This window comes from Macaca thibetana, chromosome 19 (genome assembly GCF_024542745.1).
Source record: "Macaca thibetana thibetana isolate TM-01 chromosome 19, ASM2454274v1, whole genome shotgun sequence".
In the NCBI taxonomy this organism is placed as follows: Eukaryota; Metazoa; Chordata; class Mammalia; order Primates; family Cercopithecidae; genus Macaca; species Macaca thibetana.
In genome coordinates, this window is record NC_065596.1 from 3920805 (window position 1) to 3992893 (window position 72089).

The 72089-nt window shown below is 41.0% G+C and overlaps 1 protein-coding gene across 2 annotated transcripts; it reads right to left on the bottom strand.

The window, feature by feature from the left end:
- Positions 1-3191: 3191 nt before the first annotated feature.
- Positions 3192-41825, bottom strand: ZNF430 (zinc finger protein 430). Of its 2 annotated transcripts, none has more exons than XM_050769604.1 (5): positions 41642-41825; positions 40188-40280; positions 28759-28885; positions 28156-28254; positions 3192-6353 (listed from the first exon to the last, which is right to left on the bottom strand). In XM_050769604.1, the coding sequence occupies exons 1-5, from the start codon at positions 41642-41644 to the stop codon at positions 4963-4965; spliced, it is 1713 nt and encodes a 570-aa protein (XP_050625561.1). In that variant the 5' UTR covers positions 41645-41825; the 3' UTR covers positions 3192-4962. The 2 variants fall into 2 exon arrangements, with proteins under 2 accessions (XP_050625561.1, XP_050625562.1); XM_050769605.1 differs by having other exon boundaries at positions 28156-28251; positions 41642-41794.
- Between the last annotated feature and the right edge of the window lie 30264 nt (positions 41826-72089).

Genomic DNA, 72089 nt, shown 5'->3' on the forward strand with positions numbered 1-72089 from the left:
AGCCAGGATGGTCTCCATGACCTTGTGATCTGCCTGCCTCGGCCTCCCAAAGTGCTAGGATTACAGGCGTGAGCCACTGCGCCCGGCCTAAACTCCATCTTAAAGAAATAGAAAACAAAAACATTTTTTCAGGGCATTAAAAAATACCAAGTTTCTTATCAAAATCTACAAGGTACCATGTGAAATGAAACGGCATGAAGACAACAATGAGAAAACTGTAGCCACAACATAGAAAAATAAGGGCTGTGATGCATACATAGCTGGAATACACATAATACGAACAAATCTGAAGAAAATGAAAGCAGCATTTTTTTTTTTTTTGAGACGGAGCCAGAGACGGAATCTCTCTGTCGCCCAGGCTGGAGAGCAGTGGCGTGATCTCGGTTCACTGCAACCTCTGCCTCCCGTGTTCACGCCATTCTCCTGCCTCAGCCTCCCGAGTAGCTGCAACTAGAGTAGCTGGAACTACAGGCCCCCTCTACCATGCCCAGTTAATTTTTTGTATTTTTAGTAGAAACAGGGTTTCACTGTGTTAGCCAGGATGGTCTCCATCTCCTGACCTTGTGATCCGCCCACCTCGACCTCCCAAAATGCTGCGATTACAGGTGTGAGCCACCGCACCAGGCCAGCTTTTTTTTTTTTTTTTTTTTTTTTTTTTTAAAGGCAGAGTCTCGTTCTGTCGCCCAGGCTGGAGTACAGTGGTGCAACCTCGGCTCACTGCAACCTCCACCTCCCGGGTTCAAGTGATTCTCTGCCTCAGCCCCCAAAATAGCTGGGATTACAGGCACCCACCACCATGCCCGGGTAACTTTTGTATTTTTAGTAGAGACGGGGGTCTCACCATCTTGGCCAGGCTGGTCTTGAACTCCTGACCTCGTGATCAACTTGTCTTAGCCTCCCAAAGTGCTGGGATTGTAGGTGTGAGCCACCATGCCCGGCTACATTTTTTTTTTTTTTTTAAATTCCAGCAACACTCAGCTTTGCAGCCTGGAAAAAGTGTCCTCTCCACATAAAAAATCAGTTTTATTTCTTCACCACTATTTTCTATCTCTGACTTGAAGTTACAAACCAACTTTAGCAGAAATGTTTATGGCTTTTTCTGGAGCATGTTACACAGCAAGAACTGCTATATATGCTTTCCACATTTACATACAAAAACATCTTCATGACTTACTAAGCTTCCCTTGTATTTACCTGAACAATTTGACTCCATAAATAAATTTACTTATATCAATTATAAAAAGCAAAAAGAATAACTAAAGAATAGTAAGCTTATATACAGTTCTCCAATTGAAAACAAAATGGAGTGTTCTAACTAAATAAAATGTAACAAAATACTAATTGTGGAATTACATATAAAAATTATTTTGCATGGACTACATTTCATAAAAATTATTCTTATAGTCACATTCCAGCTCATATAATGAATATTTCATAAACTATAAAATATAAAAAACACAAAAAAATTAGAGGTCTGTCATGAGTACCAGGCAAGTATAAACAGATAATTTGCATCGGGAGATTTGGAAGCATAAGGCATAGATTATACAGTAATAAATTCAATACAAAGTAGAGAGTATACGTTTGCTTTTGGCGTTTTTGAGGTTTTTAGTTTTCTAGTAGCCACCTTGTTAAAATGACTTGCTTTGTTCCTATATTGCTTTTTTTTCTGAAAATGGGTACAAACTCATACTCCATAGTTTTCTTACAGCTAAGGTTTATCTTTAGACTAATATATATTTAACTCTATGTAAATCAAAACTAAAAGTCTGTATGTGTTTGCAGGCAGACAGGCCACATGTTCAAAAATATATGTAAGAAAAATTTAATATTTATTTAGGACTCAGAAATGTATGGATTTTATACTTGCATATTTTTTATTATGACCATAAAAATAACTCTGTGACCAATAACAATTGTGCATTTTAAAATAACTAAAAGTGTAGAACTGGATTGTTTGTAATACAAAGGATAAATGCTAGAGGTGATGGATACCCCATTTGCCCTGATGTGATTATATATTTTACTCCTGCATCAAAATATGCATAAATATGGCATAAATATATACTCATATTAGGTACCCACAAAAAATTTTAAAAATAAATTGAAATGATTGAAAAAGAAAAATTTAACCTACAGAAACAATATTCTTTAACTAATTTGTGGTTTAAACCCACTGACAAAAGAGATAACTTGAGATGTTAATCCAGGCGCAGTGGCACGATCTCAGCTCACTGCAACCTCTGTCTTATGGTTTTAAGCGATTCTTCTGCCTCAGCCTCCCAAGTAGCTGGGATTACAGGCACCAGCCACCACGACAGGCTAATTTTTGTATTTTTAGTAGAGACGGGGTTTCACCATGTTGGCCAGGCTGGTCTCGAACTCCTGACCTCGTAATTCATCCGCCTTGGCCTCCCAAAGTGCTGGGATTACAGGCGTGAACCACTGCGCCTGGCCCCTTATTGTTTTGATCTTTCATCTATACCCTTAAGTAAAGTGGAACAGGTTAAGGTTCGTGGCATAATAACACTTCATTAAATGCACAATAGTATTTAACATGTTAAAAATATTGGATTAAAATATTATTCACACATAATCTAACTTTTTAAAATATACTGGATTTTATTATACAAAAGTACAATTAGTACAATAATATACTAATTTATTTTCATTTAATTTTAAGTAAAATTAAAAATGTTTTCTTCTCATAATGCAAAATCATATTACTGTGAACACCTACCTAATGCATCATTCAATATAAGTTAACCACAAAGAGCCACTTCACTTAATTTTTCATCATGCATCTTACATTTTAATGTCCTTACTCTTTCATAGAGAAGATCATAATGGCCACTTAATAAAAAAGACTCTCACGTTTTTTTTTTTTTTTTTTTTTTTTGAGACGGAGTCTCGCTCTGCCATTCAGGCTGGAGTGCAGTGGCCGGATCTCAGCTCACTGCAAGCTCCGCCTCCCAGGTTGACGCCATTCTCCTGCCTCAGCCTCCCGAGTAGCTGGGACTACAGGCGCCCGCCACCTCGCCCGGCTAGTTTTTTGTATTTTTTTTTAGTAGAGATGGGGTTTCACCGTGTTAAGTCAGGATGGTCTCGATCTCCTGACCTCGTGATCCGCCCGTCTCGGCCTCCCAAAGTGCTGGGATTACAGGCTTGAGCCACCGCGCCCGGCCGACTCTCACGTTTTTAATGCAGCAATAACTGATCACATGCTTTCACACGTGAATACAACCAAAATAAACAGTAGGAAATATTTTGAGAGTTGAATTACATCATTATTTACAAAAAATCTGTAATTTCTTCAAGAAATAAAGTATACTTTGAACATAACTCTGCAAAAAACCCTTCCTACTCCTTTTAAAGTTACATACAAATAATTTTTCTACCAACTTTAGTTGTTGCTTTTTTTTCCTTTTTTTTGAGACAGAGTTACGCTCTTGTTGCCCAGGCTGGAGTGCAGTGGCGCAATCTCGGCTCACCACAACCTCCACCTCCCAGGTTCAAGCAATTCTCCTGCCTCAGCCTCCCGAGTAGCTGGAATTACAGGCATACACCACCCTACGTGGCTAATTTTGTATTTTTAGGAGAGCCGCGGTTTCTCCATGTTGGTCAGGCTGGTCTCAAACTCCTGACCTCAGGTGATTCACCCACCTCAGCCGCCCAAAGTGCTGGATTACAGATGTGAGCCACTGCATTCGGCCCCAACTTTAGTTTTATTTTCTATACTCAGCACTCTGATTTAGTATATCTGAAGTGTCAGTGCCTTATATATTTGTACTGTAAATTCTCTGACATTTATACAGATTTAATTTTGGTTAAATATTTTCATTTTTACTGCATCTGCAAAAATATATTTTAGTATGAACTCTGGTGTCTTCTAAGCTGTACTTTTTGAAAAAGTGTTTAAAATTTATTAAATTTGCAAGGTTTTTCTTCAATATAAATTCCCTGATGTTGAACAAACTTTGAGCAACTACTTCAGAGTTTTCTTCTAGTACAAAATATGTACAATAAAATCTGTGATACAAATAAAGGTACTACAACCCTCTTCACATTTGTAATGTTCATCTTCAAAATAAATACCTTCTTCACTTTAAAGGTTTGTATTTCCTGAAAGATCTTTTGATGGTAATTGCACTTATATTCCTTTTATTAAGTATGAACTCTCCAGTGGTAAGATGTGAATAGATATTAATGGCTTTTTCATGGTCTTTATATTTGTACAATTTTTCTCAAGTATAAATGCTCTCCTGTGCAATAAGGTGTGAGCATTCGTTAAAAGTTTTGCCATTGTTCACACTTGTAGTTTTCTTCAGCATGAACTATCTTACCTATTATCAAGTGTGACAACCATTTAAAGGCTTTGTCACATTCTTTACATTTCTAGGATTTCTCACCAGTATGATTTTTTATGTTTAAAAAAGTTTTAGTTGTTGTCAAAAGCACTGTCACATCTTTCAAGTTTGTAGAGTTTCTTTTCAGTATGAATTATCTTTTTTTTTTTTTTTTTTTCTTCCTGAGACAGAGTGTTACTCTTTACTCTTGTTGCCCAGGCTGGAGTGCAATGGCACGATCTCGGCTCACTGCAACCTCTGCCTCCCGGGTTCAAGCAATTCTTCTGCCTCAGCCTCCCAAGTAGCTGGGATTACAGGCATGCACCACCACGCCTGGCTAATTTTGTATTTTTAGTAGAGACGGGATTTCACCATGTTGGTCAGGCTGGTCTCGAACACTCGACCTCATGTGATTCACCCGTCTCAGCCTCCCAAAGTGCTGGGATTACAGGCGTGAGCCACTACACCCAGCCCATGAATTATTTTATGTCTGGTAAGAATTGAGGACTTCGTTGAAGGCTTTGCCATATTCTTCACATTCATAGGGTTCCTCTTCAGTATGAATTTTCTTATGTTTAGTAAGAATTCAGGACTGGTTAAAGGCTTTGCCACATCTTCACATTTGTAGCGTTTCTCTCCAGTATGAATTACTTTGTTCAATAAGGTTTGAGGACTGGTTGAAAGTTTTGCTGTATTCTTCACAGTTGTAGGGTTTCTCTCCAGTATGAATTACTTTATGTTTAGTAAGAGTTGAAGACTGGCTAAAGGCTTTATCACATTCTAGATATGTGTAAGATGTATCTCCAATATGAGTTATCTTATGTTTAGTAAGGTTTGAGAATTGGTTAAAAGCTTTGCCACATTTATCACATTTGTAGGGTTTCTCTCCAGAATGAATTACCTTATGTGCAGTAAGTTTTGGGGACCGGTTAAAGGCTTTGCCACATTCTTCACATTTGTAGGGTTTCTCTCCAGTATGAATTATCTTATGTGCAGTAAGGTTTGAGGACTCATTAAAAGCTTTGCCACATTGTTCACATTTGTAGGGTTTCTCTCCAGTATGAATTCTTTTATGTTTAGTAAGGGTCGAGGACCAATTAAAGCCTTTGCCACATTCTTCACATTTGTAGAACTTCTCTCCGGTATGAATTATCTTATGTTTAGTAAGGTATGAGAATCGGTAAAAAGCTTTGCCACATTCTTCACATTTGTAAGGTTTCTCTCCAGCATGAATTATCTTATGTGTAGTAAGGGTTGAGGATTGGTTAAAAGCTTTGCCACATTCTTCACATTTGTAGGGTTTCTCACCAGTATGAATAATCTTATGTGTAGTAAGGTGTGAGGACCGGTTAAACGCTCTGCCACATTCTTCACATCTGTAGGGTTTCTCTCCAGTATGAATTCTTTTATGTGTAGTAAGGTGTGAAGACCGGTTAAAGGTTTTGCCACATTCTTCACATCTGTAGGGTTTCTCTCCAGTATGAATTATCTTATGTGTAGTAAGGGTTGAGGACTGCTTAAAAGCTTTGCCACATTCTTCACATTTGTAGGGTTTCTCTCCAGTATGAATTCTTCTGTGTCTAGTAAGGGTTGAGAACCAGTTAAAGACTTTACCACATTCTTCACATTGGTAAGAATTTTCCCTAATATGAATTCTTTTATGTTGAGTTAGGTGTAAAAGCATGCAAAACGATTTGTCACATTTTTTACATTTGAAAGGCTTCTTTCCTGTATGTCTTATCTTATGTATATTTGAATTTGAAAATGTATAAAAGACGTTCACATATTTATCACATTGAAATATTTCACTCTGGGTAGTTGTCAAACACTGGTTTAGTTCATTATAACATTCTTTGTGCAGATTACACTCATCCACACTTTTACAGTCTGTTCTTAACTGTAAATCTTCATGTCCACCTTTTCCATATCTTCTCAATATGACTTCTTGGAAAGAATCTTTTATGCCCTGCTCTGGCCAAAGGTCTTGGGCAAAATGAGAATATATAACTGAAAGAAATAAAAATAACAAATTACTCCATTTACTAGACTCAGATGAATATGCTTTACAAATGTAACCCATAAAATTATACAAACTACATAAACAAGATGGCAAAGCAAAAGAACAAAGGCCCTAATTTTTTTTTTTTTTTTTGAGACGGAGTCTCATTCTGTAGCCCAGGATGGAGTGCAATGGCATGATCTCGGCTCACTGCAACCTCTGTCTCCCAGGCTCAAGCTGTTCTCCTGCCCCAGTCTCCAAAGTAGCTAGGATTACAGGCACGCACCACCATGCCCAGCCAATTTTTGTATTTTTAGTAGAGATGGGGTTTTGCCATGTTAGCCAGTCTGGTCTTGAACTCCTGACCTCAGGTGATGCGTCCACTTCAGCCTCCCAAAGTGCTGGGATTACCGCACTTTGGCGCACTGGCCACCATGCCTGGCCCAAAGACCCTAATTTTTTATGGACATGTAAATGTAACAAAAACATACAACAAAAATACATCTGAGGAAAATGTATAAATAAGTTACATGTGTGAAATGCCCCAGCTGAGCACAACATAGAGAGTGACATAGAAGAAAAAGAAAAGTCTGTTACATTTACCCAACACAGCTCTTCCTGCTCCCCAATATAACCGTGCCTTTCGAAGTAAACTGCCAAGGTGTGGTTTCTTCTTTAAAAGACAATTAAAATACTGGCACATACATCTTTATTACTTGCTTCTAGGGTCCTGTCTAGACACTGGTTTCTGTCTCCTATGGACATATACTGCTGAAAGAAACTGGTATACTTGGGAATGACAGTTTAAGTCTGCTGAGACCATAGCTAAATGTTACAGCAGCAGAGAGGCTGCAGTTCCACACACAGAAAACAGGTGTAGCAAGTTCTTACTATTAAGAAGAACCAAAAATAAACCAGGCGTGGTGGTTCACGCCTGTAATTCCAGCACTTTGGGAGGCTGAGGCTGGTGGATCACTTGAGGTCACAAGTTTGAGACCAACCTGACCAACATGGTGAAACTCCATCTCTACTTAAAAAAAAAAAAAAGTAGCCAGGTGTGAGAGTGTGCACCTGTATTCCCAGCTACTTTGGAGGCTGAGGCGGGAGAATCGCTTGAACCCAGGAGGTGCAGGGTGCAGGGAGCCAAGATTGCGCCACTGCACTCCAGTCTGGGAGACAGAGCAAGACTCTGTCTCAAAAAAAACTAAAAAAAGAAGAAACACAAACTCCTTTAATTAAAAAATAAACACAAAATTGTAGATAAGACACATAATAGGAACATGTTTGAGAGACTCCCAGGATCTCTAATCAAGACAATTGTTCAGACTATGCCAGGACAAAGCTACATTATAAAGATTGTGACAGGTAGCATTTTTTAATGTCCAAATTTCAATCAAAGATTACAAATGCATACAAAATAAGGCAATATGGTTTTATCAAAAATGTTATAAAAGTTTCAGAGAGAAACCATAAAAAATGTACGTATTAATTTTAAAAATTGAAAACAAATTGAATACTCAGTGAGTGAAACAGAAAATGAGAACTACAGTGAGAACTACAGAAAATCAGAAAAATGAGGGTAAGAACAAAAATATGTAAAATATCAGAAAAACAGAAATTATGACAGCAAAAAATATCAAAAAGACTAACTGAAAAATCCTGAAAGAAAAAAATGACATAAAAAATGAAGAAGCTCAAAAAACAAACTAGGCTATACACAAAGATACTTATAACAAACATATATGTAAGCACAATTTCAAAAGTCACATGCAAAAACAGCCTCTTGGAAACTGCAAGATAAAAGTGATGTATCATTTGCAAGCATAGTCTTATGAGATAGCCAGTGAATTGTCAACAAAAATTTTGCAGGCCAGAAGGGTACTGATATAGTCAAAGTCCTGAAAAAAATAACTATCAAGTGAGTATAATACCATCAGCAAATATGTCCTGCTGAATAAAAAAAACAAAACCTTCAAAAATAACCAAATTCTGAAAAAGTGTATTGGCACTCCATATGCTCTACATATAAAAGGTGCTAAAAGCAGTTGCTTCTACTGAAAATAACAGTATTCAATGAAACAACACATAGTCATAGAAAAATACATTATTTTCTGGAAAAGATATCCACAAACACAAAAATTGAATTTTTAAGAATTATTATAATGGTACAGAAAACATTTTTAATTATTCTCTAAAATTTGAAAATTAAAAGCATAGAAATCATTATAAACATCTTGTTAGTGAATATACAACATTAAAAAATATAATTCAAACATCAATGAAAACTTTGAGGGCAGATGTAATGAGAAAAAACATTTGCATGCAACTGAAGTTTTTTTCTTTTTACCAGACTGAAATATATTGTTGTATCTTTTAGAGGTGTTATGTAATCCCCAAGATAGCACAAAGAATATATTTGTATAGATACATAAAACAAAATAAGAAAGAAGTAAACATATATCAACAAAAACATAAAAAAGACACAAATTAAGAGAGAAAATGAGGCCCGGCACAGTGGCTTACGCCTGTAATCCCAGCACTTTGGGAGGCCGAGATGGGCGGATCACGAGGTCCAGAGATCAAGACCATTCTGGCTAACATGGTGAAACCCTATCTCTACTAAAAATACAAAAAAATTAGCAGGGCATGGTGGCGGGCGCCTGTATTCCCAGCTACTCGGGAGGCTGAGGCAGGAGAATGGCGTGAACCCGGGAGGTGGAGCTGGCAGTGAACCGAGATCTGGCCACTGCATTCTAGCCTGGGCGACAGAGCGAGACTCCGTCTCAAAAAAAAAAAAAAGAGAGAATGAGAGACAAAGATACAAGAATCAAACAACAAAATAACATTAATAAGTCTGTTTCAGAGTTTATATATATACACATACATATATATAACTAACTTTCCAATCAAGAGACATACGTTCAATAAAGTGATTTATTAAAAAAATTTTGGGGCCAGGCACGGTGGCTCACACCAGTAATCCCAGCACTTTGGGAGGCCAAGGCAGGCGGATCACGAGGTGAGGAGATTGAGACCATCCTGGCTAACACAGAGAAACCCCCTCTCTACTACAAATACAAAAAATTAGCCGGACGTGGTGGTGGGCACCTGTAGTCCCAGCTACTCGGGAGGCTGAGATAGGAAAATGGCGTGAACCCGGGAGGTGGAGCTTGCAGTGAGCCGAGATCGCGCCACTGCACTCCGGCCTGGGAGACAGAGGGAGACTCCATCTAAAAAAAAAAAAAAATGTGGCTGGGTGCGGTGGCTGAAGCCTGTAATCCCAGCACTTTCAGAGGCCAAGATGGGCAGATCACCTGAGGTCAGGAGTTTGAGACCAGCCTGGCCTACATGGTGAAACACCATCTCTAACAAAAATACAAAAATTAGCTGGGTGTGGTGGTACCCACCTGTAATCCCAGCTATTCGGGAGGCTGAGACAGGAGAATCACTTGAACCTGGAAGGCGGAAGTTACAGTGAGCTAAGATCATGCCATTGCACTCCAGCTTGGAGGACATAGTGAGACTTTGTCTCAAAAATAAAAATAAAAATAAAAAACCAATGTAGAAAATAACCTATATGTGATAGTCCGTTCTCAATTCTAAGTGCGTTTTAAGCAGGTTACATGGAAATAAAGTGATAAAGCAGCAGAGTGTACTGAGTCACCAGCTACCTCCTTACTGCCTTCTCTTTTACCCAGCAGCCAGGCACCAATGGGTCAGGGCCCTTGCAACTACCCCCTCCCCATCCCACTAAAAAATTTAGGTTAATTTGCAACATAGATAATTGTACCCTTTCTTATCAGCTAAGTGCAGCCACTAGGGCCACAAGTCAAATGTCTGAAGAGTTCTGAACAGTTGCGATGCATTTTGGGCTGCAACAAAATGCAACAAGACAACACAAAAGGAAACACCTAAAGCCCTTGCCAATAGGTGACATCTGGGAAGATTGTGGCCCCATAGTAGTCAGTCTATGAGGAACTGGGGGAGGGGCCTGTGCGCTAAGAGACAAATTGTTTGCTGAAACTGTGCTGTGTGTGCCTGCATGCCAGACACTCAATCTTGCAAGACTGTCATTAAGTCTCACTTTTGCTGTTCTCCAGGTCTCTGAGTCCATTCTTTGGGTTTGGATGTGTGAGTTGGTTTCTCACACCAAGATCCAACTTGCCTTTCTACAACAGTCAGCTAAAATCTAATGATAAAAAAGGACTGAAAGTGGCAAGATGGATTTAGACATTCCATACAAATATTAACCAAATGAGAGCTGAAGAGGCCAAAATAATATTACACAAGCTACATCTTAAGTCAAAAACTGTCACATTTTATAAAATATACTTTAAGTCAAAACTGCAAAGAGACAAAGAAGGACATTAAACAACAATACGTTCATTTACTGGGAGCCTATGTATATATATGTGTTTGTGTGTGTTTGTATCTCACGTTAAGTTTCCAGATATATATAGCAAATATTTACAGAATGGAAAAAACACCTAGACAGTAATATAATTATGGTAGGACATTTCAATACCCAACTTTCTGTAATAAAAATAATACAAGACAGAATATTAGTAAGTGAAGAGAGGACTTGAAGGCAGTATAAAACAATTATTTCTAACAGAGGTATAGAGAAGACGCCTCAACAATATCAGGATGCATGCCCTTCTCAATAGCTCATACAACATTCTCCTTGATAGACCATCTGGTAGGCAAAAAAAGAAGTGCTAACAAATTTTTTAAAACTGAAAATTTATGAATTACATTCTATGACCAAAATGAAATGAGTATAAAACAGGCAAAACCTGAAAAATTTACAACTATATAGATATTAAACACACTCTACAGCATGCTCCTGTTCAAAGGCTGAAATAATATTTTGAAGATGTCCATACTGCTCAATGTAATACAGAGATTTAATGCAATTTTTTAAAAATTTCTCATTGCATTTTTGAGGAAATAGAAACAGCAACTCCAAAAGTAGTATACGGACTCTCAAAAGACAATAAAGTACCCAAAGTCTTCAAAAAAAAAAAAAGGGAACAATGTTGAAGTCATTATAGTTCCTGATTTCAAAATACATTACAAAGTTACAGAATAAAAACAATTTGGTATGAGTACAATGGCTAAAAAGTAGACTAATAGGCTGGGCATGGTGGCTCACGCCTGTAATTCCAGGACTTTGGGGGCCAATGCAGGTGGATCACAAGGTTAAGAGATTGAGACCATCCTGGCCAACATGGTGAAACCTTGTCTCTACTAAAAATTAAAAAATTAGCTGGGCTTGGTGGCATGAGCCTGTAGTCCCAGCTACTCAAGAGGCTGAGGCAGGAGAATCGCTTGAACTGGGAAGCAGGGGTTGCAGTCAGCCAAGATTGCGCCCCTGCCCTCCAGCCTGGGTGACAAAGCGAGACTCTGTCTCAAAAAAAAGTGAACTAGGCCGGGCGCGGTGGCTCAAGCCTGTAATCCCAGCACTTTGGGAGGCCGAGATGGGCGGATCACAAGGTCAGGAGATCGAGACCAGCCTGGCTAAATACGGTGAAACCCCGTCTCTACTAAAAAATACAAAAAACTAGCCGGGTGAGGTGGCGGGCGCCTGTAGTCCCAGCTACTCGGGAGGCTGAGGCAGGAGAATGGCATAGACCCGGGAGGCGGAGCTTGCAGTGAGCTGAGATCCGGCCACTGCACTCCAGCCTGGGCGACAGAGCGAGACTCCGTCTCAAAAAAAAAAAAAAAAAAAAAAAGTGAACTAATAAAATAGAAGTTAGCACATATATAAATGTTCACATGGATGGCCATATGAAGTTATTTGCCTACCCATAATTATTGCAGTATTGTTACTGAAAGCCAATAGGTAAAAGGAATGCAAATTTCTGTCTCCAAATTATTCAGTAGATATAATTTAAAATATAAAAATATTGGAATATCACCTAGGACTTAAAAAGCCAAAAATATTCTAACAACTATAAAGATAAACCTTGATGACATTATGCAAAATGAAATGAGTCAGCCACAAAAAGAGACTGTAGGAGATATATGAAGCAGTTATACTCTTAGAAAAAGAAAACAGAGTGGTGTTTGCAAAGTGCCAGAAAATCAGAAAAATTGGTTCTTGTTTAATGTGTATTGAGATTTAGCTTTGCAACATACAAATGTTCTAGAGATAAGTTGCATAACATTGTCATATAATTAATAAGACTAAACAGCATATTTTATTTTTTTCAAAGATGGAATCTTGCTCTAGGATGGAGTGCATTGGCGTGATCTCAGCTCACTGCAACCTCCACCTCCCAGGTTCAAGTGAGTCTCCTGCCTCAGCTTCCTGAGTAGCGGGACTACAGGCACCACCATGCCTGGGTAATTTTTGTATTTTTAGTAGAGACAGGGTTTCACCATGTTAGCCAGGCTGGTCTCGAACTCCTGACCTCAGGCAATCCGCCAGCCTTGTCTCCCAAAGACCTGGGATTACAAGCGTGAGCCATTGCACCTGGCCTAAACAGCATATTTAAAAATGTTTGATAATAAATTTTGATATGTGGTTCTGACAAGTAAAAATAAATACCTAAAAAAGATACAAAGTTATGATAATTTGTATATAATCTTCAAATCCAAGAGTGTTTCTCCCACACAAAAATAATATAGGTTCACAATAGATATTGAAATTAGGAGATGACTGCTCACCTAGACAAGACTGAACAACCATTTACAACAAACCTACATAACAAATACATGTCATAAAAAATACAGAGATAATATTTATACAGGGAAACAAACAGAGATAATTACATTGGCAATAGACATATGGCTGATTTGTATTTGATTCTGCTCCAAACTGCCTTAAATTGCACAGAGTTAAACATTGTCATACACAATTATAATATAAACAAAAACATCAAAACACACTTAACTGGTGTGAAGTGGCATACCCTAAAATATATAACATAAAAATATAAAATCGCAAAACAAAAGAAAAATATGGAATGTAAAACTTATTGGACACCATCAAGTACATCAATATATTCATGAAATAAATCTTAGAAGATGAATATAGGGAAAAAGTAATACAGAGGTAAATTAAAGAAAAAGAAAGCTGAGAACTTCCCAAATTTTGATGTAATAAAAAAATTCTAACCAATAATACTCAATTCAAAGTAATTTTCCTTGAAAAACAAAATAAAAATAAAGACTTTCCTAAATTAAATTTCAGGGTGTTCATTACAACTAGCACAGTCCTACAAGAAATGGTACATGGTAGCCAGACACAGTGGCTCATGCCTGTAATTCTACAGCTTTAGGAAGCCAAGGTAGTCAGATCTCCTGAGACCAGGAGTTCAAGATCCAGTCTGAGAAACACATACTCTGCACATAAACAAACACAAATGCTAAAATGAATCCATTATGTTGAAAAATAAAATGATGCTAGATGGCATCATAAAACCATATGTAAATATAAAGCTCTCTATTAAATGTAAATATACAGACAGAATTTTTTACTATCATAATAATGGTACATAAAACCATTAAGGTTCTGTAGATATCCTGCCTCAGTCTCAGATGCCCACCACCACACCCAGCTAATTTTTGTATTTTTATAGAGACGGAGTTTCACCATGTTGCCAGGCTGGTCTCAAACTCCTGACCTCAGGTGATCCATCCACCTCAGCCTCCCACAGTGCTGTGATTACAGGTGTGAGCCACCATGCCTGGCCTTATTTTTTTAACTTTAAGATGTTTTATGTAATCTCCATTTTAAGATAATTACAATATACTTCAAGATGATTACATATTTATAGAAAGTATGCAAATCAAAATGAAAAAATAAGGCATGTAACAATAAAGTTAAAATAAACAAAAATTAAGGTAGTAAAACAGGAAATGAGAAAAAACTTATCTACAAGAAACACATAAAACAGGAACAATGAGGTAGTTTCTGCAGATCAACAGACTTAGTCTTTCCCCCTGCTGGCTCTGAGCAATCCGGGCAGTACAGATGTACGGAATTTCCCCCAGTGCAGCACAGCCACTCCACCAAGGGGCAGCCAGAGTGCTTTGTTAAGTGGTTCCCAGATCTCACACATCCTGACTGGGTGAGACCCCCCGCAACAGACATCATCAGATAACTTATAAAGGAGTGTTCCCACTGTCATCGGGTCATTCCCCTTCTGGGACAAAGATCCCAGAGGAAGGAGCAAGCAGTCATCTCTGCTATTCTGCAGGCTCCACTGGTTGACACCTCCAGGTGTGGGAGAAACCCAGGCAAATAGGGTCTGAAGTAGATCCCAAGCAAATCACAGCAGTGCTACAGAAAAGTGGCCTGATGGTTAGAGAAACAAACAGAGGCCGGGTGCGGTGGTTCACGCCTGTAATCCCAGCACTTTAAGAGGCCGAGGCGGGAAGATCACGAGGTCAGCAGATCGACACCATCCTGACTAACACGGTGAAACCCTGTCTCTACTAAAAATACAAAAAATTAGCCAGGCATTGTGGTGGGTGCCTGTAGTTACAGCTACTCGGAAGGCTGAGGCAGGAGAACGGCGTGAACCTGGGAGGCAAAGCTTGCAGTGAGCCGAGATCGCACCACTGCACTCCAGCCTGGGCAACAGAGCGAGACTCCATCTCAAACAAAAAAAAAGAAAAAAGAAAAAAAGAAAAACAAACAAACAGAAAGCAACAACAAAAACAGCACAAACAAAAAAGTCCCCGCAAGAATCCCATCCAAAGGTCAGCAGCCTCAAAGATGCAAGCTAGAAAATCTCACAAAGATGAAAAGAATAAATCAAAAAATGCTGAAAACTTAAAAAGCCAGAGTGCCGCCTCTTCACCAAATGATCCCAGCTAGCATATCTCCAGCAAGGGCACAGAACTGGGCAGAAGCTGAGGTGGATACATTGACAAAAGTAGGCTTCAGAAGGTGGTTAATGATGAACTTTGCTGAACTAATGGAGTATGTTCTAACCCAATACAAAGAAGCTAACAACCATGAAAAACATGACAGGAGCTGTTAACCAAAACAACCAATTTAGAAAGGAACATAAATGACCTGATGGAACTGAAAAACACAACATCAGAACTTCACAGTGCAACCACAAGTATCAATAACCATGTAGACCAAGCTGAGGAAGGAACTTCGGAGTTTGAAGACTATCTTGCCGAAATAAAACAGGCAGACAAGATTGAAGAAAAAAGAACAGGAATGAAAGAAAGCTCCGAGGTCTATGAGATTATATAAAAAGACTGAACCTATGACTGACTGGGGTACCTTGGATAGGGAGAATGGAACCAAGTTAGAAAACATCCTTTAGGATATCATCCAGAACTTTTCCAACATAACAAGAAAGGCCAACATTCAAAATCAAAAAATCCAGAAAACCCCAGTAAGATACTCCATGAGAAGATCATCCCCAAGACACAAAATCATCAGATTCTTCAAGACTGAAATTCAGGAATAAATGATAAGGCAGCCAGAGAGAAAGGCCACATCACCTACAGACAAAAGTTGGTCAGACTAACAACAGACCTTTAAGCAGAAACCCTACAAGTCGTAAGAGATTGGGGGCCACTACTCAACATTCTTAAAGAAAAGAATTTCCAGACAAGAATATCCAGGAAAACTAAGCTTCATAAATAAAGGAGGATTACAATCATTTTCAGACAAGCAAATGCTGAGGGAATTCATCACCACCAGGCCTGCCTTGCAAGAGCTCCTGAGAGAAGGGTTAAACATGGAAAGAAAAAAAAACCATTACTAGCCACTGCAAAAACACACTGAAGTACAAAGACCAATGACACTATGAAAAAACTACATCAAAGAGTCTTCAAAATAACCAGCTAGCACCATGAAAACAGGATCAAATTCATACATAGCAATATTAACCTTAAACTTTTTTTTTTTTTTTAGATGGAGTCTTGTTCTGTCACCCAGGCTGGAGTGCAGTGCACAATCTTGGCTAACTGCAACATCTGCCTCCCAGATTCAAGCAATTCTGCCTCAGCCTCCCGAGCAGCTGGGATTACAGATGTGCACCACTATGACAGGCTAATTTTTATATTTTTAGTAGAGGTGGGGTTTTGCCATGTTGGCCAGGCTGGTCCTGAACTCCTGACCTCAGGTGATTCACCTGCCTCAGCCTCCCAAAGTGCTGGGATTACAGGCATAAGCCACCGTGCCTGGCCTAATCTTAAATTTAAATGGGCTAAATGCCCTCATTAAAAGACACCTAATGTCAAGCTGGTTAAAGAGTCAAGACCCATTGGTGTGCCATATTCAAGAAACCCATCTCACATGCAAAGACACACACAGGCTTAAAATAAAGGAATGGAGGAAAATTCATCAAGCAAATAAAAGAAAAAAAGAGGAGTTGCAATTGTAGTTTCTAACAAAATAGACTTTAAACCAACAAAGATCAAAACAGAAAAAGAAGGGCATTATATAATGCTAAAGGAATCAATTCAAGGAGCATGCAGATTTATAAAACACATTCTTAGAGACTTACACAAAGGGACTTAAACAAACTCCCACACAATAATAGTGGGAGACTTTAACACCCTACTGCCAATATTAGACCAATAATTGAGACAGAAAAGTAACAAAGATATTCAGGACTTGAACTCAGCTTTGGGTCAAATGGACCTGACAGATATCTACAGAACTTTCCAGCCAAGAACAACACAATACACATTCTCCTAAGTGCCACATGGCACTTACTTTAAAACTGATCACATAATTGGAAGGAACACTCCTTAGCAAATGCAAAACAACTGAAATCCTAACAGTCTCTCAGACCACAGTGTAATCAAATTGGAACTTGAGAGTAAGAAACTCACTCAAAACTACACAAGTACATGGAAATTGAACAACCTGCTCCTGAATGACTTCTGGGTAAATAATAAAATTAAATCAGAAACCAAGAAATTATTTGAAACCAATGAGAACAAAGAGACTATGTACTGGAATCTCTAGAACACAGCTAAAGCAGTGTTAAGGGGAAAATTTATACCACTACATAGCCACGTCGAAAAGCTGGAAAAGATCTCAACTTGACACCCTAACATCACAACTAAAAGAACAAGAGAACCAAGAGCAAACAAACCCCAAAGCTAACAGAAGACAAGAAATAACCAGAATCCGAGTGAAACTGAGATAGAGAAAGAGACAGAGATAGAGACAAAAAACCCTTCAAAAAATCAGTGAATCCAGGAGCTATTTTTAAAAAAACATTAATAAAATAGATAGAACACTAGCTAGAGTAATGGAGAACAAAAGAGAGAAGAAATAGATACAATACAAAATGATAAAGAAGATACCACCACTGACCCCACAGAAATATGAACCATCAGAAAATATTATAAACACCTCTATGCACATAAACTGAAAAATCTAGAAGAAATAGATAAATTACTGGACACACACACCCTCCCAAGACCAAACCAAGGAAAATTTGAATCCCTGAATAGACCAATAACAAGTTCTCAAGTTGAGCAAGTAATAAATAGCCTACAAACTAAAAATGCCCAGGGGCAGATGGATTTACAGCTGAATTCTACCAGAGGTACAAAGAGGAGTTGGTACCATTTCTTCTGAAACTATTCCAAATGATAGAAAAAGAGGGACTTCACTCTAACTCATTTTATAAGATCAGCATCATTCTGGTACCAAGGTCTGGCAAAGATATAACAACAACAACAACAACAACAAGAAACTTCAAGCCAATATCTCTGATAAACATTGATGCAAAAATTCTCAATAAAATACTGGCAAACCAAATCTAGCAGCACATCAAAAAGCTTATGCACCGCAATCAAGTCAGCTTCATCCCTGGGATACAAGGCTTTTTCAACATAAACAAATCAATAAATATAATTCATCATATAAACAGAACTAAAACCAAAATCCTTATGTTTATCTCAATAGATGCAGAAAAGGTCTTTGATCAAATTCAACATACCTTCATGTTAAAAATGCTCAATAAACTAGGTATTTATGGAACATACCTCAAAATAATAAGAGTCATTTATGACAAACCCACAGCCAATATCATACTGAAAGGGCAAAAGCTGGAAGCATTCCCCTTGAAAACTGGCACAACAAGAATGCCCTCTCTCACCACTCTTATCCAACAGAGTATTGGAAGTTCTGGCCAGGAAAATCAGGCAAGAAAAATAAATAAGGGGTATTCAAATAGGAAGTCAAACTGTCTCTGTTTCCAGATGACATGATACCATATCTAGAATGCCCCAGTGTCAGCCCAAAAGCTTCTTCAGCTGATAAGATGCTTCATCAAAGTCTCAGGATACAAAATCGATGTGCAAAAATTACAAGCATTTCAATACATTAACAATAAACAAGCAGAGAGCCATATCATGAATGAACTTCCATCCACAATTGCTACAAAAAAGAATAAAATATCTAGGAATAGAGCTAACAAGGGAAGTGAAGGACCTCTTTAGGAAGAACACAAACCACTGCTCAAGAAAATCAGAGAGGACACAAATAAATGGAAAAGATAGAAAGAATCAATATTGTAAAAACAGTCATACTGCCAAAAGTAATTCAATGCTTATCCCACTAAACTATTACTGACATCTTTCACAGAATTAGAAAAAACCATTTTAAAATTCATATGGAACCCAAAAGACCCCATATAGTCAAGACAATTCTAAGCAAAAAGAACAAAGCTGGAGGCATCATGCTATCTGACTTCAAACTATACCACAAGGCTATAGTAACCAAAACAGCCTGGTACTGGTATAAAAACATACACATAGACCAATGAAAAAGAATGCAGAACTCATAAATGACTGCTTATCTACAACCATCTAATCTTTGAAAAATCTGACAAAAACAAGCAATGAGGAACAAACTCCCTATTTAATGAATGGTGTTGGGAGAACCAGCTAGCCATATGCAGAAAACTGCAATGGGAACCCTTCCTTACACCTGTACAAAAATTAACTCAAGATGGATTAAAGACTTAAATGTGAAACCCAAAACTATAAAAACCCTAGAAGAAAATCTAGGCAATACCATTCAGGACATAGGCATGGATAAAGATTTCATCATGAAAACGTCAAAAGCAACTGCAACAAAAGCAAAACTTGACAAATAGAATCTAATTAAACTAAAAACCTTCTCCACAACAACAACAAAAAAACTATCAACAGAGTGAACAGAATCGGAGAACATTTTTGCAACCTATTCATCTGACAAACGTTAATATCCAGAGTCTAAAAGGAACTTAAGGAAATTTATAAGAATAAAACAAACAACCCCATTAAAAAGTGGGCAAAGAACATGGACACTTCTCAAAAGAATACATTTATATGGCCAAAAAGCAAACAAAGCTCAACATCAGGGATCATTAGAGAAATGCAAATCAAAACCAGAATTAGATACCATCTTATGCCAGTAAGAATAATGATTATTAAAAAGTCAAGAAACAACAGATGCTGGTGAGGCTGTGGAGAAACAGAAATACTTTTACACTGTCAGTGGGAACGTAAGTTAGTTCAATCATTGTGGAAGACAGTATGGGAATTCCTCAAGGACCTAGAACCAGAAATACCATTTGACCCAGCAATCCCATTACTGGATATATACCCAAAGGAATATAAATAATTATATTATAAAGGTATGTGGATGTGTATGTTCATTGCAGCACTATTTACAATAGGAAAGACATGGAATCAACCCACACACCCATCAATAGTAGACTGGATAAAGAAAATGTGGTACATATACACTATGGAATACTATGCAACCATAAAAAAGAATAAGATCATGTACTTTGCAAAGGCATGGATGGAGCTGAAAACCATTATCCTCAGCAAACTAATGCAGGAACACAAAACCAAAAACCACATGTTCTCACTCATAAGTGGGAACTGAACAATAAGAACACATGGGCCAGGCACAGTGGCTCATACCTGTAATCCCAGCACTTTGGGAGGCTAAGGTGGGCAGATCACGAGGTCAGGAGATCAAGACCATCCTGGCCAACATGGTGAAGCCCCATCTCTACTAAAAATACAAAAATTAGCTGAGCATTATTAGGTGCGTGCCTGTAATCCCAGCTACTTGGGAGGCTGAGGCAGGAGAATCGCTTGAACCAGGGGGTCGGAGGTTGCACTGAGCTGAGATCATGCCATAGCACTCCAGCCTGGCGACAGAAGGAGACTCTGTCTCAAAAACAAAAAAACAAACATGGACACACAGAGGGGAACAACATACACTGGAACCTGTCAGAGTGGGGGAAACAGCATCAAGAAAAATAGCCAATGCATGCAGGGTTTAATACCTAAGTGATGGATTGATAGGTGCAGTAAACCACTATGGGACATGTTTACCTATGTAACAAACTTGTAAATCCTATACATGTATCCCAGAATACACAAAAAATAATATTTTTAAAAAAACAATAACAATGAAACTGGTAATAGTAACTTTATTTCTTTAAGCAATCATTTTAAATATAAATTAATTAAACTACTTCATAAAAAAATGTAATCCCAGGACTTTGGGAGGCCCAGGGGGGCTGATCACTTTAACTCAGGAGTCTGAGACCAGACTGTACAACATGGCAAAACTCTGTCCCTACTAAAACAAAAACAATAAAACAAGCTGGGCATGACGGCACATATTTGCAGCCCAGCTACTTGAGAAGCTGAGATGAGATCATCTGAGTTTGGGAGGTTGAGGCTGCATTGAGCTGTAATCATGCCACTGCAAACTAGCTTGGTTGACAGAGTGAGACTCTATCTCAAAAATAAATAAATTTATAAAAAGAAAAAGAAATAAGATGCCTGAGTAGTTTAAGTAAAAAAGCATACAATATGCTGTCTATAACAGACTCATTTTAGCATTGAGTCAAATAGGCCGAAAGTAACAGAATGAAAAGAATCTATATTCCATGCAAAGAGTAATCATAATTGGGTGAGGTGATAGTAATTATATTGAATATAATATGCTTTAAGTCAAGTACTAACATGAGACAAACACTGATATTATATAATAGCCAAATGGGTCAAGAATCTATAACTATCAATCATATCTATCTATTTATGTTTACGTGTGTGTGTGTGTGTGTGTGTGTGTGTATATATATATATATAACATCAGGACTCCAAAATATATAAAGCATATTTTGGCAAAGGTAAAGCAAGAAATACATAGCAACATAATAATTGTAGACATCAAGATCCCATTTGCAATAATAAATAAAAATTTAGATAAAAGATCAATTAAAAAAATAGCATTATAGACTGTATTAACTATTTTGCATATAGACAAATACCTGAGAGTGGATAAATTATAAAGTAAAAAGGTTTATTTGGCTTACAATTTGGCAGACTGTATAAATAGTGTGTGCCAGTCAGTATCTGCTTCTGGTGAGGGTCTCAGGAAACTTACAATCTTAGTGGAAGACAGAGTAGCTGGACATATCACATGGTAAGAGACAGAGCAAGTGTGAGGTGGAGACAGGTTATTTTAATGAACCAGCTCTCATTTGAATTAATGTAGTAAAAACTTTCTGATTACTAAAAGGATGGTGCCATGGCATTTATGAGAATTTGTCCCTATGACCAAAACACCTCCTACCAGGTTCCACATCCAATATTGAGTATTAAGTTGCAGCATGAGCCTTGCAGAACATGGACATCCAAGCCATACCACAGACCAACCAGGCTTAACAGCATGTACAAAATTGTCCAGTTAAAAGCAAGAGAATATACAATATTTTTATCTGGACATGATATATTCTGTTAGGACACATAAAAAGTCTTATTAAAGAATACCACCGGCCGGGCGCGGTGGCTCAAGCCTGTAATCCCAGCACTTTGGGAGGCCGAGACGGGCGGATCACGAGGTCAGGAGATCGAGACCATCCTGGCTGACATGGTGAAACCCCGTCTCTACTTTAAAAATACAAAAAACTAGCCGGGCGAGGTGGCAGGCGCCTATAGTCCCAGCTACTCGGGAGGCTGAGACAGGAGAATGGCGTGAACCCGGGAGGCGGAGCTTGCAGTGAGCTGAGATCCGGCCACTGCACTCCAGCCTGGGCGGCAGAGCGAGACTCTGTCTCAACAAAAAAATAAAAAAATAAAAAAAAAAAAAAAAAAAGAATACCACCTGGGAGTAGTGGCTGATACATCTAATCCCAACAATTTGGAAGATGAAGGTGGGAGGATCACTTGGGACCAGAAGTTTGATACTAGACTGGATAACATAATGAGATTGTGTGTGGTTGCAGGCACCTGTAATCCCAGCTACTCAGGAGGATGAGGCAGGATAATTCCTTGAACCCAGGAGGCAGAAGTTGCAGGGAGCCAAGACCATGCCATTGCACTCCAGCCTGGATGACAGAGTGAGACTCCATCTCAAATCAATCAATCAGTCAATCAATCAAACACACTCTTCAGCTCAAGGTTCAAAAAAGTTTAATTTAGTTAAGTTGTCAATACAACCTACAGTGGTAAACAAATTCAATATTATCTCTATAAAAATCACAGTAACACACTTTTATCACACAAATATTGTTTAAAATTTTTAAATTTGATTATGAACTATAGCCAAACACCCATGAAAAAGAATAAACAGGCATTAAACTTCCTGATTTTTAAACATATTAGGCAAGGTGCAGTGGCTCACACCTGTAATCCCAGCACTTTGTGAGGCCAAGGTGGATGGATCACCTAAACTCAGGAGATCGAGACCAGCCTGGTCAACACTGTGAAACGCTATCTCTACTAAAATACAAAAATTAGCCACGCATGGTGGCGAATGCCTGTAATCTCAGCTACTCGGGGGGCTGAGGCAGAAGAAGCGCTGAAATCCAGGAGGAGGAGGCTGCAGTGAGCTGACTGAGCCACTGCACTCCAGCCTGGGTGACAGAGCCAGAATCCATCTCAAAAATAATAACAATAAAAAATTAAAAGCTACAGTAACAAAAACAGTGTAATATTGACACAAAGGCAGATAAACAGATGAAAGAACAGAATACAGAGCCCAGAAATGAAACCTTTTGTAAATAATCAAATGATCTACAAAGCTGCCAAGAGTAAACAATAAAGATAACCTTTTCAAAAAATAATGTTAAAAACTAAATATCAATACTGATAAAATAAGGTTGGATCGTTTCTTTGAACCATATACAAAAACATTTTAAGTAAAATACTTAGACATACAAAAACTAATAAGTCTCTTAGAAAAAAATAGAAAGAAAACAGGACATTGGTCTTGGCACCATTTTCTTAGATAAGACACTAAATGCATGAGCAACAACAAAAAAAATTATACTATACTTCAAAATTTCTGCACATTAAAACAAAACATTTAACTGAGTGAAAATGCCTCCTAGAAAATGGATAAGAATATTTCCATATTACATGTGATAGTTAATATTCAAATATATATAAAACTCTTAAAACTGAGTAAGTTAAATAACTTGATTTGAAAATTAACAACTGAACTAAATTTTTATCATAAAAGATACACAAATGAAAAAAGCATTTGAAATGACATGCAAAATTAGTAATTTGTAGAGAAACACATAAAAAAACAAAGAAAAATGAAATCATGTCATACCCACTACAATGACCACTATAAATTATTTAAAAACACCAAATCTGTTGATGATGCAATGAAAATAAAACTTATGTTGATTGTTGGTAGAAAACAAAGATGCAGTCATTATTTTTGAATGTTATAAATGTTTCTCAAATAATTAAAAATGGAATTATCATCAAATACAGGAATCCTGTTTAGCAATTTAAAATATGTAACACATGGAAGACGTATTTGAACATCTATGTTTATTGTACTAGTATTCACAGAAGCTAAAAGGCTGAAGCAACCCAGTTGTCTCTTGATTTATAAACACATCAAAAATGTAACATGTGTACAGTGAAATATTATTCAGTCTTAAAAAAGAAAATCTTGCCAAGCGGTATGACTCACACCTGTAATCCTAGCACTTTGGGAGGCCGAGGTTGGCAGATCACCTGAGGGTCAGGAGTTCCAGACCAGCCTGGCCAACATGGTGAAACTCTGTCTCTACTAAAAATACAAAAAATTAGCCGGGCATGGTGGCACACGCCTGTAGTCCCAGTTACTCGGGAGGCTGAGGCAGGAGAATTGCTTGAACCCAGGAGGCAGAGGTTGCAGTGAGCCGAGACTACGTCATTGCACTCCAGCCTGGGCGACAGGAGACTCCGTCTCAAAAATAAAAAAGAGAAAAAGAAAAAAAAGAAAATCTTGTCACATTTTAAGATAAACTTTGAGAATATTATGTCACCTGAAATAAGCCAGTAACGAAAAGATGGCTACAGTGTGATTCCACTTATATGAGATATCTTAATTAGTCTTACTCATAAAAACAGAAAGAGGAAGGGTGTTTGTCAAGGGCTGGAAAGAGGGTAAAATGGGTTGTTGTTATTTAATGGTATTGAGTTTCAGTTTCACAAAATGTAAATATCTAAAAGTCTTTTGCATAACAATGTGAATATCATTAACATGACTGCCTGAAATGTAGAGTTGTGTTTTTTTTTCTTTTTTGGAGACAGAGTCTCATTCTGTCAAAAAGCTGGAGTGTGGTGGTACAATTATGGCTCACTTGAGCCTCAAACTCTGAGGCTCAAGTAACCCTTCCACCTCAATCTTGCAAGTAGCCTGAACCACAGATGCACAACACCATGCCTGGCTATTTTTTAAAAACATCTTGAAAAACATATGTCCATATTTTCCCAGACTGATCTCAAACTTTTGAGCTCAAATAATTCTGGATTACAGATGTGAGCCACCACCATGTCTGGCCCTAAAATGTACACTTAAATAGATTTAAGATGGTAAATATTATGTGTTTTTACAACAATTAATTTTTCTAAAGGAAAAACTGAAAAAAATACAGTTTTATAAATCTTTTCAAAAATTACCTTCAAATTATAAAAGTACACAAAGGTGAGAGAAACACCATCATTAAACACATGGTGAAAATAAGAGATGGCGAAAATATTTCCATGACTACTCACTTAGGTGAGATAAAACCACTGAAAATTAGTTAAGAAAGAACATATACAAGATAAGCCATAACCAATATTGGGGTCATATTTATAGATAAACAGACACACATATATATCTAATTGTGACAGACATATGGCTGATTTATCTCTTAATTACAAGAGATAAACCGAATTGCAAGCTGTCCAAAATTATAATACAAAAGTGAAACAAAAAAACACAATAACTCGATGTTAAGAAACCTACATTAACAAAACACTGAAACTGCACAATAATAAGTGACATATTTACTCATAGAATCTGCTGTGCAACACTGATATACCATTACAAAAGAATTTGTCTGCATAACTACAGTAATCCTCTCTGGTACTCAATAAAAGCCATACTCATTCACATCCCGATATAAGGGCCATTATATATGAGCCTGACTGCAGAAACCTGCCCTACTGTCTGCTCTACAGATCAAAGTCCTGAAGGGTATTCAGTCTGTCCAAAAATAAAATGGGGATTACAGCTACCCAAGCCCCTGTAACAAGCCAACTAAAGGTAGACCCTAGTGCAGTCCCAGCAGCCTTGTGACCAAGCTACACCCCCTCTCCACTACAAACCCAGACAGCATTCTATGACCCTGGAGACATAACAGAAAAAGATCTTTACCTACTGAAACCAGTTTATAGAAGCTTGAGGAGTTGCTTGCTCCTTCAAATTCACAGACACTAATGCAAAACAATATTGTGCCCATTGTCAATGCTTCTATTTTAACGTAGCACTGGAAGTATTTGGCAGAATAATGAGTCAAAAACATTTTTTAAAAGCCACTGAAATTGAAGACAAGTAAGTAAAAAGTTGCTGTTTATGGATCATATGATTTTATATATAAAAAACCATGAACACTACATTGAAATTTGTCTGAATTAATACACTCAGTAAATTAGCAAAACATAAAATTAACATGCCAGTATTGTTATTGTTCCATACACTTAAAACAAACTATCTAACAGAGAAAGAAAACAATTTAAAAGAGCATTAAGATAATAAATTTCTGAGAACAAATTTAACCAAGGAAGTAAAAAATCTTTACAAGGAAAGACATGTTATTAATACAAGAAATTAGAGAAGACACAAATTTAAAAATATTGCATGTCTACAGATTGAAAAAATAAATATTGCTAAAGTGTCCTATTATCTTTTTTTTTTTTTTTTTTTTTTTTGAGACGGAGTCTCGCTCTGTCGGCCAGGCTGAAGTGCAGTGGCTGGATCTCAGCTCACTGCAAGCTCCGCCTTCCAGGTTCACGCCATTCTCCTGTCTCAGCCTCCCGAGTAGCTGGGACTACAGGCGCCTGCCACCTCGCCCGCCTAGTTTTTTGTATTTTTTTTAGTAGAGAAGGGGTCTCACTGTGTTAGCCAGGATGGTCTCGATCTCCTGACCTCGTGATCCACCCGTTTCAGCCTCCCAAAGTGCTGGGATTACAGGCTTGAGCCACCGCGCCCGGCCTAAAGTGTCCTATTATCTAAGTAATCTATAGATTCAATAAATTCCCTATCAAAATTTCAGTGGCATTTTTCTTCGCAGTGATGGAAAATACAATTCTAAAATTTGTAAGAAACTACAATAAACTTCAAATAGCCAAAGCAATCGTGAGGAAAAAGAACAAAGTAGAAAGACATCACACTTTATAATTTCAAACTATATATCAAGAATATAGTAATAAGAACAGAATAGAATGTGCAGAAAAGTTAACAACAACAACAAACAATGGAACAGAAACCACTACCTCTTACACATTTCAAACATGATACAAAAAGAGAACTAAGAAAATAGTTTGGCCAGGTGCAGTGGCTCACACCTGTAATCCTAGTACTTTGGGAGGCCAAGGCGGGCAGATTGCTTGAGGTCACGAGTTTGAGACCAGCCTGCCCAACATGGTGAAACCCTGTGTCTACTAAAAATACAAAAAATTAGCTGGGCATGGCGGCGGGTGCCTGTAATTCCACCTACTCGGGAGGCTGAGGCAGGAGAATTGCTTGAACCCAGGAGGCGGAGGTTGCAGTGAGCCTAGATCGCACCATTGCACTTCAGCCTGGGCAAAAAGTGCGAAACTCAGTCTCAAAAAAAAAAAAGAAAAAAAGAAAAGAAAAGAAAATAGTTTAACGTAGAGTTTCTCAAAATCATGTAGATATTTGTGTGTCCCCAAAAACAATGGAAAAGCAGTCAGATTGTGAATCTCGTATGCCATGAAGAGGACTTTGGTTCTGACGGCAAACTTGAAGGGAGCTCACCAAAGGGAAAGAATCCTTAAAGAATTTAAAAGCATAAGACAGACCGGGCGCGGTGGCTCAAGCCTGTAATCCCAGCACTTTGGGAGGCCGAGACGGGCGGATCACGAGGTCAGGAGATCGAGACCATCCTGGCTAACACGGTGAAACACCGTCTCTACTAAAAAATACAAAAAACTAGCCGGGCGAGGTGGCGGGTGCCTGTAGTCCCAGCTACTTGGGAGGCTGAGGCAGGAGAATGGCGTGAACCCGGGAGGCGGAACTTGCAGTGAGCTGAGATCCGGCCACTGCACTCCAGCCTGGGTGACAGAGCAAGACTCCGTCTCAAAAAAAAAAAAGCATAAGACAGAAGATGCCCCTATGCAAGAGAAAAATTAAAAAAAAAAAAAAAAAAAAACACTCAGGCTTCCCAGAAAATATTTGCTTTGCTTTGGAACACAGCTTCTCAAATAACATTTTAAGCATTGGCTTTCTTTTTTTTTTTTTTTGGACCTCTCATTCATGTCATCTGTTGTGTCACTCTCACCTACCTGGGGGTTCATCTGCCATCACATGTCTCTTCATATTCCAGGGCTCTTTTCCTTGCTCTAGACAGGTGATCAGGTCTGGGTTAGAAACAGCAATACCTGCTTTATTAAAAATAAATAACATGAATCTTTCTCATATTCTTCAGTTACCGACCTAGTACCGTGCTTAGTAAAGAGGATGTATTAGAATATTCTAGAAAATTAATCCTAAAATACTAATTTATAACAGAAATTTCTAAGTATTTAGAAAACATTTTACATTTGTAGGTTCTTAATTTCACTACCTGGTATTCATCAATCAAAAACTGGTGGTGGCAAATAGATTTTAAGATATGGGCAACAATATTTTATGCCACTAAATTTCTAGAATTGCCACTAATCTAAAGTGAAGGATACAGATCAGCCCAGGAATGTGGAAAGTTTAAGTCAAGATAAAACATCCTGAAAAAATTCTTTTCTACATGGATAAATCCTCAAGATTTTCTTAAGAACAAGTATCAGAAACTCATTTATACAAAGCATAAATTACCAAAAATTATTCTACAAAAAAAAGAGAAATGAAACTTTTAGGGTATATTAGTAATTGTGTACTAAAGTTATTCTCACCCAAGAAGACTAGGTTTCTGTAGTTCTCTAACATCACTTTCCTATACAAATCCTGCTGAGCAGTGTCCAGGCACTGCCACTCCTCCAGAGAAAATTCTATGGCCACATCCCTAAATGTCAACGGCCCCTGAAAAACACAAGCACACAAGACACATGTATATTTACCAAGTGGCCATGGGCAGAATTTATTATTTGAATTAAAGTGAAATGAGAGAATAAAGAGAATTGCTTCTCACTTACAGGAATAACTGAAATTATCTAATAATTTTTTTTTTTTTTTTTTTTTTTGAGACAGAGGCAACTTCTGCATGCTGGCTTCAAGCGATTCTCCTGCCTCAGCCTCCTGAGTAGCTGGGATTACAGGCATGCACCACCACATCTGGCTAATTTTGTATTTTTAGTAAAGACAGAGTTTCTCCATGTTGGTCAGGCTGGTCTCTAACTCCCAACCTCAGGTGATCCACCCACCCTGGCCTCCCAAAATGCTGGGATTACAGGCGTGAGCCACCATGCCTGGCCCCAATCATTTTTAACACATAAATATTATCTAACGTTTTCTCGAACTCTGAGAGAAGAGAATGGCATAAGCTCCATAACACCAGTATATATGAGATACTTCTGTGGATGAGAAGTATAAAATTAAGGGCATAAACAAAAATTTGTACACTTTGACTGCTATATTTACATCATAAAATTTGAGTTGTGTATATTTTTCAAACAAAAAAGACATGTTGAGTTAGAAGGTACCTCTCAACTTTAAAGGTGAACAATAAACTGGAGATCCTGTTGTGCAGATTTTTTTTCTTCACAAGCTCTGGAGTAAAGTCTGAATTTCTAAATTTCTTTCTTCTTTTTTTTTCTTTGAGACGGAGTTTTGCTCTTGTTGCCCAGACTGGAGTGCAATGACACCATCTTAGCTCACTGCAACCTCTACCTCCTGGATTCAAGTGATTCTCCTGCCTCAGCCTCCCAAGTGGCTGGGATTACAGGCATGCACCACCATGCCCAGCTAATTTTGTATTTTTAGTAGAGACGGGGTTTCTCCATGTTGGTCAGTCTGGTCTCGAACTCCCGACTTCTGGTGATCCACCCACCTCGGCCTCCCAAAGTGCTGGGATTACAAGTGTGAGCCACCACACCCAACCAACAAATTTTTATGATATGCTGATGCACACAGAAGAACATGGCATCACTGCTAAGATATTGCCCCTCAAACAGTAAATTATAGTCTGAATGTAACTATAAAGATACATAGTTTTATACAAAGTTAAAGATACAGGTATCTCCCATGTTCTGTTACTTTTAATAGTGATTTTAGTCTTTCTTTAGCACCGTAGAGAGCAGATATCTCCTAATAATTTTTTTCAGAACTTTCTGGGTAATAAATGGCATTCTGTTTAAATAAGGATTTCTTAATCCTGTTCTGCATAGAGTTAATAGAGAAAACAGATGAAACCTCAACATTACATGTTCTCCATCTTTACTAGGGACCCCAGCTTTCCCCCAATAGGAATCTTGAGTATTTACACCTCCCCATGTTTTTTTTTTTTTTTTGAAACGGAGTCTCGCTCTGTCGCCCAGGCTGGAGTGCAGTGGCCGGATCTCAGCTCACTGCAAGCTCCGCCTCCCGGGTTCACGCCATTCTCCTGCCTCAGCCTCCCGAGTAGCTGGGACTACAGGCGCCCGCCACCTCGCCCGGCTAGTATTTTTGTATTTTTTTTTTTTTTTTTTTTTTGAGACGGAGTCTCGCTCTGTCACCCAGGCTGGAGTGCAGTGGCCGGATCTCAGCTCACTGCAAGCTCCGCCTCCCGGGTTCATGCCATTCTCCTGCCTCAGCCTCCCAAGTAGCTGGGACTACAGGCGTCCGCCACATCACCCGGCTAGTTTTTTGTATTTTTTAGTAGAGACGGGGTTTCACCATGTTAGCCAGGATGGTCTCGATTCCTGACCTCGTGATCCACCCGTCTCGGCCTCCCAAAGTGCTGGGATTACAGGCTTGAGCCACCGCGCCCGGCCGTATTTTTGTATTTTTTTAGTAGAGACGGGGTTTCACCGTGTTAGCCAGGATGGTCTGGATCTCCTGACCTCGTGATCCGCCCGTCTCGGCCTCCCAAAGTGCTGGGATTACAGGCTTGAGCCACCGCGCCTGGCCTACATCTCCCCATGTTTAACAGCCACAAAGGGAACATTTTTATTAGTGCCGATTATAAATTCATGGTAGGAATTCTGCATGGCATATAAGAAGCCATGATGTAGAGAATGTAGAGAAAGCTCTGGTATATAGAAAGGAAATGTTTTGCAGAAAGCCTTGAATATTATAAGAATTTTGGCCGGGCGCGGTGGCTCAAGCCTGTAATCCCAGCACTTTGGGAGGCCGAGACGGGCGGATCACGAGGTCAGGAGATCGAGACCATCCTGGCTAACGCGGTGAAACCCCGTCTCTACTAAAAAAAATACAAAAAACTAGCCGGGCGAGGTGGCGGGCGCCTGTAGTCCCAGCTACTCCGGAGGCTGAGGCAGGAGAATGGCGTGAACCCAGGAGGCGGAGCTTGCAGTGAGCTGAGATCCGGCCACTGCACTCCAGCCTGGGCGACAGAGTGAGACTCCGTCTCAAAACAAAAAACAAAACAAAAAAAAAAAACAAACAAAAAAAAGAATTTTAAAATGTAGTTAAAACAAACTCCTTAGGGAGGAAAAACATAAGTAGGGAAGTAAAGGTTTGCAAGTACTAAACGCATGGCATTCCATGAAGCAGAGTGCACACAGCTCTTCATCTGAGACATGTTTAGCTGAAAAAAAGCCATTTTTTCTCTCCTTCTCTGAAAATCCTTTTTAGATAACATTCTCTGGACAAGTTACACCTGCATCTTGAGAATATTCATTTAAAAATGCCAGCACCACCTTTTTGTCTGCTGCCATCACACGCACAAACAGAAGGAAAATCCTGCAGAAAAAGTCCACCCATTTCTCTGTCCTTTATAATAGAAGAGATTCAGGAACAATGAGGTGCTCTATGAATATAAAAGTATGTTTCTCTTTTCCTGTCCTCCGGTGCCCTCCCCTGCCACAGCCACCAGCAATTTCTGCTACAGTAATGGAAATATGAGCCACACTCCCTTGTTCCTACCAAACCCAAACAGAACAAGCTCTGTGACCACCCTTTAGTGCAAAGGTGGCACTTAGCTCTCATGAATGTATATTGAAGTCCTCATACTTGATTCTGGCCTCACCTTAGAGTCACATGAGGCACTTCATTAAAACAACATGGATGCTTCCACCCACAACAATAAACAAAATCCGTGGAAAGCGCGTAAGTACAGAGATTTCTGCCATGTAATCCTAATTAGAAGACTGGGCAAAGGCCAGGTGCAGTGACTCACACCAGTAATCCCGGCACTTTGGGAGGCCGAGGCACACGGATCACCTGAGGTCAGGAGTTCAAGATCAGCCTGGCCCACATGATGTAACCTCATCTCTACTAAAAACAAAAAATTAGCCAGGAATGATGGCGGGTGCCTGTAATCCCAGCTACTCAGGAGGCTGAGGCATGAGAATGACTTGAACCCGGGAGGCGGAGGTTGCAGTGAGCCGAGATTATGCCATTGTACTCCAGACTGGGTGAGAGTGAGATCCTGTCTCAAAAACAAAAACAAAACAAACAAACAAACAAAAAGACGAGGCTGATAACCACTTAGCTAAGCATTGCCTCTCAAACTTTAAAGAGCTTAAAACTCGCTTGGTAATTTTGGCCCCACTCTATGTAATGTGAATATGCAAGTCTGAAAAGGGTCCATGAATGGGTGTTTCAAACGAGTTCCCTGTCAATGCTGCTGATGTTCCCACTGGGCTCATTATTAGCATTAGTTAGAGAAGCAGACATAGCACAGAGTCCCTTACACTCAGCACTCGTCACAACACAAATACTTCTGGTACAAATAAAACCAATCTCCATCTTAAAGTTTTATATTCTTTGCTGGCTGTTTAAAGTTTACAGAACAAACAGAAGGCAGCAATGTCTGAATAAATCTGCCTTTGGAAAATAACATGTACACACATACTAATGCAATGTTTATTAAGCAGGTACTATGGGCTTAAGAGTATGTTACAGAGCACTGTGCTGGGCATAACACATTATGTGATTTAATCCTAATAACACCCTGAAAGTTGACACTAAGTGTTCAATAATTCCCAGGATTTAGATAAAGGGTTCGGCATTTTTATTTCTTCCTCTGTGTCTCTGTCATGGATTTTGTTTTAAATGTATAGAATAAAAGCTAAATATAGGCAGATGAGAAGAACATAGAAAAAGTTTAATGTAGTTTAAAGAAATTTTTATTGTGTATATATTTTCTTGTTTGTGGCTTGTGGAGCAACAGCTACACTGGCAGAAATAGAAAACAAGTCGCTAAATGGAATGCTTCTGTAAGCACTGGTTTTAATATAAAATTTAAAAAATAAGATCCTAAAATAAATAGTTTATTTCTCTCATTTACCTGTTTTTGGGTTTCAGAAAATTGTGAGCACCAGCTCTAGAAAGGCAGCAAGATTCACCAGACACAACTCCAATCTTTTTTTTTTTTTTTTTGACAGAGTCTCGCTCTGTCGCCAGGCTGGAGTACAGTGGCACAATCTTGGCTCACTGCAACCTCCACCTCCCGGGTTCAAGTGATTCTCCTGCCTCAGCCTCCTGAGCAGCTAGTATTACAGGCATGTGCCACCACGCCCAGCTAAGTTTTGTATTTTTAGTAGAGACGAAGTTTCAACATGTTAGTCAGGCTGGTCTCGAACACCCGACCTCGTGATCTGCCTGCCTCGTCCTCCCAAAGTGCTGGGATTACAGGTGTGAGCCACCACACCCGGCCAAAACTCTGATTTTTATAAATCAGTTTTGTGAGGCAAGGCTCCGGAGTGGGGCCAGACATAAATAAGGCCTCCACAAAGGATGAATCTGAACAGAATTTGGGCAGGGAAAGGACCCTATGTAGAATTCTGTTCTCTCTGCCACCAAGGTATTTCCAGTTCTGTTTTTCCTAAGCTTACCTACGAGAATCTTAAATCCTAGAGCTTATGTAACTTTAATCTATTTTTGCCACTGCCCTGTCAATTTTATAACATATACTAATAAGCAATTTAAACAAATTTCTTAAAGTTCTTTAGAATAATTATATTAGAAGATAAATACATATTCTTAGCAAAGTAAAAAAAACACAAATAATACAAATCTTCACTCCATAAATATCCCTTCAGGTGATGATATCAGAAGTAACAATATAAAAGAGTGGCCCAAATTTCTTTTGGACACATCTATTCATTGTATCAACCATATAATGCTTCATTCACACATGTATCCAGTTGTTAGTCTAGACAAAATGTTTCTGGATAGTAGGGACCATGACTGCTTCATCTGTTTTTTGAATGGCCATATAAAATGAAAACAATTACTTTATCTGTTTGAGTCACCAGACCTATTGCTTTCATCCAAGTACCCGGAAACTTGAGAAACTCTCATCTGGGGACCAACCAAAGTTATCTCTTGTATGAGGGGAGAAAAAAACACAGAATTGCCGGGTGTGGTGGCTTACGCCTGTGATCCCAGCACTTTGTGAGGCTGAGGCAGGGAGATCACAAGGTCAGGAGTTCAAGACCAGCCTGTGCAATATGATGAAACCCTGTCTCTACTAAAAATGCAAAAATTAGCCATGTGTGGTGGCAAGTGCCTGTATTCCCAGCTATTTGGGGGGCTGAGGCAGAAGAGTCACTTGAACCCAGGAGGCAGATGCTGCAGTAAGCTGAGATCACACCACTGCACTCCAGCCTAGGCAACAGAGCAATACTCCATCTAAAAAAAAAAAAAAAAAGAAAAAAAAAAAACACACACACACACACACACACACACACACACACACACACACACAATGACTCATTTTTCTTACACTAAGCCAGAAGCAGAATTAACCACTCTTGTCAGCCTGACACAATTCTGCCCTAGACATCCTCAAATGTCTCAAAGACGCCTAGGTGATTGTGAGAGGTTTCTTAGTGACCCTGGCTGATGGCCCAATGATAATCCAGGCTGGAGAGATTCAGGCTGATTCTAAATAGAAAATGGCCTGGTGGAGTTTCAGAACCTAATCACTTGTCCCAAATTGCTAGCTTTTGGGTAAGGGGAAGGACAAGAATACTGTACTCCAGTATCATATTTTATAGGTAAGTATAGTTGTGGTCATGGCTATGGATACATTATGACTTTGATATCTCACTCTTAAAATGCTGATTCTGTCATCAGATTCTATTTATATCTGGAGCCTCTCGCAGGACTGTGATAAATCACTGAACAAGATCTGAAAAGTTTTAAGAACCACACTCTCAAAGGGGGCTTTAAGATGTCTATGTTGACAACTCACAATGGAGAAAATGCCTCCTGTTGGTTTTCTGTACATTCTCAATCTAAAGTCTGACCCTGTCCTGTAAATCCCAGGAAGAGGCCAGACCTTATGTGCAGATTCTAGGTAGGATCAACCACACTCTTGCATTCTTGGGTGTTACGGCAAGTGGAGTACAATCAAAGGAGAGATCCCCTCATAGAGGCTGCTCTAGCTCATTCTACGTAATATGACTACCTAAAAGGAAAAAGTGGAGGCAACATGAATATAAGAGAGTTTATTTGGGCCAAGCTTGAGAATAGTAACCTGGGAGCAAAGACACATTTTCCAAAGACTCAACAAATAAGAAACTGAATCCCTGAATAGACCAACAAGCTCCAAAATTGAATTAGTAATAAATAGCCTACTAACCAAAAAAAAAAAAAAAAAAAAGAAAAACCAAGAACCAGACAAATTCCTAGCTGAAGTCTACCAGTTGTATAAAAAAGAGCTAGTACCACTTCTACTAAAAATATTTCAAAATATTGAAAAGAAAGGACTCCTTTTCAACTCATTATATGTAAGAATAACATCATTCTGATATCAAAACCTGGCAGAGACCAAACAAAAGATAGAAAACTTCAGGCCAATATCCTTGATGAACATTGATGAAAATATCCTCAACAAAATACTGGCAAACTGAATTCAAAAGAACATCAAAAAGCTAATCCACTATAATCAAGTAGGCTGCATCTCTGGGATGCAAGCTGGTTCAACATACAATCAATAAATGTTATTCATCACACAAAGAGAACTAATAACAAATACCAAAAGATGATCTCAATAGATGCTAAAAACACTTTCAATATAATTTAACATTTTTCATGTTTAAAACCCTCAACAAACCAGACATTGAAGGTACATACTTCAAAATAATGAGATATCTATGACAAACTTACAGCCAACATACTGACTGGACACAAGCTGGAAGCATTCCTCCTTGAAAACTGGCACAAGATAAGGATGCCTTCTCTCAAAACTCCTATTCAACATAAAATTGGAAATCCTGGCCAGAGTCATCAGAGAAGAGATGAAAATAAAAGGCATTCGCCGGGCATGGTGGCTCACACCTGTAATCCCAGCACTTTGGGAGGCCGAAGTGGGCGGATCACAAGGTCAAGAGATCGAGACCATCCTGGCCAACATGGTGAAACCTCGTCTCTACTACAAATACAAAAATTAGCTAGGCATGGTGGCGTGCGCTTGTAGTCCCAGATACTCAGGAGGTTGAGGCAGGAGAATCGCTTGAACCCAGGTGGGAGGCGGAGGTTGCAGTGAGCCGAGATCATGCCACTACACTCCAGGGTGGTGAGAGCAGGACTCTGTCTCAAAAAAAAAAAAAAAAAAAAAGAAAAGAAAAGAAAAGGCATCCAAACAGGAAGAAAGGAAGTCTAACCATCCCTGTGTGCAGATGACATGATTCTATATCTTCAAAACCCTATAGTCTCAGCAGGAAAGCTCTTTAAACTGATAAACAACTTTAGCCAAGTTTCAGGATATTAAATACATGTACAAAAATCAGTAGAATCTCTGTACATCAAAACATCCCAGCCAAAAGCCAAATCAAAAACATTATCCCATTCACAACTGCCACAAAAAGAATAGAATATCTACGAATATAGCTAATCAGAATGGTGAAAGATCCCTATGACAAGAATTACAAAACATTGCTTAAAGAAGTCAGAGATTGACCAGGGTCGGTGGCTCACGCCTGTAACCCCAGCACTTTGGGAGGCGGGGGCAGGCAGATCACGAGGTCAGGAGTTTGAGACCAGCCTGACCAACATGGTGAAACTCCATCTCTACTAAAAATACAAAAATTGGCTGGGCGCAGGGGTGTGTGCCTGTAATCCCAGCTACTCAGAAGGCTGAGGCAGGAGAATCACTTGAACCTGGGAAGCAGAGGTTGCAGTGAACTGAGATCAAGCCATTGAACTCCAGCTGGGGCAACCGAGTGAGACTCGGTCCCAAGAAAAAAAAAAAAGAAGTCAGAGATTACGGCCAGGCGTGGTGGCTCATGCCTGTAATCCCAGCACTTTGCGAGGCTGAGGCAGGTGGGTCACGGGGTCAAGAGATGGAGAACATCCTGGTCAACATGGCAAAACTCTGTCTCTACTAAAAATACAAAAATTAGATCCAGGAGTGCATCCAGAGAAAACCATGCCACGGATCTGGGGCCCACATCACTGTGTCATAAAAAGTGCGATGACCAGGTTTATGGATCACCCTATTCTCAATGACAGAATCTTCAGTCTATTAAGAAGATATGGCTGCAGAAAGACAAGATGAATTGTGGAAAGAATGCAAAGAGGGGGAAAGTAGGAGGTTTCCTAGTTCCAATGGCTGACTAATGGGAGGAGGAGATGGAGAAAGCAGAGTAAACTGATTGGACTAAAAAAAAAAAAAAAAAGTACAAAAATTAGCCGGGCATGGTGGCAGGCGCCTATAATCCCAGCTACTGGGGAGGCTGAGGCAGGAGAAATACTTGAACCTGGTAGGTGGAGGTTGCAGTGAGCCGAGACGATGCCATTGCACTCCAGCCTGGGCAACAGAGTGAGACTCCATCTCAGATTTAAAAAAAAGAAAAAAAAGGAGAAATGTCAGAGGCATATCATTTCAAATGAATCAGGGCAAATCCATTTTGAACAGGGGCTGGGTAAAATGAGGCTGAGACCTACGGGGCTGTACTCCCAGATGGTGAGGCATTCTAAGTCACAGGATAAGAGTTCAGCACAAGATACAGGTTATAAAGACCTGGGTGATAAAATAGGTTGCAGTAAAGAAGGTGGATAAAACCCATCAGAACCAAGATGGGATGAGAGTGACCTCTGGTCGTCCTCACTGCTACACTCCCACCAATGCCATGACAGTTTACAAATGTCATGGAGACATCATGGAAACATCAGGAAATTACTTTACATTGTCTAATTGGGAAGGCAAAAATAATCCACCCCTTGTTTAGCATAGAATCAAGAAATAAACACAAAAACGGGCAACCAGCAGCCCTCAGGGCTGCTCTGCCTATGGAGTAAGCCATTCTTTTATTCCGTCTGTTTCCTAATAAACTTGCTTTTACTTTATAGACTCACCCTGAATTCTTTCTTGAGCAAAATCCAAGAACCTTCTCTTGGGGTTTGGATTGTGACCCCTTTCCGATAAGAACTCTGCACATTTTCTTTTTCTCATTAAAAAAAAAAAAAAATCAGCTGAATTTGTCTTTAGTGGTCTAAATAAAATTTTTCACAGGCTCCTGAATTTGGAGCTACCCTCAATCTGAGCCAATATACAACTCCATTTTATGTCCCTCCCAAGAACATGCTGACTTCAGGGTAAAACATTCTCTGATCTAAAATCTGATTATTTCACCCTTCATTTGCCAGTCCCCTCCAACTTCTAATTTTGTTTGCTCCTCCCCATGAAAGAAAGCCCTTGTCTGCCTAAACTTTGCAATCCTTAAAGTTCTTACACTTGGTATTTCTTCCTGTTGCAATAGTCCTTTGGAATTCAAATTTTTAACATAAATCTAACTTTGTTATATATTACAAAGTCTAGAAACTGCCTTCAAACAATAACAACTTTATCATCAGTAAGACCCTCCCAATCCCCTACCATCTTAACCTTAACTGCATCTGCCTGTGGGTCCCCACCTTTCCAGGACTCTGTAGCCTCTCTCAGCAGAAAAGCTTCTTCCTCAGGTAGAGTGAGCAGGCTGGGACATCTGCAGGGGAGGCTCCCCAGAAAAAAACTAACTGAGCCTGTAATAAACTCCTTTTGCAGGCTCAATATTAGCCTTAGCTCTGAGTCACTGGGCTCAAGCTTTAATTTCTATGTTAGACTTATTCACTTGGTTTTTGAAACTATGTGTTTGAAAAATCTAGCAAAATTAGTCAAACACAGTGTTCAGATAAGGGAAGGAAATTTTAAGGTGTCTGCAATTTATACCTCAATAAAAAAAGCAAAAGTATCTATTTCTTTCATATATGCATTATTTTATTAATTCCGTTACGAATCATTTAGTAAACAATTAGTCATATAGGAAAACTTCTAGGTGGTACCAAGTTTCATCTCATAAAATTTAGCATGAAACTCAGAAATCAAGATAAAAGGGTTTGAACAGAGATATTCACTGTCACAAATTTACCCTGCAAAAAGAGGAAATGATATTTTCATGCATCTAATGTAACTCACCAATTATCTACCATATTTTCTTATAGAAATGTATTTATTTTCTACAAAAAAAAAAAGGAATAGAGATTTTCCCTACTCATTTCCTTGGTAGCATTCTAAAAGCTGAGCCTTAGAATTCTGTTTGAAATCACCCAGCCATAAAAAACACACCTGAGAAAATTTCTAAACTCACCTGGGGAAAAAAAAAAGGGAATAGAGAATTTTTAATGAATGAAATATATTGTTAGATACCAATTTTTTTCTTAAACCCACCACTTTTATGCCTTTGGTAAATATTTTCCTACCTTTCAAGCCCTACTAATATAATACAATTTACAGCTAAAAAAACTGAGGTTAAAATAAGTGAACAAATCTTTTCAAGGTGACTAACCCAGGGAGTAGCAGTGCTGATTAAAAACAGATGTGTCTGACTCATGTTTCAAGTCAGGCCATTCAATCACCTGAGAGTCTTCCACCCACTCCTGCTCACTTATGTGTTCAAGAACCACCCATTCAGGAGACACCACACTATGCCCCAGTGACTGCCCCATGGGCATTTAAGTTTGCAAGTTCTTACACCATCTCACTGGGGTCAGTGTTTTTCTTTTTCCTTTTGTCTTTTGGGATACTATTTTTTCTGTCACAAATGTTCCACTTTTTTCCCACTATTTCACTTTCACTATACTTATTTCACTATTTTTCTGCCCCCTTAGAGAATCCAGGGGCAAAAATTATTTGTTTTCCCCTCAATACCAGAATCTGATTGGTTGACCACCAATGTATCTCCAAGAAATGAAAGCTGGGTTGGGTGAAGACAATTTTACCATCTCAAGGGGTTACCTTTTCATAAAAAGAGTACACCAGAAGATTCCTCTCAGCCCCAGGGCATCCATTTGCTTCCTTGAGAGGATACACTCCAGACTTCAGGTTCTCCTATGGGAGAAAATAACCCAGAAGCTGATATCCACTAGACACTCTAGCTGACATAACCACGGCAGATATCTTGGTTTATCTCCAGACAGTACTGAAACTCAGGACCAGGAAAAAACTGAAGGGTGGCTGAGGACACATCACCCCATAAAGTTTCCAAAGGAAAACCTTGACCCCAAAACATCCTGAGACAATCCTGTAATCCTAGCTACTCAAGAGGCTGAGGCAGGAGAAGCTTGAACACGGGCAGCGGCAGAAGTTGTAGTGAGCCGAGATTGTGCCAGTACACTCCTCCAGCCTGGGCGACTAGAGCGAGACTCCATCTCAAAAAAAAAAAAAAAAAAAACTAACTCAAGAGCATCGTTTTGAAAATTACTACATTGAAAGACATAAAAATCAGGCTTAACCAACTATATACTGCCAATTAAGCTCCGATTACATAACCAGAAAATTTTCACCTTTATTGTACAAACTGAGAAACTACACAACTACCTAACCAATTACTGAATTTGGCTTTCTTCATCACGCACCTTATAAAAGTCTTTCCTTCAAGCCCCACCATGAAAAACAAATTACAAACCATAGCTGGGTGCTATACAGTTTTTGAATCACTCTTTGATTAATTTCTTAAATATTCTTGCGGTGACTTCTGCGCAATTCTTCCCCCCCGACACGGAGTCTTGCGCCGTGTTACACAGGCTGCATTACACAGGCTGGAGTGCAGTGGCGCGATCTCGGCTCACTGCAACCTCCACCTCCCAGGTTCAAGTGATTCTCCTGCCTCAGCCTCCCAAGCAGCTGGGACTACAGGCGTGTGCCACCATGCCCGGCAAATTTTTGTATTTTTAGTAAAGACGGGGTTTCACTATGCTGGCCAGGCTGGTCTTGAACTCCTGACTTCGTGATGCGACCGCCTCGGCCTCCCAAAGTGCTGGGATTACAGGCGTGAGCCACCCCGCCCGGCCTGTACATTTTTAATAGGAGAAAAGAGGAACTAGGAACCCAGGACCAAAGTTCTTTCCATTCATGAACTCGCACCCCAAGTCAGGATTCTCCAGTGAGGCTCCTCCCGTGGTCCCCGCACAGTCTGGGAAAGACGCTGCGCTGCGGAAGCAGAGCTGCCCAGAGAGGGCTCAAGGCCAGGGCACAGTCACTGCGCGAGGAAGAGACAGGACGTGCGGGGGCCCGGCTGTCAGCGCAGCCGCCATCTTATGGCTGATGGGTACTGACGCCGAGCTGGGCAAGAGAACTCGGGGCGCAGATTGTGGAGCTGACTGCGGAGAGGCCTGAGTCCCGCCACAGCCACGTTCCACCGGTTCCAACCAGCCCCTCCCCTCTCGGAATGTCGGACCCGGCACTCTCACCATTTCTAGGCTTCCAGGTGTTCCTGGCGTCTTAGTTGTAGCTCTCCCAATACCTGCAGGTCACAGGGCCACAGAGCCTGGACCTCTAGAAGGAGAGGACACAGAGCAGTGAAGGCGAGACCTGGAGCTCAGGCCACAGCAAGAGACAAAGGCCCCGCCAAACCCGGAAGCCGCCCTGTCGGCTTCACCTGCGTGCCTGATTGGACGGTTCCCAGCCCGGCGCCTCTGATTGAATAACATTTAAATACCCGCCCCCTCAGGTCCTGATTGACTGGAAGATGTGATGAGATGCCGGGCTGAATGAAGAGTGACAGCCTAGGCTGCATCCTTCTCTGACAGGGCTTCCTCGCCGAGCTGAGCCAGGCCCACCGCAGAGGTTATTTGCATTTAACCTTGTGTATAAGGTCATATTCACTTATAAATAATGTATGGGGCCGGGCGCGGTGGCTCACGCCGGTAATCCCAACACTTTGGAAGGCCTGGGGGGCAGATCACCTGAGGTCGGGAGTTGCAGACCAACCTGACCAACATGGAGAAACCCAGTCCTTACAAAAAATACAAAATTAGGCGGGCGTGGTGGCCCATGCCTATTATTCCAGGTACTCGGGAGGCTGAGGCAGGAGAACCGCTTGAACCTGGGAGGCGGAAGTTGCGGTGAGCCGAGATTGTACCATTGCACTCCAGCCTGGGCAACAAGAGCAAAGCTCTGTGTAAAAAAAAAAAAAAAAAAAAAAAACCACATATATATATATATACACACACACACACACATATATATATAGTGGCTATTCAAAAATGAAAAGAATGTAACAATAATTATTTTTAAATTTCAGATTTTATGACCTTCCTGGCTCCGGTCCTTTGAACAGGCAGCCTGAGATTTTAAAAAGGAGGTAATCTTCTGAAATAAAATGTGGGCCACATGTGAATCTTAAATTTTCTAGAAGACAAACTTGAAAAAGAAACAAGGAACAGGTTGAATCGATTGTAACAATTTAATTAACCCAATATGTCCATAATATTATCATTGTAATGTGTGAGGAATGTGTAATTATTAATAATGTATATAAACATTTGAAACTAACTCTGTATATTACCTTTCTAGCACATCACAGTTCAGACCAGCCACATTCCAGTCACTCAGGAGGCACACATGGCCAATAGCTGCCACATTGAAGTGCAGCTCTGATGTCAGGGGGGTGAATGAACTGAACATTCCTTTTCTGCCAGAAGTGAAGGCAGAGCCTCTCCCTACCAACATCTTTCTTCAGTTCTAAGGGTGGAATAGATAGTGGCCATCAAAAGAGCAGGTGGCAGCAGGAATAAAATAACTGCACGTAGACCACTGCTGGCCACCTGTTGTCCACTTTTCTTCCAGAGATCAGACAGTGAACAAAGGATGTTGGGGTCACAGGATAAAAAAACTCTGTGTCTTCAATTCTGTCCACACGCTTGACCTCCAATGCTTAGATATGGAGAAGATAGATTAAAAGCAAGCTTATTTTGCTATTTGGCCTTGGCCCTAATTGTCAGAGTATGGTTATCTGTTTTTTCCTGTGGTGTGGAGGGTGTGTGGGTATAAGCACCAATCACATACATACATGTCTACCTGTATTTCTGCATTACTCAACATTGTCTTACAAGTCACCCAACTTTAAATCAGGGGAAAAAATCAGTACCTATAGGGTGCCCACTGTTAGAAGATAACTAGTAATCAACCTGTCATTGAATCCTGGCATCCTATCTGCAGTGAGTGCATGTATTAGTTAGCTATTGCAGCATAACAAATCATCCAAAACTTATTAGTTCATAATTGAGATGGTCAGCCATTTAGGCTGGGCTCAGTGGGGCCATTCTTCTGGTTTCAGCTGAGCTCCTTCAGACATGTGTCGTCAGCTGCTCGTTGACTAGGCAGCTGTGCTTCTGGGGGTGATGTTCTGCTTGTGGGGTTGTCAACAGGGACACCTTGCTTCTCCTCCCCATGATATCTTATTTTCCAGCTGGCCAACATGGGATTTTTTCCAATTTTTTCCAATGTCAACATTCTAAAAGAAAAACAGAAGCATTCAAGACCATTTGAGCCTAGGCCCCAAACTAGCCCATTGCCATGTTCACAGGTTTCTACTGCCCTAAGCAAATAAGGCCAGGCTGATCTAGGGTTTGGAAAACAGATTCTGAATCTTGATGGAAACAACTGTAAAAGCATCTGGCATTGGGCATGGATACAGGAGGGATGAAAAATTGCTACCATTTTGCAAACATGGTGGCTCAGACCTGTATTCCTAGCACTTTGGGTGGCTCAGATGGGAGAATTTGAACTCGGGAGTTCCGGTGCAGCCTGGGCAACATAATAAGATTTTGTTTCCATGAAAAAAAATGAAAAAAATGCCGGGCGCGGTGGCTCAAGCCTGTAATCCCAGCACTTTGGGAGGCCGAGACGGGCGAATCACGAGGTCAGGAGATCGAGACCATCCTGGCTAACACAGTGAAACCCTGTCTCTACTAAAAAAATACAAAAAACTAGCCGGGCGAGGTGGCAGGCGCCTGTAGTCCCAGCTACTCGGGTGGCTGAGGCAGGAGAATGGCGTAAACCCGGGAGGCAGAGCTTGCAGTGAGCTGAGATCCGGCCACTGCACTCCAGCCTGGACGACAGAGCCAGACTCTGTCTCAAAAAAAAAAAAAAAGAAAGAAAATAATTAGCCAGCCATGGTGGTGCATGCCTGTAGTCCCAATACTTAGGTGGCAGAGGCAGGAGGACTGCTTGAGCCTGGAAGGTCAAGGCTGCAGTAAGCCATGATTGGCTGCACCACTGCTATCCACACTGGGAGGTAAAATGAGACTCTGTCTCAAAAAAATAAATAAATAAATAAAATAAAAATTGGATAAGCATTTTGAAGACAGAATAATTTGAGGAAATAGCTGAGGGATGAGTTTAGAAAATCAAAGTCCAACAGCACATTATTTATTTTTATCATAGAAAATATTTGAGCCCGGGCCGGGCGCGGTGGCTCAAGCCTGTAATCCCAGCACTTTGGGAGGCCGAGACGGGCGGATCACGAGGTCAGGAGATCGAGACCATCCTGGCTAACACGGTGAAACCCCGTCTCTACTAAAAAAAAAAATACAAAAATAAAAACTAGCCGGGCGAGGCGGCGGGCACCTGTAGCCCCAGCTACCCGGGAGGCTGAGTCAGGAGAATGGCCTGAACCCGGGAGGCAGAGCTTGCAGTGAGCTGAGATCCGGCCACTGCACTCCAGCCTGGGCGGCAGAGCGAGACTCCGTCTCAAAAAAAAAAAAAAAAAAAAAAAAAAAAAAATTGAGCCAGGCACTGTGGCTCACACCTGTAATCCCAGCACTTTGGGAGGCCGAGACAGGCAGATCACAAGGTCAGGAGATCGAGACTATCCTGGCTAACATGGTGAAAAGCTGTCTCTACTAAAAATACAAAAAATTAGCCAGGCATGGTGGTGGGTGCCTGTAGTCCCAGCTACTTGGGAGGGTGAGGCAGGAGAATGGCATGAACCCGGAAGGCACAGCTTGCAGTGAGCTGAGATCACACCACTGCACTCCAGCCTGGGTAACAGAGCGAGACTCCATCTCAAAAAAAAAAGAAAATATTTGAAAACTAGGCTGTGCGGTGCCTCACACCTGTAATCCCAGCACTTTGGGAGGCTGAGGTGGGTGGATCACCTGAGGTCAGGAGTTCGAGATCAGCCTGACCAACATGGGGAAACCCTGTCTCTACTAAAAATACAAAATTAGCCAGGCATGATGGCACATATCTGTAATCCCAGCTACCCAGGAGGCTGAGGCAGGAGAATCGCTTGAACCTGGGAGGCTGAGGTTGCAGTAAGCCGAGATCATGCCACTGCACTCCAGCCTGGGCAACAAGAGCGAAACTCCGTCTCAAGAAAAAAAAAAAGAGAGAGAGAGAAAACAAAACATTTGAAAACTTTTAAAAGAGAAAAACTTTAAAACTTTACATAAATTAAATTTAACAGAGTTTAATAGAGCATAGAATGATTTGCAAATCGGGCAGCTGGTGGATCCAGAGTAGGCTCAGAGAGACTCTAGCAAAGCCACATGATGAGAACAGATTTGTAGACGGAAAAAGCAAAGTGACATACAGAAAATGGAAGTGAGGTACAGAAACAGCCAGATTGATTACAGGTTGGGATTTGCCTTAAACATAATTTGAACACTTGATGTCCTTTTATTGGCAAAAACACAATTTTTGGCACAATAATGGAATACAGTCTATGTATATATCCAGTTAGGTTTCAGTTTACTATGTTTAAAAAAACCTAGTGACCAAAGTTAAACAGAAAAGGGAGCAGCTTTAGGGATAATTAATTTAACAGTCTCTCCCTTTTGATCATCTTCTCAATTTTGAGAGATAGACCAGAACTTTAGACATTGATATTATTCTGTCACCATCAAAAACGTACTTCTTTATTCTCAAATCCCACTGTGAAATAGCCGAACTGTAGCTTTTGTAAAGTGGAAACAAGGACTTCAGGTTATTATTATTTTTTTAAGGGTTACAGTAGAGGTGACCTCCTTGTGTTGAAATCTGCTGTTTTCAAAAGAACAACCAAACCTGGCCTGTTTTAGGATCTACCTATTTCCTTACATTTTCAGCTTGATTATGTCACATGAACACGAGTGACTCCATTTGGTTTGGTTTAGTCTCTTTGGGCCTAACGCACAAGCTCAGTCCAGAATGATGGCCTTCAATAATTTTGTTTATAAAATCCCCCCCTTTTGGTTAAGTTCTCACATAGGTAAGAGTATGACCAAAACTCAGTGTCTTAATGCCACTCTCAGTTTCCATTATTTTTAGTTTTTGTCCCTATCAGGTCATTCATAGGTTATGGTGTCCTCATGGTCACATATGCATTTGAGTTTTTGTGATTGCAGTTAAAGAGAGACCATTTGACATTCTAGAGATAACTACATGCAAATATTTATAACTTTTGAGAGAATACACTGCAGTAGCGAGACTACTATTTTGACTATAAGAAGGATGATAACAAGAGCTTCAAGTATGCTTTTTTTTTTTTTTTTTTTTTTAGAGACGGAATCTCGCTCTTTTGCAGAGCTGGAATGCAGTGGCACGAGCTCGGCTCACTGCAACCTCCACCTCTGCCTCCTGGTTCAAGCGATTCTCCTGCCTTGGCCTCCCGAGTAGCTGGGACTACAGGCGCAAGAACCACCATGCCCAGCTAATTTTTGTATTTTCAGGAGAGAGGGGGTTTCACCATGTTGGCCAGGATGGTCTCGAACTCTTGACCTCGTGATCTGCCCACCTCGGCTTCCCAAAGTGCTAGGATTACAGGCGTGAGCCACCATGCCTGGCCTCAAGTGTGCTTTTTAGCCAGGGTCTTATGAACCCTACCATCTAACATTAAATAGGTCAAATAATTAGCTAAATTAATGGTCTCCTCATTTCAACCAAGCAGCCTATTTATTAATCTCCTACAACTGAATCTCTGTAATACCCGATGTATTTTTCCATATGCAACTACAAGTTTTAGCAACTGCACAGATACTTCTCTGTTCATCCAGTAACTAATCTAGAGAAATTCTATTATTTTGCACAACTTTAGTAAGAAAAATTAAAGTCTAGGCCGGGCGCGGTGGCTCAAGCCTGTAATCCCAGCACTTTGGGAGGCCGAGACGGGCGGATCATGAGGTCAGGAGATCGAGACCATCCTGGCTAACACGATGAAACCCCGGCTCTACTAAAATACAAAAAAAAAATTAGCCGGGCGAGGTGGCGGGCGCCTGTAGTCCCAGCTACTCGGGAGGCTGAGGCAGGAGAACGGCGTGGACCCGGGAGGCGGAGCTTGCAGTGAGCTGAGATCCGGCCACTGCACTCCAGCCTGGGCAACAGAGCGAGACTCCGTCTCAAAAAAAAAAAAAAAAAAAGAAAAAAGAAAAATTAAAGTCTATTGTGTAACCGTGGCCTTTACAATAGAATATGCTATAAAGCCCTATTATGGGGAATAAATTTCTAACCACTGCCTCATTTATTGTAAACCATGGGGAACAAAAAGACCTAACAAATGATAGTCATTCAGGAGAGTAATGGTCTCCTGGCAATGCTCTATAATCTATTTTGAATAAGTTCTCTTTAACTTATGAATTAGGTTGAACGGCAATGAAACAATATTCTGTTTCTGATATTATGAGGCAACATATGTCCCATTAAAATTTCTCACCCTCATTGGCCCTTCATCTTTTACTTATGAAGGCATAAGTTGGTTCATATATAATGTAGGCTGCAAAATCTACATATAAAAATGTACCCCATGAGTGCACACAAGAGGCCCCTTTTTATTTCCGTTGTTTGCAGACCCATAAGAAAAAAACAGTAATCTAAGAGTGTCATGATAGCAGAGATGTCTTGATTTTTCATCTTGTGAAGAAAGCGATCTACATCAATGCTGCCATCTGCTTTTCAAGAGAAACTTCCCCGTTTAACTTAACCTTAAGATCTCTGGCCGGGCGCGGTGGCTCACACTTGTAATCCCAGCACTTTGGGAGACCGAGCGGCTGGATCATGAGGTCAGAAGATCGAGACCATCCTGGCTAACACGGTGAAACACCGTCTATACTAAAAATACAAAACAATTAGCCGGGCGTCGTGGTGGGCGCCTGTAGCCCCAGCTACTAGTGAGGCTGAGGCAGGAGAATGGCGTGAATCCAGCAGGCGGCGCTTGCAGAACCCAGGAGGCGGAGTTTGCAGTGAGCCGAGATCGAGTCACTGCACTCCAGCCTGGCCAACACAGCTAGACTCCATCTCAAAAAAAAAAAAAAAAATCTCCAATGGGCATACAATTGCAAGAGTTCGGAGGGCCTCTTCTCAGTTGTGAGGTTATCAACACAAGGTTGGGGTCCTGAAGTCTTGCAGTATAGATGGCAAGCAGACTCAGTAAGATTATAAAGGGTTTACTGTCCTCAGTCAGTAGACCATAAAAGCGTTGTTTACCTGGTGAAAATATGCTTCACCATAATGCATTAAAGCCTTGCTGCATTTAGTCATATAAACTTCAGTAACAGAACACACATGAGGTTCCATTATCTGGTACATAAGCCATCCAATGACAATTTTATAATAGCCAGCACAGTTTTTCACTCTCAGTGAATCTGACTGTCATCAATCTGCAATTACAAAAGCAATCCTGTCAATTTAGTTCGATTTTCTCAATACTATTGTATCTGTAATACCTTATTTAACAGTTTTATAACTTCTCCAGTGAAATAGTTTTTTGTTGTTGTTTTTTTCTTTTCTGAGACAGAGTCTCACTCTGCTGCCCAGGCTGGAGTGCAGTGGCGCGATCTCAGCTTATAGTAGGACAAGCCTCAGACAAAACCCCTCAGACACCAAGTTAAAGAAGGAAGGGCTTTATTCGGCCAGGAGCTTCGGCAAGACTCACGTCTCCAACAACCAAGCTCCCCGAAAGCAATTCCTGTCCCTTTTAAGGGCTCACAACTCCAAGGGGGTCCGTGTGAGAGGGTCGTGATCGATTGAGCAAGCAGAGGGTACATGACTGGGGGCTGCATGCACTGGTAATTAGATCTGAACAAAACAGGACAGGGATTTTCACAGTGCATTTCTATACAATGTCTGTAATCTATAGATAATAGAACCGATTAGGTCAGGGGTCGATCTTTAACTACCAGGCCCAGGGTGTGGTGCTGGGCTGTCTGCCTGTGGATTTTGTTTCTGCCTTTTAGTTTTTATTTCTTCTTTCTTTGGAGGCAGAAATTGGGCATAAGACAATTTGAGGAGTGGTCTCCTCCCTTAAGCTCACTGCAGCCCTTGCCTCCTGGGTTCAAGCAATTCTCTGCCTCAACCTCCTGAGTAGCTGGGATTACAGGCACCCGCCACCACGCCCGGCTAATTTGTGTATTTTTTTTTCTTGAGACAGAGTCTCATTTTTTTTTTTTTTTTTTTGAGACAGAGTCTGGCTCTGTCACCCAGGCTGGAGTGCAGTGGCGCGATCTCGGCTCACTGCAAGCTCCGCCTCCCGGGTTTACGCCATTCTCCTGCCTCAGCCTCCCGAGTAGCTGGGACTACAGGCGCCCGCCACCTCGCCCGGCTAGTTTTTTTTTTTTTTTTTGTATTTTTTAGTAGAGACGGGGTTTCACCGTGTTAGCCAGGATGGTCTCGATCTCCTGACCTCGTGATCCACCCGTCTCGGCCTCCCAAAGTGCTGGGATTACAGGCTTGAGCCACCGCGCCCGGCCTAATTTGTGTATTTTTAGTAGAGACAGGGTTTCACCATCTTGGCCAGGCTGGTCTTGAACTCCTGACCTCGTAATACACCCTTCTCGGTCTCCCAAAGTGCTGGGATTGCAGGCGTGAGCCACCATGGCTCCCTGCCGAAGTAAGTATGTTTATTATTGGAGACTTTTTCAGAAGCGTCCCATGAGCAAAACATATTTTTTAATATCCTGTAAGCTACTGTTATAATATCAGACTTTTCCCATGAGAAAGCTTTCATTCTACGAGAAAATATGTATTAAACATGACAATTCAATAAAATTTTTGTATAAATGCTTAAATAGTTCCTCAGGTAGCAGAAAGGTACATGAAGTTTTGATTGTCTTCTCAGATTATATGTTTGAGAGAAAAAAAAATGGTCCTAACCTATTTTAGTAATTAGGATAGTCACCACACACACATACATTTAATTTATATTTAACTTAGATTATTGTTATTATTATATATTTTTTTGAGACGGAGTTTTACTCTTGTTGCCCAGGCTGGGCAGTGGCGTGATCTCAGCTCACTGCAACCTCTGCCTGTCTGGTTGAAGTGATTCTCCTGCCTCAGCCTCTGAAGTAGCTGGGATTACAGGCATGCGCCACCATGCCCAGGTAATTTTGTATTTTTAGTAGAGTCGGGGTTTCTCCATGTTGGTCAGGCTGGTCTCGAACTCCCGACCTCAGGTGATCTGCTGGCCTCGGCCTCCCAAAGTGCTGGGATTACAGGCGTGAGCCACCGTGCCCCGCCAACTTAGACTATTTTTTATCTCTTCTGTGGCGAGTAATAAAATGCAGTGCTTTTGATAAAGGAAGCTTTAAGAACTCAGGAATGAACAAGTCACTGCTGTCTAGATTCTCCATGAGTTCACACTTATTATGTCCTCTTAAATATCATGTTTGTTTCTTCAATTTAGGTACATAGCACTGATAACTGTGAAGTTATCTTAGATAATTTGACTTGGAACACACAGTTTATTCAAATGTCACATCTAAAAAGTTTCAGTACTGGCTGATTTAGTATAAAAATGTGGCAGAGTATTTTCATAATGTACGATTAATTTTTGTTTTGCCTGGATTACTAGTTTTATTTTATATATATATTTTTTGAGACAGAGTTTCACTCTATGACTCAGGCTGGAGTGCAATGGCACAATTTTGGCTCACTGCAACCTCCACCTCCCAGGTTTAAGTGATTTTCCCCTCAGCCTCCCAAGTAGCTGGGATTACAGGCATGACAACTATGCCTGGCTAATTTTTGTATTTTTTTTCAAGTCTCTTTTTTCCCATAAGTTACTGGGGTATAGGTGGTATTATGTTATTTAGTGGTCATTTGTGAGATTTTGGCACACCCATCAACTAAGCAGTATACACTGCACCATATTTGTAGTCTTCTATCCCTCGTCCCCCTCCCATTCTTTCCCCAACATCCCCAAAGTCCATTGCATCATTCTTATGCCTTTGCATACTCATAGCTTAGCTCTCACATGTCAGTGAGAACATTTGATGTTTGGTTTTCCATTCCTGAGTTACTTCACTTAGAATAATAGTCTCCAACTTATCCAGGTCACTGCAAATGTTATTAATTCATTCCTTTTTATGGCTGAGTAGTATTCCATTGTGTGTGTGTGTGTGTGTGTGTGTGTGTATATATATGATATGATTCTGTCCTTCATCTTAAAGTTAGATAACCTGATGACAATGTGATTAGGTGATGATCTTTCAGCGATGATTTTCCCAGGTATTATTTGTGCTTTTTGTGTTTGAGTGTCTAGGTCTCTGGCAAAACCAGAGAAGTTTTCCTCAATTATTTGTCCATTATGTTTTCCAAACTTTTATATTTTTCTTCTTTTTCAGAAACACCAGTTATTCTTAGGTTTGGTTGTTTAACGTAATCTCAGACTTCTTGAAGGTTTTGTTCGTATTTTCTTTTTTTTGTCTTTGCTGGATTGTGTTAATTCAAAGATCTTGTCTTTGAGCTCTGAATTTCTTTCTTCTACTTGTTCAATTATATTGCTGAGAGTTTCCAGAGCATTTTGCATTTTTATAAGTCTATCCAATGTTTCCTGACGTTCTGATTGTTTTTTCTTCATGTTATTTCCTTGCATATTTCTCCCTTCACTTATTTTTTATTTTATTCATTTATTATTATTATTATTTTTGAGATGGAGTTTCACTTTTGTTTCCCAGGCTGGAGTGCAATGGCTCAGGCTTGGCTCACTGCAACCTCCGCCTCCCGGGTTCAAGCGATTCTCCTGCCTCAGCCTCCCAAGTAGCTGGGATTACAGGCATGCTCCACCACGTCTGGCTAATTTTGTATTTTTAGTAGAGATGGGGTTTCTCCATGTTGGTCAGGCTGGTCTCAAACTCCCAACCTCAGGTGATCCACCCACCTTGGCCGCCCAGAGTGCTGGGATTACAGGTGTGAGCCACCATGCCTGGCCTATTTTTTATTTTTTTTTGAGACAGAGTGTCACTCTGTCACCCAGGCTTGAGTGCAATGGCACAATCTCAGCTCACTTCAACCTCTGCCTCCCGGGTTCAAGTGATTCTCCTGCCTCAGCCCTCTGAGTAGCTGGGATTACAGGCATGCGCCACCATGCCCGGCTAATTTTTGTACTTTTAGTAGAGACGGGGTTTCACCATGTTGGTCAGGTTGGTATTGAACTCCTGACCTCGTGATCTGCCCATCTCGGCCTCCCAAAGTGCTGGGATTACAGGAGTGAGCCACGGTGCCCGGCCCTCCTGAATTCTTTTTCAGGTAAATCAGGGATTTCTTTTTTGTTTGGATGGATTGCTAGAGAGCTAGTGTGATTGTTTGGGGGTGATAAAGAGCTTTGTAGTGACATATTACCAGAATTGATTTTCTGGTTTCTTCTCATCTGGGTAGCCTCTGTCAGAGGAAAGGTCTAGGGCTGAAGGCTGTTATTCAGATTCTTTTGTCCCATGGGGTGTTCCCTTAATGTAGTACTTTCCCCCTTTTTCCATGTATATGGCTTCCTGTGAGCCTAGCTGCACTAATTGTTGTCTCTCTTCTGGATCTAGCCACCCAGCAAGTCTACCCAGATCTACGCTCGTATTTGTGGTTGTCTTCACAGAGTCCTGTGATGTGAACTGTATACGAGTCTCTCAGCCGTGAATACCAGCACCTGTTCTGGGGCAGGTAGCAGAGGGGTGAAATGGACTCTGTGAGGGTTCTCAGCTTCGGTGGTTTAATGCTCTATGTTTGTGCTAGTTGGCCTTCTGCTGGGAGGAGGCACTTTCCAGAGAGCGTCAGCTGTGGTAGTATGAGGAGAACCAGGTGGTGGGTGAGGCCCTAGAATTCCCAAGAGTATATGCCCTTAGTCTTCAGCTACGAAGGTACAGAGGGAAGGCCCATCAGGTGGGGGCAGAGCTAGGCAAGTCTAAGCTCAGACTCCCTTTGGGTGGGGCTTGCTGTGGCTGCTGTAGGGGAAGTGGGTGAGGTTCCTAGGTCAATGAAGTTATGTTCCCAGGAGGACTATGATTGCCTCTGCTGTGTGATGCAGGTTGTCAGGAAAGTAGGAAAAAGCAGGCAGTAACAGGCCTCACCCAGCTCCCATACAACCCAAAAGGCCAGTCTAGCTCCCACCATGCACCCCCCAACAGCACTGAGCTTGTTTCCAGGCAGTGGGAACTTGCCACAGGCCTGGAAACTTGCCACAGGCTACAAGCCTCCCTGCTGAGAGAGCAAGCAGGACTTCCGTGCCTCTGCATCTGTCAAGTCTGCACACCGGATTCATTCCCTCCTCTGAGTTCTGGCTAGGAAACTTCATGTTCAGTTGGAATTGTTACAAAGTTCAGCTGGAGGAAAAAAAAAAAAAAAAAATATATATATATATATATATGTATTATTTTATATTTTATTTATTTATTTTTTTGAGACGGAGTCTCGCTCTGTCACCAAGGCTAGAGTGCAGTGGCGCAGTCTCCACTCACTGTAAGCTCTGCCGCCTTCTGGGTTCACGCCATTCTCCTGCCTCCCGAGTAGCTGGGACTACAGGCATCTGCCACCACGCCCAGCGAATTTTTTTGTATTTTTAGTAGAGATGGGTTTTCACTGTGTTAGCCAGGATGGTCTCGATCTCCTGACCTCGTGATGAGCCACCACGCCTGGCCTATATTTTTAATAAAAGATTTTTTTTTCAAATTTTCTGTAAACTAACAGATCTAAATATATTTAGCTTTTCTATATCATATAAAAAGAAGATTCCAGTCAGGCATGGTGGCTCATAGTTGTAATCCCAGCACTTTGGGAGGACAAGACACAAAGTCTGTTTAAACTCAGAAATTTGATACCAATATGGCAAAAGCCCATGTCTACAAAATATACAAAAATTAGCTGGGCGTGGTGGCCTACACCTGTATTACCTGCTATTCAGGAGGCTTAGGCAGGAGGATTGCCTGAGCCCAGGAGCTCGAGGCTGCAGTGAGCCATGATCCTGGGTGAGAGAGTGAGATCATTTCTAAAAAAATGCCAGGCTGGGCGCAGTGGCTCATGCTTGTAATCCCAGCACTTTGGGAGGCCGAGGTGGGCAGATCACTTGAGGTCGGGAGATCAGGACCACCCTGACCAACATGGAGAAAATACTAAAAATACAAAATTAGCTGGGCATAGTGGTGCATGCCTGTAATCCGAGCTACTCGGGAGTCTGAGGCAGGAGAATTGCTTAAACCCAGGGGGCTGAGGTTGCAGTGAGCTGAGATCGCGCCATTGCAATCCAGCCTAGGCAACAAGAGCGAAACTCCATCTCGGAAAAAAAAAAAAAAAACACCAAAAAATTAAAAAACAACAACAACAACAAAAAATGCCAACACATATAAACTTACGTGGGTATTTTTGGAAATTTTTGTTATTATTATTATTCTAATAGTTTTTGGGGTACAGGTGGTATTTAATTACATAGCTTCTTTAGTGGTGATTTCTGAGGTTTTGTAGCACCCAGCAACTAAGCAGTGTACACTGTACCCAATGTGTAGTCTTTTAACCCTCACTCCTCTTGCACTCGTCCCCTTGAGTCCCTGGAGTCCATTATATAATTCTTATACTTTTGAATCCCCATAGCTTGTCTCCAACTTGTAAGTGAGAACATATGATGTTTGTTTTTTTTTTTTTTTTTTTTTTTTTTGAGACGGAGTCTCGCTCTGTCGCCCAGGCTGGAGTGCAGTGGCCGGATCTCAGCTCACTGCAAGCTCCGCCTCCCGGGTTTGTGCCATTTTCCTGCCTCAGCCTCCTGAGTAGCTGGGACTACAGGCGCCCACCACCTCGCCCGGCTATTTTTTTGTATTTTTTAGTAGAGACGGGGTTTCACTGTGTTAGCCAGGATGGTCTCGATCTCCTGACCTCGTGATCCACCCGTCTTGGCCTCCCAAAGTGCTGGGATTACAGGCGTGAGCCACCGCGCCCGGCCAATGTCTGGTTTTATATTCCTGAGTTACTTCACTTAGAGTAATGGTCTTCAGGCCAGGCACGGTGGCTCACACCTGCAATCTCAGCACTTTGGGAGGCTGAGGTGGGCAGATTACCTGAGGTCAGCAGTTCAAGACAAGCCTTGCCAACATGGTGAAACCCAGTCTCTATTAAAAATACAAAAAATTAGCCAGGTGTGGTGGCACACACCTGTAGTCCCAGTTACTCGGGAGGCTGAGGCGGGAGAATTGCTTGAACCTGGGAGGTGGAGGTTGCAGTGAGCCGAGATCATGCCTCTGCACTCCAGTTAGGGTGACAGGATGAGATTCCGTCTCAAAAAAAAAAAAAAAAGAATAGTGGTTTTCAACTTTATCCAAGTTGCTGTGAATGTCATTGTTCATTTTTTTGTTTTATGGCTGAGTATTTCATGATATATACATATATATCACATTTGCTTTACTTGATAGCTGATTGGCATTTAGGCTGGTTCCATATTTTTACAATTGCAAATTGTGCTGCTATAAACATGTATGTGCAAGTGTCTTTTTACATAATGACTTTTGTCTGCATGTAAATAGTAGTAGGATTGCTGAATCAAATGGTAGTTCTACTTTTAGTTCTTTAAAAAATCCCCTGATGGGATGGGCATGGTGACTCACGCCTGTAATCCCAGCACTTTGGGAGGTCAAGACGGGTGGATCACCTGAGGTCATGGGTTCAAGAGCAGCCTGACCAACAAAGTGAAACCCCCGTCTCTAATAAAAATACAAAAATTGGCCGGGCGCGGTGGCTCAAGCCTGTAATCCCAGCACTTTGGGAGGCCGAGATGGGCGGATCACAAGGTCAGGAGATCGAGAGACGATCCCGGCTAACACGGTGAAACCCCGTCTCTACTAAAAAATACAAAAAACTAGCCCGGCGAGGTGGCGGGCGCCTGTAGTCCCAGCTACTCAGGAGGCTAGGCTCGGAGGAGGGGCTGAGATCTGGCCACTGCAGGAGAATGGCGTCAAAAACAAACAAACAAACAAACAAACAAACAAAACCCGGGAGGCATGTGCCTGAGCTTGCAGTGAGAATTGCTGAGATCCGGCCACTGTTTAAAAAACAAGAAACAAAACAAAACAAAAACCTTGGCACTCTCCAGCCTGGGTGAGGGAGCGAGACTCTGTTTAAAAAACAAGAAACAAAACAAAACAAAAACCTTGGCTGTTTTCCTGGGTGACAGAGCAAGACTCCGTCCTGATAAAAAAAAATTTTCCTGATAATTAGTGATGTTGAGCAAAAAAAAAAAAAAAATGTGGAATCGGCAGATAAAATAATTGGGATGTATAAAAAAACCTGTACTTGACCTTTTATCAAGATTATCTGCCATCAAATTACCCATATCCAGGTTTTCTGGTTTCCTTTTTGGAAGAGGTCAGGATCTTTCCAAGACCTGAGTCCTTGAATATTCTTCAAGCCATCAAAATGGGGAGTCCTTTGTATTTTTTTAGAGACGGGACTTCATTGCGTTAGCCAGGATGTTCTTGATCTCCTGATCGTGATCCAACTCTCCCAAAGTGCTGGGAAGACCGTGCCCGGCCTCAAGTCTTAGTCTTAAGAATTTCTGGTTTCCTTTTTGGAAGAGGTATCTTTATTCTTCAAGCCATCAAAAACTTTAAGGTTTTTTTTCCAACTCGGGATCAGTTTTAATCTTCACAGCATCATATCAGATTTGTGAAAACTCACAAAGACCAAAGGAACCTCCAACAATCAGCAACAACATGGGGACTCTGTAGCAGAGTCTTGTTCCTACACAAAGCACACATTATCACGGGTGCAAACATGATTGAACTCTTCCATTTGCTTAGAACTCCAAGCAGGCCCAGTGCTGACTCCCAAAGCTCAGCAACCCGAGCTCTCCAGAGGAGTACATCCTTGACTCACCTTCTTTCTTTGGTTATTTGGCGTTTGGTCCTTACTGATAGGTTTCCAAGCATTTTTATTTTTTATTTATTTATTTATTTATACATTTGTTGGTCATTTGTATATCTTATTTTGAGAATTGTCTATTCATGTCCTTCAGCCACATTTTCAGGGGATTTTTTTTTTCTTGCTAATTTGTTCAAGTTTTTTGTAGATTCTGGATATTAGTTATTTTGTTGGATGCTTTGTTTGTGAAGATTTTCTCCTATTCTGTGAGTTATCTCTCTTTACTCTGCCGATTTTTTCTTTTGTTGTGCAGAAGTTTTTAGTTTAATTAAGTCCCATTTATGGAATTTTTTTTGCATTTGCTTTTAGGTTCTTGATTATAAACTCTTTGCCTAAGCCAAGGTCCAAAAACGGTTTTTCTGATGTTATCTTCTAGAATTTTTATAGCTTCAGGTCTTAGATTTAAGTCTTTGTCCCATGTTGAGTTGACTTTTGTGTAAGGTGAGAGATGAAGATCCAATTTCCGTATTCTACATGTGGCTTGTCAATTATCTCAGCACCATTTGTTGAATCGGGTGTCCTTTTCACACTATGTTTTTGTTGACATTGTGAAATATTAGTTGGCTTTAAGTATTTGGCTTTATTTCTGGATTTGCTATTTTGTTTCATTGGTCTACATGCTATTTTTATCCTAATACCATGCTGTCTTGGTAAATATTGCCTTGTGGTATAGTTTGAATTGGGTAATGCTGTGCCTCCAGATTTGCTCTTCTTACTTAGTCTTGCTTTGGCTATGCGGGCTCTTTTTTGGTTTTATATTAATTTTATTTATTTATTTATTTATTTATTTTTTGAGACGAAGTTTTGCTCTTGTTGCTCAGGCTGGTGTGCAATGGCGCGATCTCAGCTCACTGCAACCTCTGCTTCCCAGGTTCAAGTGATTCTCCTGCCTCAGCCTCCTGAGTAGCTGGGATTACAGGCATGTGCCACTACGCCCAGTTAATTTTGTATTTTTAGTAGAGATGGGGTTTCTCCATGTTGGTCAGACTGGTCTCAAACTCCCAACCTTGGGTGATCCACCCGTCTCAGCATCCCAAAGTGCCGGGATTACAGGCATGAGCCACTGAGCCTGGCCTTCCATATGAATTTTATAATTGTCTTTTTTTTTCTTTTTCTTTTTCTTTTAGTTCTGTGGAGAATGATTATGTTATTTTGATGGAGATTACATGGAATTTGTAGATTGTTTTTGGCATTATGGTCATGTTCACAATATTCACTCTACCTATCCATGAGCATAAAATGTGTTTACATTTGTTAGTGCCATCTGTAATTTATTTTAAACCTGTTTTGTGTTTACCTTGTAGAGATCTTTCATGTCCTTGGTTAAGTATATTCCTAATTATTATTATTATTTTTGCAGCTGTTGTAACAGGGCTTGAATTCTTGACTTGATTCTCAGTTTGGTTGCTGTTTGTGTATAACAGTGCTACTGAGTTATATACATTGATTTTGTATCCTGAAACTTTACTGAATTCATTTTTCAGATCTAGGAGCTTTTTAGATGAGTCTTCAGTGTTTTCTAGGTATAATATATCATCAGATGATACAATACAATCCGTGAACAGTCACAGTTTGACTTCCTGTTTACCAATTTGGATGCCCTTTATTTCTTTCTCTTGTCTGAATGCTCTGGCTAAGACTTCCAGTACTATGTCGAATAGAAGTGGTTGAAAGTGGGCATCCTTGTCTTGTTCTAGTTGTCAGGGGTAGTGCTTCCAACCTTTTCCCATTCAGTATAATGTAGGCTGTGGGTTTGTCACAGATGGCTTTTATTACCTTAAGGTATGTCCCCTCCATGCCAATTTTGCCGAGAGTTTTAATCCTAAAGCAATGCAGAATTTTGTCAGATGGTTTTTCTGCATCTATTGAGATAATCATGTGATTTTTAAAATAATTCTGTTTATGTGGTATATCACATTTATTGACTTGCATATGTTAAACCATTCCTGCATCCTTGGTATAAAATGCACTTGATCATGGTGTATTATCTTTTTGATATGCTGTTGTATTTGGTTAGCTAGTATTTTGCTAGTATTTTGCTGAGAATTTTTCATCATCTGTGTTCATCAGAAATACTGATGTATAGTTGTTTTTTTTTTTGTCATGTCTTTTCCTGGTTTTGTTATTAGGGTGATACTGGCTTGATGGAATGATTTAGAGATTTCCTCTTTATCTTTTGGAATAGTTTCAGTAAGACTGGTATCAATTCTTCTTTGAATGTCTGACGATAAAATATATCTGTGAATCCATGTGCTCCTAGAGTTATTTTGTTGGCAATTTTTATTACTGTTTCAATATGGCTACCTTTTTTCAGTCTGTTCAGAGTTTCTATTTCTTCCTGATTTAATCTAGGAGGATTGCATATTTCCAGGAATTTATGCATCTCCTCTAGGTTTTCCAGTTTGTGCACAGAGATATTTATGGTAGCAATTCAATAATCTTTTGTATTTCTGTGGTATTGCCTGTAATATCTTCTATTTTTTTTCTAATTGAGCTTATTCAGATCTTCTCTCTGTTTTTCTTGGTTAATCTTGCTAATGGTCTATCAATTTTGTTTATCTTTGCAAACAACCAGCTTTTTGTTTCATTTATCTCCTTGTGGAATTTTTGGTTTCAATTTCGGTTGGTTTTTTTTTTTTTTTTTTTTTTTTTTTTTTTTGAGACGGAGTCTCGCTCTGTCACCCAGGCTGGAGTGCGGTGGCCGGATCTCAGCTCACTGCAAGCTCCGCCTCCCGGGTTCACACCATTCTCCTGCCTCAGCCTCCCGAGTAGCTGGGACTATAGGCGCCCGCCACCTCGCCCGGCTAGTTTTTTGTATTTTTTAGTAGAGACGGGGTTTCACCGTGTTAGCCAGGATGGTCTCGATCTCCTGACCTCGTGATCCGCCCGTCTCAGCCTCCCAAAGTGCTGGGATTACAGGCGTGAGCCACCGCGCCCGGCCTTTTTTTTAATGATGCTTTGCTCTTGTTGCCCAGGCTGGAGTGTGCAGTGGTACACTCCCAGCTCGCTGCAACCTCCAACCTCCGCCTCCCAACTTCAAGCAATTCTCCTGCCTCAGCCTCCGGAGTAGCTGGGATTACAGGCTTCCGCCACCATGCCCGGTTGGGTTTATTTTTTTGTATTTTTAGTAGAGACGGGTTGTTGGTCAGGCTGGTTTCGAACTCCTGACCTCAAGTGATCCACCCACCTCAGCCTCCCAAAGTGATAGGATTACAGGTGTGAGCCACCGCTCCCAGCTCAGTTAGGTCTTCTCTGATCTTTATTTCTTCTGTTCTGCTGAGTTTGGGTTTAGTTTGTTTCTGCTTCTCTAGTTCCTTGAGGTGTGACCTTACACAGTCTATTTGTGCTATTTTAGACCTTTTCCTGTAGGCCTTTACTGCTATAAACTTTTCTCTTAGTACCGCTTTTGCTGTATACCAGAGGTTTTGATAAGTTGTGTCACTATTGTCATTCAGTTCAAAGAGATTTTTAATTTCCATCTTGATTTCATTGTTTATTTAAAGATTATTCAGGGCCAGGTGCAGTGACTCATGCCTGTAACTAACCCTAGCACTATGGGAGGCCAAGGTGGGTAGATCATTTCCATCCTGGACAACATGGTGAAACCGTGTCTCTACTAAGAATACACAACTTAGTAGGGCATGGTGGCTTGCACCTGTAGTCCCAGCTACTCGGGAGGCTGAGGCAGGAGAATCACTTGAACCCGGGAGGTGGAGGTTGTAGTAAGCCGAGATTGCATAAATGCACTCCAGCTTGGGCACCAGAGCGAGACTGTCTCAAAAAAAAAAAACAAAACAAAACAAAACAAAACAAAAACCCTTCGTGAGCAGGTTATTTAATTTCCATGCATTTGTATAGTTTTTAGGATTTTTTTGGAATTGATTTCTAATTTTATTCCATTGTGATCTGAGAGAGTAGTTGATATAATTTCAATTTTTTAAAATTTATTTATTTATTTTATTTATTTATTTATTTTTGAGATGGAGTCTCGCTGTGTCTCCCAGGCTGGAGTGCAGTGGCGTGATCTCGGCTCACTGCAAGCTTCGCCTCCCGGGTTCACGCCATTCTCCTGCCTCAGCCTCCCAAGTAGCTGAGACTACAGGTGCCCGCCACCACGCCCGGCTAGTTTTTTTTGTATTTTTAGTAGAGACGGGGTTTCACCATGTTAGCCAGGATAGTCTCGATCTCCTGACCTCGAGATCCACCCGCCTCGGCCTCCCAAAGTGCTGGGATTACAGGCTTGAGCCACCGTGCCCGGCCTTTAAAAATTTATTGAGACGTGTTCTGTGGCCTATCATATGTCTATCTTGGAGAATGTTCCATGTGCTGATGAATAGAATGTATATTCTGCAGTTGTTGGGCAGAATGTTCTGTAAATATTTGCTAAGTCCATTCATTCAAGGCTTTGGTTATCATTACTGTGAGGAAAAAATTTTCTGGGAAAAAATGTTGCATTTCCCTAAAATAAAAAACATGCCAGGTACCAAATTGAGGCAAAAATAAAAAGACCTATGGTCTCATCCATCCCACCCAAGGATTAGGGCTTTAATTCTTTTTTGGAATATTAAAATCTGTATGATCATCTCTTGAGAGAGTTTTCCACCATAAAACAAAAAACAAAATGATGCCATTATTCTGAAATACTGAGTTAGCATTTTTGTGCAAATATGTACTATTTATTTTATTTCTATTTTTATTTTTTTTTGAGACAGTCTCGTTCTGTCACCCAGGCTGGAGTGCAATGGCTTGATCTTAGCTCACTGCAACCTCCGCTTCCCAGGTTCAAGCAATTCTCATGCCTTAGCTTCCCAAGTGACTGAGATTATAGGTGTGAGCCCTTATGCCCCGCTAATTTTTGTATTTTCAGTAGAGAGGGTTTCACCATGTTGTCCAGGTTGGTCTCCAACTCACAACCTCAGATGATCTGCCTGCCTCGGCCTCCCAAACTGCTGGAATTACAGGCGTGAGCCACCGTGCCCGGCCACACTATTTAATTTTCTATTGATATATAACATGCATTCAGAAATACATGCACAAAGAATTCATTCATGTAAAGCTCAATGAATTGTTCATTGTAAGTACAATGAATTACACAAAGAAACGCACTTGTGTAATCAGAAAATTAAACTGGGCACAGTGGTTCATGCCTGTAATCCCAGCATTTTGGAGTCCAAGGTGGTCAGATCACTTGAGTTCAGGAGTTTGAGACCAGCCATGGCAACATGGCAAGACCCTGTCTCTACTAAATAAAAAATACTACACACACACACACACACACACACACACACACACACACAGCCAGATGTGGTGGTGCATGCCTGTTGTCCCAGCTACTTGTGAGGCTGGTATGGGAGGATCACTTGAGCTTGGCGGTGCAGGGGGAAGTTGGAGGTTGTAGTGAGCCAAGATCAAACTCCTGCTCTCTAGCCTGGCTTACCAGAGCAAGACCCTGACTCAAAAACAAAATAAAAACAAAATATAACTAGCCTCATCCATGTCCCAACAATCACCTTCTCCCAACTGTAATCTTGTTTTCTGTTTGTTTGTTTGTTTTTGAGATGGAGTTTCACTCTTTTGCCCAGGTTGGAGTGCAATGGCATAATCTCGGCTTACTGCAACCTCTGCCTCCCAGGTTCAGGCGATTCTCCTGCCTCAGCCTCCCGAGTAGCTGGGATTGCAGGCATGTGCCACCATGCCCAGTTAATTTTGTATTTTTAATAGAGACGGGGTTTCTCCATGTTGGTCAGGCTGGTCTCAAACTCCTGACCTCAGGTGATCTGCCCGTCTCGGCCTCCCAAAGTGCTGGAGTTACAGGCGTGAGCCACCACGCCTGGCCAACTCTTGAGTTTTTATCTTGCCCAAATTCTTATCTTAGGTGTCTGGGGAGTCATGCCCTACAAACCATAAATTCTCATCAGATGGGTTTTATTTGACCCTGTATATCATGACTTACTTTCCAGTGTGACTCGGGCATAACAAGAAAGAAAATAAAAATATTTTACCCTAAAATATATTTCTTTACCATACCTTGAAATTGCCCTCCAAAGTCTCTTGTGGGAGAAATCCACATCCTATAGAGAATCCCTTTTCCCCTTGTTTTTCTCCCTTCCTTCCCAGATCCAGGAGATAATCAACTAAGAGCCAGGAACCCTTTTAAGTCTGACAAAAACTACAACCTGCTCTCTCTAAAGTCTGCTATCTAAGAGCTTCCTCTACACAATAAAACTTGGTCTTCACAGTCCTTTCTCTCTCTCTCTCTCTCTCTCTCTCTCTATATATATATATATATATATATATATTTTTTTTTTTTTTTTTTGAGGCAGAGTTTCGCTCTTGTTGCCCAGGCTGGAGTGCAATGGCATGATCCCAGCTCACCACAACCTCTGCCTTCCAGGTTCAAGTAATTCTCCTGCCTCAGCCTCCCGAGTGGCTGGGATTACAGGCATGCGCCACTGTGCCTGGCTAATTTTGTATTTTTAGTAGAGATGGGTTTCTCCATGTTGGTCAGGCTGGCCTCGAACTCCTGACCTCAGGTGATCCACCCACCTCGTCTTCCCAAAGTGCTGGGATTACAGGCGTGAGCCACCATGCCTGGCCCACAATCCTTTGTATGTAACCTGAACATTTTTTTCTGTTGACCCCAGGTTTTTAGATAAACTCAACAACTGTCAACTAGAAAATGTATAAATATACCTATACCCTGGAAGGCCCCACTTTGAGTTGTCCTACCTTTCTAAAGCAAACCAATGTATTTTTGTTTGTTTGTTTTTTGAGACAGAGTCTCATTCTGTCACCCATGCTGGAGCGCAATGGCACAATCTCGGCTCACTACAACCTCCACTTCCCGGGTTCAAGTGATTCTCCTGCCTCCGCCTCTTAAGTGCTAGGGTTACAGGCACACTCCACTGTGCCCAGCTAATTTTTTAATTTTTAGTAGAGATGGAGTTTCACCATGTTGGTCAAGCTGGTCTCAAACACCTGACCTCGTGATCTGCCCAGCCTGGCATCCAAAGCACTGGGATTACAGGCATGAGCCACCACGTCTGGCCCAAACCAATGTATTTTTTAAATGTATTTGATGTCTCATGCCCTCTTAAAATATATAAAACCAAGCTGTACCCCAACCATCTTGGACACAGGTTCACAGGACCTCCTGAGGGCTGTGTCATGGGCCATGGTCACTCATATTTGGCTAAGAATAAATCTCTTAAAATGTTTTACAGAGTTTTACTCTTTACATCAACATGACCTATTCTTCATGTAAAAATGCAGATTCACTGGGCCAGACTAAATTGTGTATTCAGTGGAAGGCCGATCAAGGACTCAAAATAATGCAACCTTTGTCTCTTATCTACTTATGACCTGGAAGCACACACCTCAAGTTGTTCCACCTTACTGAACCATACAATGTACATCTTACCCATATTTACTGATGTGTCATGTCTTCCTAAAATATATAAAAGCAGGCTGCAACCTTGATGTGGAAAGTAAAAAGTTCCTCTTCAAAGTTTTCTTTCTTGTTAAAGAATAAATTGTAAACATTAGAAATAATAGTTTCTTTTAAAGACTAACTTCCTTCAAAGCCTTCTGCTTTTTGCTAATAACTCTTTGTTAAGCCTTATCCTATGTAGCTGTTAGATATAAGGGAATAAGTACATTCTATGTCCTTGTACTTTTAACCAAGATGTTTGTTCTGGACATGCTCAGGCATGTCCCAGCTCACAGCCTATGCCCTTTACTTACTTGGAAATGTTATTACTTCTCTACGTCCTTTCACAAGCAACTTCCTCTTTTCCTTTTGTTATCTGTTGCTTTTACCTATTTAGGAAAGTTTTAAGTTGTTAGCTAATCAGGTTTAGCTTAGACTGTGAGATCTAGCTCCAACCAATGGAGATACGACACAGCAGTAAGGACCCAATGCATAAAGGATAAATATTCCTGCATTTCTTTGTTCATTGTGCTGTCATGGCAAGATTGCTGATGAGCAGCACCCTTTCTGCAGAAAGTAAAATTGCCTTGCTCAGAAAACCTTTTGTCTGAATGCTGATTTTTCCTTGCAGCACTGAGGAACAAGCATTTTGTTTCTAACACCTGACCACCAGCACATGTCATCAGGATCTCCTGAGGCTATGTTACAAGCATGTCCTTAACCTTGGGAAAATAAACTTTCTAAATTGATTAATCTCAGGTAACTTTTGGGTTACACAACCAAGGCCCTGCTAGCTGGTCACTACTGCACCCCAGACTGATGTACCATTATTGCAGTGACTCTAGTGTCTTGATAACAACTGTTTCATTTGGGTGGCAGATGGCCAGGTGTGTACCTGAGACTGCAGCACGGAGCTCCTGGGAGATGTGGAATATTCCAAGCAGCAGCCTCCAGCCAGTCTAGCCTGTGACTGTTTAATAAAAACTATTTAATGTAGAGTGAAGATGGAAATAAACAGCTCCTGAATGCTAACAATGGCTGTTAGTATATTCTAGGCTGGTCCAAGGTAGCCATTCGGAGGTTCTGGGTCCTTCTGTGGCTCCTCTCTCAGTGACTGGTGGAGTGGTTTTGTCGGTCTTGTGATCCAGGGTGTGTGTGTGTGTGTGTGTAAGAGGAATTGAGGGCAGGGTGGAAAAGGAGGTGAGAGCCAGGTTCCTGGAGGTCACCTCCAGGCATTCTTCTTGAGGCTTGGCAAGTTTCTAATTTGAATTAATTTGTTTCTTGTTAATGGTTCATGTGTCCTGAGCAAGGGGGGTGAGAAAAGAAAATAACTCAAAGCAGTCTGAGCTCTGTGAGGTCTGCACAATTTATCAAGTCCAGAGAGATGAGAGGATGGGACTTAGGTCTCACCTCACACCTGTGCCCAGGGGCAATTGTTTGAAGACATTTTGTTCTTCACTAACTGTCTTGCCCATTATTTCTTTTTTTCCAAAATTTATAAAACAAAGAAAAATGTATATAGCCAATCAATAGCTTATTATTTTAATGCAGTCTCGGTAAACAATTTAGGAACCGCCTCCTCATTTATTAGAAAAGACCCACTTGTAATGGCTGGTAATTTGAATATATATTCAGGACAACTTAACTCTATCCTTCTGGTGGCCATCCTCAATATCTGACCTTGAATAAATTATTTTCAAATTAGATTCTGACCTTTTTATTACTTTAGGTTGATGGGGATCTGGCCTGGAACCCTTCTGGGTATAAATAGCCCAACCATGAACCACCTGCTCAGCAGAGGAGATGAATAGACATCTCTGGGGCCTGGCTCCTAATTGCAAAAACAGTTGCACAGGTGTCCCTGAATGCTTGGACAGTCTGTCTTTTCCTGAACCAACTCCCCCCAGCAATGTTTTCAAGCGCACCTTGACCTCTTATCGTCTGTTCTCTGGGATAAAAACTCATCTTCAGGGTTGTCTCTAACAGGAGAGGAACATCAGGTTACTAAAACCTCAAGAACACAGATTATAGATTCGTTTTGGTGTGTACGCTTTTTTTTTTTTTTTTTGAGGCGGAGTCTCGCGCGATCTCGGCTCACTGCAAGCTCCGCCTCCCGGGTTCACACCATTCTCCTGCCTCAGCCTCCCGAGTAGCTGGGACTACAGGCGCCCGCCACCACGCCCGGCGATTTTTTGTATTTTTAGTAGAGATGGGGTTTCACCCTGTTAGCCAGGATGGTCTCGATCTCCTGACCTCATGATCTGCCCGCCTCAGCCTCCCAAAGTGCTGGAATTACAGGCGTCAGCCACCGCGCCCGGCGGACGCTTTCTTAAGGATGGTATGTATGGCAAGGCAGGAAGCAATTTCAGGAGGATACATAAAAATTTGTCCCTAATCGGTAATTAAAGTAGTGAGGCTGGGGTAAAAAAGCTTTTCATTTTTAGGGCCCTTTTTACAATTTATTTATTTGAATTTTACAAGGTACTATTTTTACTTTTATGAAGCCAAGATAACTCCTCTACCGTCCCAGGAGATTAGGAGTTAAACTGGAAGTTTTTGTTTTTGTTTTGGTTTTTTTTTTTTGAGACGGAGTCTCGCTCTGTCGCCCAGGCTGGAGTGCAGTGGCGCGATCTCGGCTCACTGCAAGCTCCGCCTCCCGGGTTCACGCCATTCACCTGCCTCAGCCTCAAAGAGTAGCAGGGGCTGCTACAAAGGCGCCCACAACGCGACTCCCGGCTAATTTTTTGTATTTTTAGTAGAGACGGGGTTTCACCGTGGTCTTGATCTCCTGACCCTTTTCCTTTCCGCCCGCCTCGGCCCCCAAAGAGCTGGGATTACAGGCGTGAGCCACCGCATGTCCGGCTAAACTGGAAATTTTAATCCTCTATGGGTTTTTTTTTTTTTTGGTTTCCCTGGCAACCAACCTCCATCCTGAAGTGCAATGTTGAGAATCCCGCCCCCACCCCCACCCCCGCAGTCATCTCATTAGCATACAAGACACCTTATATCAGACATTTCAAAGATTTCAGGGGCTGCATACAAAGACACTGAAACAGACTCTAACCACATCCTTACACTGACAGGAACCTCCGGGCCTGGCTCTGCTCTGGCTCTCCCTGGGGAGGGTTGCTCTACCCTTTTCCTTTCATGTAGAATCCACCCCCATAGCTGTGTGCATACACATCCTTTATAGCAGCAGCATGTCCTGGCACTGGGCATTCTCTCAAATGGTCTTGGTGTTTTTTGTTTTTTTTTTTTTGAGACAGAGTATCACTCTGACCAGGTTGGAGTGCAATGGGGAGATCTTGGCTCACTGCTACCTTCGCCTCCCGGGTTGAAGCGATTCTCCTGTCTCAGCCTCCTCCCTAGTGGCTGGGACAACAGGCGCTGGTTTTTGTATTTTTTAGTATTTGTATTTAGTTTTTGTATTTTTAGTATAGATGGGGTTTCACCATGTTTGCCAAGATGGTCTCAATCTCCTGACGGCATGATCCGCCCGCCTCGGTCTCCCAAAGTGCTGGGATTACAGGAATGAGCCACTGCTCCTATTTCTTTATGCATTTGCTCTTGGGAGCTGTTGCTAGATGCAAGAGGCAGATAAGGGGGAGGGGCCCCAGAGAATCTCTGACCTGCCTGCTCATTGGGAGAAGGGGTGGAGCCACAGTAAGTTCATGCTGTGTGCAATTGGGAGGAGCCTGAACTCTTCAGTTCCTGTGTGGTGGCCTGGAATTCCATCTGTGAGATGGGAACCCAGTGGTGTAACAGCTCTTGCTTTGCCGAGAGTTTTTTTCTTGTCCAATAAATTGTATTCCCCTCACCCTTCAATGTGTCTGCATGCCTAACTTTCCCTGGTCATGACACAAGAACCCAGGTTTAGCAGAATTAAGGAGTAGAAATTCTGTAACACTCTGTCTAGTTCACCACTACGTTCCCAGTGCTGGGCATAGTGCTTGGCTCAGGGCAGGTGCCCAATGAGCAGTTGTTTAATCAATGAATGTAGAAAGCAAACGTTCCTCTTCAAAGCTTCCCTTTTATTGATATATTTTCTCAGAACTTTCTTCAAGTTTCTTATTTTATAGTAATAACTCTCTGTTAAGCCTTATGTAGCAAATATAACAAAATAAGCATACTCTGACTTCAGTATCTACGATAAACATGATCACAGGCACGTAGTATATTCTATGTCCTTGTACTTTAGTCAAAATATTGGTGCTGGACTTGCCTAGGCAGGTCGCAGCTTGCAGCCTACACTCCTCCCTTATTTGGGAATATTATTACTTTTCTAAAGTCCTTTCGTAAGCAACTTCTTTTTTTCCTTTGTTCCTCACTGCCTTTACCTATATAGAAAAGTTTTTAACTGTTAGCCAATCAGGTTTTAGTTGAGATTGTGAGGTTTGGCTCCAGCCAATGGAGCCAGGACACAGCAATAAGGACATCATGCATAAAGAGTAAATATTCTAGTGTCTTTTTTACTTTGTGTGTGTTCGTGGCAGGATTGCTGATGGGCAACACCCTTTCTGCAGACAGTAAAAATCGCCTTGCTCAGGAAACTTTTTGTCTAATTGCTGATTCTTCTCTGCGACATCAGAAGAATAAGCATTTATTTCTAACAGCTTGGTGGCTTGCCCAGGATCACCCATTCTCCTTCGGGACAGGATCTCTGATCCCCCCACAAGGGGAGGTGCCCCGCCGCCTCTTGCGGTGGCCTCAGAGGCTGGGGATCGGGACTCACCCATTGTGACAAATAAATCCGGACCCTCAGCAACAAGGGAAAGGGCGGATAGGCTTGCATTGCGCTGCCCCAGCGACCAGATAAAACTCTGTGCACAGACCAAAGTAAAGAAACATCGCAAGGGGCTGACAAAGAACTTCGTTGGTGATGGGGATATTCTGGAGGTTAAAAGCGTGTGTGAATGGTCACAAGCCTCACTGCACGTGGTGTTGCTTGTGTGAATGGTAATAAGTCCCAATGCCGGACAGAGTGAGTGGGTCCTGCCTGTGGTTCCGTAGCTACCTCATACGGTTTAGTGTGGATCCTGCTGTGGTGTTTATACCGGCAAGCCAGTACTAAGAGGGGCCTAAATTCCCGCAAGGGAAGTGGCCAGGTACGGCGAAATGAGTGGAGAGTGTAAGAAGCCTCCAGGGGGAAAAAGAGGAGTTAAATCTTCCTCAGGGAAAACAAAACCTCAAGCACTTGAGGTTAAGAATGTAAGCAACCCAGAGAAAACAGGATAGACAAGAAGTCTCCAGGATGGGCCGGGCGCGGTGGCTCAAGCCTGTAATCCCAGCACTTTGGGAGGCCGAGACGGGTGGATCACGAGGTCAGGAGATCGAGACCATCCTGGTGAACATGGTGAAACCCTGTCTCTACTAAAAAATACAAAAAACTAGCCGGGCGAGGTGGCGGCGCCTGTAGTCCCAGCTACTCGGGAGGCTGAGGCAGGAGAATGGCGTAAACCCGGGAGGCGGAGCTTGCAGTGAGCTGAGATCCGGCCACTGCACTCCAGCCTGGGCGACAGAGCCAGACTCAGTCTCAAAAAAAAAAAAAAAAAAAAAAAAAAAAAGAAGTCTCCAGGATGAAGAGGTTAAGTCTACCTGATATTCAATATGGGAAATGTTACTAGTAAATCCGGGGTGAAGAAAGATGCAAGTGATCAAATCCCTCCCCATAGTCCTTTAGGGCTTATGTTAAAGTATTGGAAAGATAACAAAAAAACTAAATTTAAAAAGCAGCAGCAAATAATTAAGTATTGTTGCTTCATTTGGACTAAAAAACCAATTCTCAAGCCAGCAGTTTTTTGGCCAAAATTTGGGTCAGATGAAGATTAGGTCTGTCAACTTTTAATAATGTGTGTTAATAGCAAGAGTCCTGTGTCACAAGAAGAAGATTATGCGTTATGCTGGCAGCAAGGACCTGTTATTCTTTATCCATTAAAAACGACTGAAGGGGCCTAGAAAATAAGGAAGAGTCAGAAATGGCCTCATCTGATAAGAGATGGGACCCTCTAGAACACCTTCCCTCATTTCTTAATAACCCTCCGCCACCTCCCCAGGAAGCCTCTTCTGTCCTGGATCTCCTCCTGGACCGATCCCAGACCCGGCTGCCACTCCAGGCCCTCCTACCCATGTTATTCCTCCCCCATATAACCCAGATTCTTGTGAATCCCAGGAGCCTGAAAATTCTAAATATTCCTTCTTTAAAGAAAGGACTCCAGCAAGAATTAGAACAATGTACGAAGGATGTTCGGAATTTCCCTTTTGTTCCCTGCCCCAACCCATGAAGAGTTAACTTCAACATTCTTTCCTTTAAGGAACGTTCCTCAAGGAGGAGGAGCTATTGGTTTTGTGGATGTTCCCCTTACTGGGTCTAAAGTTCGGAGTTTAAAAAGGGAACTAACTAAAGCCACTATTAGATGATCCTGATGGGGAGGCAGATCAAATTGATCAGTTTTTAGGCCCTCAGTTATATACTTGGGCCGAATTAATGTCCAACATAGGTGTCTTTTTTTCAAGGGAAGAAAGAAATACCATCCACAGAGCCACCAAATGCGAACATCCTCCAGGTCAGAATATTCCAGCAGAAGATCATAAATTCCCCACTCAGGACCCTCAGTGGGATAACAATAATGCTGCCCACTGAGATAATATGAGGCATTTAAGAGAAATGATAATCAGGGGGATTCGAAAGTCAGCACCCTGACCCCAAAACCTTTCCAAAGCATTTGATGTCCAACAAGAGAAAGATGAAGGATATATGAGGTTCTTAGATAGAGTAAAAGAACAAATGAGAAAATATGCTAACTTAGACCCAGAGAGCCCCCTTGGGCAAGGAATGTTAAAACTGCACTTTGTTACTAACGGTTGGACATTGCTAAGAACTTACAAAAATTAGAAAATTGGAAGAATAGGTCAATAGAAGAGTTATTAGGAGAAGCTCAGAAAGTATATGTAAAAAGGGATGAGGAAAGACAAAGGCAAAAAGCAAAAATCTTTTGGCAAAATTCACCACGGCAGATGATGCTAGGGACTAGATCTAGACCTGCGTCTATAAGATTTTCTGGGGGAGGTGAAAGGAGAAAATTTGGAAATTCAGGAATGTAAAAAGAAAGAAGGCAAGGTCAGTATTTTAGAGAAGAAAGTCAGAGTGAGTGTCATGGGAGCTGTGGATGTGGAAATGAAAAGGAGAAGCAAAGGAGCCTTGGGCTTGGTAGGGAGGGAGGACAAAACAAATGCTATAGATGCGGGAGACCAAGTCATTTAAAAAGGGAATGTCCTGAGTTAGAAAAGGCAGAGAAAAGCTCTCCCACTTGTAACCACTTTTGAAGAACAGTAGGGGGGTCTGGTGC

Bases quoted from the DNA above. Each gene is read 5' to 3' on its own strand.
- ZNF430 (XM_050769604.1), bottom strand. The intron at 28,255-28,758 runs GTGAGAATAACT...TTTTTAATAAAG, and splicing joins CAGAAACCTAGTCTTCTTGG to CAGGTATTGCTGTTTCTAAC. The intron at 6,354-28,155 runs GTAGGTGAGAGT...TATTTCTTTCAG, and splicing joins GATGGCAGATGAACCCCCAG to TTATATATTCTCATTTTGCC.